General features: G+C 56.9%; 2 protein-coding genes and 1 long non-coding RNA gene across 6 annotated transcripts in view; 1 reads left to right on the forward strand and 2 right to left on the reverse strand.

Annotated features, from left to right (window-relative positions):
• Positions 1-3,886: 3,886 nt before the first annotated feature.
• Positions 3,887-43,543, reverse strand: TMEM255B (transmembrane protein 255B). The gene is made up of 9 exons (XM_019443817.2): positions 43,386-43,543; positions 38,801-38,937; positions 36,141-36,203; positions 23,707-23,796; positions 15,321-15,401; positions 12,980-13,065; positions 11,705-11,864; positions 8,957-9,100; positions 3,887-4,514 (listed from the first exon to the last, which is right to left on the reverse strand). Exons 1-9 carry the CDS (start codon positions 43,429-43,431, stop codon positions 4,380-4,382), a joined length of 942 nt encoding a protein of 313 aa, XP_019299362.2. The 5' UTR covers positions 43,432-43,543; the 3' UTR covers positions 3,887-4,379.
• Positions 43,544-53,982: 10,439 nt separating this feature from the next.
• The window catches only part of GRK1 (G protein-coupled receptor kinase 1), a 15,955-nt gene continuing 2,850 nt past the window's right edge, over positions 53,983-67,087 (reverse strand). Inside the window, exons 3-8 of one of the 4 annotated variants that reach the window (XR_008424035.1) lie at positions 64,746-64,903; positions 63,950-64,033; positions 61,086-61,210; positions 58,992-59,193; positions 56,241-57,940; positions 53,983-55,928 (exon numbers count right to left, since the gene is read on the reverse strand). Coding sequence is in view for 1 of the 4 variants with exons in the window: in XM_019443819.2 (XP_019299364.2) it covers positions 57,642-57,940; positions 58,992-59,193; positions 61,086-61,210; positions 63,950-64,033; positions 64,746-64,903 (868 nt within the window). In the remaining 3 variants the exon portion in view is untranslated. Of the gene's footprint in view, positions 57,941-58,991; positions 59,194-61,085; positions 61,211-63,949; positions 64,034-64,745; positions 64,904-67,087 lie in introns of all 4 variants that reach the window. The other 3 variants (XR_008423980.1, XR_008423990.1, XM_019443819.2) reach the window with 3 other exon arrangements.
• LOC109264026 (uncharacterized) overlaps positions 60,512-67,087 on the forward strand; it is a 7,242-nt gene continuing 666 nt past the window's right edge. Inside the window, exons 1-3 of the long non-coding RNA XR_008424093.1 lie at positions 60,512-60,589; positions 62,480-62,540; positions 66,877-67,080. This is a non-coding gene — a long non-coding RNA (uncharacterized LOC109264026). The remainder of the gene's footprint in view (positions 60,590-62,479; positions 62,541-66,876; positions 67,081-67,087) is intronic.

Raw genomic sequence — 67,087 nt, forward strand, 5'->3', positions numbered from 1 at the left:
CTCCATCTCACATAACACAAGGTAGAGAATATATTTAAATCTAAAAGTAATTTATAAAGCACTTAGAAATGTGAAACTACAGCCTGTGGGCCCAGTGTGGTCCATCCCTCTCTCTGTGTTAATAAAGCTCACTGGAACACAGCCACATGTCTACACCTGCTTTTGCTCCCCAATGGCACTTCCAAGTGGTTGCCACACACCTCCTGGCCCCCTAAACCAGCAATGTTTACTCTGTGGCCATTTACACAGACTGGTCTGAGCCTTGTGACAGAAGAGTATTACCATGACCTGAAGTAGAGAACTATTTCTTAAATAAAACACAAAATGCTCCAATAACAGGAAAAGATGTAAAACTTCAGCTACACTAAAAATCAAGAACTTGAAGAAACAAGTTAGAAGGCCAAGGCTATCTGACTTCAAAACCTGTGCAAAGCTGCAGTGGTCAGTACAGGCTGGGTCTGCCGAAAGAACAGACAGGTCAGCGGAGCGAACAGAGAGCCCATGGACAGACCCACATCAGCACAGTCACTGGTCTTTGACAAAGGAGCAAAGGAACCCATATAGACATATAGACAGTCCCCTCCACAAATGGCACGGGAGCGTCTGGACGTCCACGTGCCGAGAAATGAATCCAGACACAGACCTTACACCTTCACAACTCAGAGTGGATCACATACCTACACGGAAAAGGCAAAAGTATAGCGCCCCGGATGGGGGCACAGGAGACAGCCTGGGTGGCCTGGGCACGGCGATGACTTCGTAGACACAGCACCAAAGGCACCATCCGTGAAAGACAATGGACAAGCTGGGCTCTAACAGAGCAAAGACTTCTGAAGAAGACAGCATCAGAAGAAGGAGGAGACAAGCATAGTTGGGAAGAAGGTATTTGCAAAAGACACATCTGGTAAGGGACTGAGATCCAGAATATACAAAGAACTCTCAAAACTCAACAATAAAACAACTCGTTAAAAAATGGGTCAAAGACCCTAACAGACACTCACCCTGAAAGGCATGCAGCTGACAGCTGAGCACATGAGAAGCGTTCCTCGCCGTCCGGGGACAGGGACGGCACACGGACACGACCGGGAGACCCTGCTGCACACCCACGAGGACCCCGAGGACCCCGCTGCACACACAGCGCCCTGAGGAGCCCTGCTCTGTGTTGCTGGGAGTGCGGAACGGTGCGGCCGCCTCGCCAGACTGTCCAGGGGCTTCTCACAAAGCCAAACACGCTCTTAGCACCTGGTCCAGCAGTCACGCTCCTTGGCATTGACCCAAAGGAGTTGGAAACATGTCCACACAAAATCCCGCACTGGGACAGAGGAGGGAGCGACTGGGCTCCGGGGCGCCTGAACTCCTGGCCCGTCTCATCATCCCTTCTGTGTCAGCAGCACCGCCTTATACGTTTGTTTTAAGCATTCTTTCGTGTATATTAAATTCCATAATTCAATGGCTTTAGGTAGGACACGGGAAGAGGACACACCTGCACATGTAACATGGGCACCTGGGAAGCCACGACTTGAACAAGGCCTCTGCTCCTAGACCTTTTCCTCTTTCTGTAGGGCAGATGGCAGCTCAGCCGAGCATTTCCCCTGCAGCTCGGAGGGCATCCGCTCAGCCAAGAGTCATTCTTCACGGTGATGAGAGTTTCGTTCTTGTGAACCAGGCACGTGCCACACTCTTGGCTCTGCTCTGTATGCTTCGCGTGGGTTGATACCGTATTTTCTGCCCCCTTTTCACTGAAATACAAGTCACATGCCATAATACTGCCCCTTCAACAATGTACACGTCACTGGGTTTTATACATTAACAAGACTGTGCAGCCATCACTACCATCTGGTTCCGGAACGTTTCCATCACACCAACAGGGAGCCCTGTACCCAGCCTCCAGCTGGGGTCTGCTGAGTGCCAACAGCAGTCAGTGTTTGAGAAAGTGTGGTAGCTCAGTAGAGGGAGGGGCTGAGGGAGAGGCCCCAGCAACACCCACCCCATCAGAGCTGCCAGGCCAGGTCCCACGAAGCATCTACACTCAGGCAGAGACTGGCCAGGGTCTGTCCACGTAAAGGGAAAGACTTTGGCAGAGGTGGGTTCTCTCAGGGGATGGTACCCAGAACGCACCGCAGGCCAGGCACCAGCAGGCATGTGCAGGGTTGAGGAGGTGTCCTGGGGACTGGTGGGGGGAGGGGTGTCACGTGGGGACACATTCAGCGTGCAGGGGTGAGGAGATACCCTGATGACTAGGGGGGGTTAGGTGGGGACACATCCAGCGTGCAGGGGTGAGGCGCTGTCCTGGGGACTGAGGGGCAGCCTGAAGCCACCACCAGGCTGGGAGTTGAATTGTTCACATTCTTTGTGGCCAGGGCCCAGGATGAAGACATTCCTGTGGGCAAGAGCCAGACCGCTGGCCCCGGAGTTGATAGATTTTATCAGTTTAGGACTCACAGGGCAGATAGAAGCTGTTTGGGTGATGCTGGCATCAACAATATTGGGAACCAGTGACACAGCCACGTGGCTCTAACCGGGTCGAGCGCAGAGGTCGCATGCTGTCCCTGTGTCTCGTGGCGCCTGGACGCCGTCTGGAGCTGGCGGCCTGGCTCCAGTCGACACCGGCCTGCGGCCACATGGGCCGCCCAGTGGCTCTGCGACCTCCGAGCAGGGCAGGTCCTGATGAGGCAGGAGCCCCAGGCCCAGCGGGTGCTGGGGGGGAGTGGGGGCAGGGCTGGGGGCCAGCCTCTCTTCCCCGTGCAGGCACCCACACGGCAGAGAATTCACCAAGTGGGTCCAACCCCTCAGACTGCCAAGGCCCCCTGACTTGGCCAGACCGTGCTGGCTCCTAAACTCCAGGCAGATGAGGGGGGCCCCAGATGCAGCAGCTGCAGACAGAGGCCTGGGGTTCAGGCCTTGGTGCCCGGGCCCCCGCTCTGTGTCTGCTCCTCAGATCCCCCAGCGCAGGCTGCCTGCGGGCCAGGACGCGGCCCTGTTTCCTGCCTGCCACTAATAAGCAGGACTTCCTTTGAAGGACAAAGCTGTTGTTTCCGGGGTGCAAACCCCGAGGGTGGGCACCGCCTCCCCCCTCCAGGAGGAAGTCTGCGCAGGGCTGTGTGGGGCCACCACCCGGTCAGGGCGCAGGAGCCTCACTTCACAGTAGCCAAAGTCGGCTCCGAGCAAACTGCCGTTCTAACCAAGCCAACCAGCCAGCTCCGTGGCCTGGCCCACCGTGTCGCCCGCACGCCACGCGGGTGGCACCTTCCGCAGAGAAAGCTTTCCGTGTCCTCAGACAACAGGATGAGGCGTTTCTGCACCAGGCTGAGGATAAGGTCTGTTCGAATTGCGTTCGCAGCCAGCAGGGGGGGCCGGAGACCGCGGCTCCTTACCATCCTCTTCTTTTTTCCTTTCTTCCCTCCCCCTCGCCCTCCCCCCCCTCCTGTCGCCCCTCCCACACCCCCCCCCCCCCCCCACTGACTTATCTCTTTTCCCCAGTGACCCAGGACTGTACTTTAGGACTCGGGCCTGTCACTCAACCAGAATTTGGTCATTTCCCAGGGGTGTGCCCACCAGCAGCACCAGGTGCCTGGGTCGCTAGTGCTGGTCCGTAAGTCAGAGCTCACTCCAGGTTCTGTGGAAGGGCCTCAGGAGCTGCGCACCCCAGGGGTCACTCGGAACACAGAGGCTGGAGTTAGAGGCATCTGCCCTGCAGGCAAGGGGGACCGCACATGCGGCAGCCGGAAGTCCGGATGCCTTGGGTAGGAAACAGGTGGCCTGGGATAGCAAGCCTTTCTGCAGGTGGGACGGCGGGTTTGGACACGGAGCGTGCACAGACCTCAGCGAACACACACTTTACAAGCAGTGCTGGAATTTGAGCCAAAGCATCTTTTTATCCCCAGCAAGTAAATGCCGAGAGAACACAGCTCTGAGCATGGAGACCATGCACTTCTTGAGGACACCATATAAACATGTGAACATACAACACATGTCCTTGAAACATGATCCTCACACAGGGTATGCTGAGCCGTATTCCCTTTGCAAAATAATAACTAACTCATTAAGAGGACAGTGAGGAAGCAGCTTTTTAGCGAGCGATGACAGAGGACCAGACCAAGGGGGCTCCAGGTGGACACGCTGGATCTGTCTAGTGTCCGGCTTACACTCTGGGCTGGGTGGCTGAGCAGAGGTGCAGCCTGGGAGGGTCTCAGTCACCTGGGGTTCCGTCCCCACCACTGGTCCTGGCCTCTCTGCCCATGGATTCGCCCAGGAGGGGAGAGAGGGTGTGGACTTCTGGAACATTCCCCTGACGTCTCTAGGAGGTTGGCCACAGAAGCAGGGTTTGTAGCGGCTGCTTTTTTAACCAAAAACCTATTTTTCAATCTACCCCCTGTGTGTCAGGGAGTGTAGGGGGGAGGCTTCTCTCCTGGAAGGAAGTGGGCTGGAGCACAGAGAGGGGGGTCGTTGGGAGGCTGCAAATCCTCAGACAGAGGAGGGTCCCTGGGAGTCGAGGCTGGGAGATGGCCACAGCGCTGTAACAGAACAGAAAGGCGTCCTCAGTCGGCGGAGGGGCCAGCCCCACACACAGTCTACACAGAGCCTTCCTGGGGCCTGGGGTCCTTCCACACCCAGGGCCATCCGCCTTACGCAGGCCCCCTGATCAGACCACAGGAGCCTCCCGGGCACACACTCTGCGCCTGCAGCCGCCTACAGGGGTGCCCATCTTCCAAATTCCTAGCTCCTGGCCACGCAACGTCCAAGGAAGATGCTGCCTAGAGCATCTGGGGAGGGGGGCGGGGGGGGGGGTGGGCAGCGCTCTGGGCTCCCCACCACTTTGTATTTGAAGGAAAAAATAAGACATCAACATTTTCATCATAGCCCAATGGTTAATTTCAGGTGTCCACTTGGTCAGGCCTTCGTGCACAGATGCTCAAACACCAGTCTGGATGTTGTTACGAAGGTATTTCCAGATGTGATTGGCATTTACATCAGTCCAATCGGTTGAAGGCTGAATTTCCCTCATAAGAGGGAAAGACTGAATTCCCTGGGAAGAGGGGCTCTGCCTCCAGACTGACCAGACATGCAAGATCTGTTTTCCCCTGGTCTGCAGCCTACATCTGTCCTGGCCTGGACGTTCAGGGATCTGTCTCTCTGCCTGTGTCTGTCTCTCAGTCTCTGTCTGTCTCTGTCTCTCTGCCTCTTTCTGTGTATCAATATCTGTATCATCTGTATATGCACACAATCCTATCCGTTCTGTTTCCCTGAGGAACCCCCACTAACACACAGACTCAAGTAAAAGTGATTCTGAGAACAAAAATGTTGGGTATGGTGCATATTTTAAATCAATAAAATTTCCAGTTTTTCTCCACCTACCAACAAAACTCTTAAATTTTCCCCCTTGAATTCTAATGGTTAGAAATGCCTTCTTAAGGGGCACCTGGGGGGGTGCTCAGGAGGTTAAGTGTCCGACTCTTGGTTTTGGCTCAAGTCATTATCTCACAGTTTGTGAGTTCCAGCCCCGCACTGGGCTCCATGTGACAGAGTGGAGCCTGCTTGAGATTCGCTCTCTTTCCCTCTCTATCTGCCCCTCTCACTTTCTCTCTCTTTCTCAAAATAAATAAATAAACCTTAAAAACAAAAGAAAATGAGTGTCTACTTAAAACCAATATGTAAATAAATAAAGCTAGAAGTCCCCTCTATGAAATACCCAGGGTGTGTAAGAGCCCTGATCTCCTGGCCCTGCTGCGGCCCCTCTACTCCCCACCCACCAGTGCCGGGGGCTCTTGAGAGGCCAGCCTCCTGGACTGTGGCTCCCCTTCCCCAGGGGCCCTGGGATCTCAGGATTCTGGAAGAAGAATGCCCTCACAGGCCATAGCTGAACCCAGGAATACCACCCTGCTCAGAGTCGACAGCATGGGCTTCAGAATCCAATGGTCGGGGACCTGCCACCCCTGTTTCTCCCTTCTGACTGTGGGGGGACAAAGCAAACTTCTAGAGAACATTCCCTGTATTCTGCTGGTAGCTCCCAGTCTCTCCCATGCCTATATCCACTTGCCCTCCACTGGAAATGAGCAGCTCAGAGACCACAGAGTAAATCACCACGAGCCACAAACTAACCCATCACAGGCCACAGACTAAACCACCATAGACTACAGAATAAACCACCTCAGAGCACAGACAAAACCACCACAGACCACAGACTAAACCACCACAGACCACAGACTAAACCACCATGAACCACAGACTAAACCACCATGAACCACAGACTAAACCACCATAGACCATGGAATAAACCACCACAGAGCACAGACTAAACCACCACAGACTAAACCATCATGAACCACAGACTAAACCACCATAGACCACAGACTAAACCACCATAGACCATGGAATAAACCACCACAGAGCACAGACTAAACCACCACGGACTAAACCATCATGAACCACAGACTAAACCACCACAGACCATGGAATAAACCACCACAGAGGACAGAATAAAGCACCACAGACCACAGACAAAAGGACCACAGGCCACAGACTAAACCACATGGACCACAGACTAAAGCACCACAGACCACAGAGAAAACCACCACCAACGGAGTAAACACAGACCACAGACTAAACCACCGTGAACCACAGACTAAACCACTACAGATCACCAAGGAAATTTCTGTGAGCCCTGAGGAAGACCACTGGCAGACAGGGCCCCACTGGGACAGCTCTGTCCACACAGGCAGCCCCATCAGGGAAGCAGATGAGCCGTCCTGCATGTCCTGGCCAGGCAACCTGGGGAGCAGGGAGGTGGGGTCCCTTGAAGGTCTTCCTTTTGACGAATGGCTCCAAACAGCCCTGACTACCGCTGGTCCTGACCACCGTCTGCTCCCTGCTACTGCGTGGGGTGTACTTTGCTGCCAATGATGGCACTTGGAGCACCCCGTTTCCCTCTCCATTGGTCACGAGACCGCTTTGGCTCTGCTTCTCTCCCCGGGGGACACCTGGAGGCCCCTGACCGGTCATCTCCCCAGATCTCGGCGTGGGCACATATGTAATTATGCCCCCGCACACGCTGCAGACGGAGGCTGGAGAGGCAGGGGGGGACCCAAGCCCCCCGGGGCAAAGAGAGAGCATCTGTGTTCGTGACAAGCCAGAGGCCCTGAAGGTGACTGGGGGTGGAATGTGGCACAGGAATAAAGCCGACACGTGGAAGGCCACTGCCACACGTGGAAGGCCACTGCCACACGTGGAAGGCCCCCGCCATGCCCAGCTCCCACAAGGAGCACGTCTGCTGAGGAGACGCACCGTAACCTGTAAGAGCAGGACACCCGCCCCGGGGCCTGAGGTCAGGACACAGACTCGGCAAGGGCCCCCCACAGCTGCCTGCCCCAAAGACCGGCAGGCCCCCAGGGCAAGTCAGGCCTGGCATTTGGGGTGCACCCGGGGCCAAGCTTGTGGGAGACGTCAGACACGGGCCAGGGCCCTGGCAGGACTGCCTCCCACCCTACAGCACGCACCACAGCTAAGGCCACGCCTCCCCTCCCTGGAGCAGATGAGCCACACCTGGGCCAGTCCTGCCTACACTCGGGTGGGTGACACGGCACTGTGGTTGGTCACCAAAGGGGCCCAGCGCCCACGGGTCCAGCTTCCCTACAGCTGTGGGTCTCACGCTCTGGGTTTGGCAGACTAAGGGGATGGGGAGCCAGAGCAGAGCCTTTAGGACACAGGCCACAGCCAAGGCCACGTGGTCCTTACCATGGCGGGGACCAGAGGGGATACCCAAGGGCAGATGTGGGTGATACTCCTGGGAAGATAATGCTGCCACGCATGGCCACCTGGGCATCTGGGAAGGTGGTGTCCGGTGCCTCAGGGTGGTGCCTGTCCTTGGGGGTGAGCGCTATAGGGTTGTGGGCAAACACTGTCGTTTCCTGAGCCCTGATCTCATCCCTCCCTGTGTCACAGATGTGGAGAAGACGCTCTGGACCCCTCGAGGAGGGCCTCACATGGACGCAGCAGCGAGCACCCTAGTGTCCCCATAGGACCAGGGCCTGGCGTCACTCAGGACCCGGCCGATGCTTCCTGGGAGGGAGGGGGTGCCACATGGCATGTCCCTGCAGAGACCAGAGGGGGCTGGGCTTTGGGGGTACTGCTGGGTCGGGTCCCCTTCGGGATTCAAAGGCTACACACACCCACTCCCAGAGAGCACAGCCACCAGACTCATGGTCAAGGCACGTGGAACAGGGGCCCACCCTGCTGGACCAGGAGGCCCGAACACCACTCAGTTTGCCCCCAGACGGCCCTTCCTCTGCGTGATGCACCCCACGTCCTGGGCTCCAGAGAGCCCCCCGCACCCACGCCCACCTGCTCATGCTGGCAGACTGGTGAGGCCTCTGTGCCCCAGGGCGGCCAGCTGGCAGGCACGTGGGCTCCCCAACAAAGCCACGACTGGAGCCCCACGGGAGCACCCATCCAGGGACAAGGGCTCGCCCCCGCCACACAGCCCCAAGGCCCACGTGTCCTGCTGGGTTTGCCCTATGAGGTGGCCACTTCTGGGGGTGAGGTATGGCTGGGGGCAAGGCTTACGGCTCCCCGTAAATAAGTACTCACAGGCCCCCGCGGCTGGCTAGGATGTGGTGGGAACTTCTGCAGGACCCGGGCCTGGCTCAGAAAAGGCTCACAGCCCGGGCAACACTAAAGGCTGGGTCACCAGGGCCACAAGGAGCAAAGGAGCTCAAAACGTCAGGAAGGGCGAGGACAGTTGGAGTTGTCCACCATGCCCCCCTCACATCGTTCCCAGCCCTCTCACCAGTCCAGGCTGGCTTCGCCACCCTGTTACTAAACTGGGGGCAGGGAAGGCTGTGGGCCCCCATCTTCCCTCAACCTGAGCCCCCATTCATGTCTCATCTGACCACAGCTGTCCTGGATGACCACTGCCCACGATGTGAGCACACAGGCTTCCTCCAGGAGATACTGAGCCTACCTGCAGAGGCAGAGGGTAGGATGAGCAGGTGGGGAGGGGTGCGGATGGTGGGCAGAAGCCCGTGTAGGCCAGGACCTGCTGGGCAGGGTTGCAGAGGATCTGGGGTGCAGCGGAGAGGCCATAGGCCAGCTGGGACAGAGGGACCTGCCGAAAGAATGGAGAGAACGGAGACGTGTCAGCAGCCCTCCGGAAGGCGGGCGCCCCTGGCTTCAAGCCTACAGAGCCCCATCCACAAACCATCCCCATCTGACACCTGCAAGTGAGAGACCATGCCCTCAGATCAAAACTAAACACCTAAAAGTAGGGCTTATTTTTCCTTTCTATTTGTCCCAGGGACCCACCAAGATGCCAGATGAGGCCAGGATCTCTTTGGTTTCTATTTGAAAAGGCAAGGAAAATGCTGGCTTCTCCTCTCCAGGGGCCTCGTGTCCCAGGAGTCTCCGCCCAGCTGCGGCGACAGAGGGCTGACCCCCCACATGTGCTCCCCAGGCAGCACAGCACAGGGTTAGACTGCATGGTCGTGGGGATTTCCAGAGATGTGCAAATAACACCAGAGCGTCCCAGCCCCTCAGGGCCCTGCTCTTGTTAGCTCACCCAGATGGCTCCAACTCTCCAGAGGAAAACAGGACTTGGGCCATCCACCTGTGGCCCCAAGGCGGGGGGCCGTGGGAGAGACCCCTCCCCAGAGGGAGGCTCAAGGGGTCCCGGACCTGAGGTGCATACCTCCCACCAGGACAGACCTGGATTCCCATCTGACACCACGGGCAGCCCCCATGCTTCAGGAAGGGGCCTCGGGAGCCGACAGCATATCTGGAAACTTACCACCCCCGCTGATGGGGAGCAGAGGCAGGTCCTGAGCAGTGGGGGTGCAGGGCACGAGCAGAGGGGAGAGAGCAGTGGAAGCAGAGAGGGCACCCAGGTCCACCCGCACCTGCAGGCCCCCGGAGGTGGAGCTCCAAGGTCTGGCACCTGCCACCTCCCAGCCCCTCCTGCCCAGGCCGCCTCTGCACACTCTGAAGGGCGAATAAGGGTGTGGAAGGAAGACGGAAAACTCAGGGCTAAGTTCGCGGGCCTGACCGCTCTGCTGCCACGTCCATGAACAAACCCTACTGTGTGCCTACTGTGTGTGCTGGGTTGAGCTAAGGGCTGTCGGGGCAGACCGGAGCTGTGCATGCCGAGGGGCGCACAGAGCATCACAGGACCCAGGCCTGGTTTGGGGGCGGGGGGTCGCAGCGCAGAGCATCACGGGATGGAGTTTTGGTGTGCTGGGGGGAGGGGGTGTGCGCAGAGCATCCCGGGACCAAGGCCTGGTGTGCAGGGGTTGGGGGACATCCGGTAGGAGGAACAGCTGCCTCTGGTGGCCTGGGGGCTTGGGCCCACAGGGCTGGTCACAGGGTAAGGGGCGCAGATGACGCCGTGGGCTGGAGAGGGGCTCGCTGGATCTTACTCTGTGCTTGTGCCATTTCGGGATTCGGGAGGGTGGGCAGGTTGGGGTCGGCATGGGCAGCCCTCTGCGGGGGACGCTGGGGGCCCAGCCTGGCCTTTCTCTCCTGTGCCTGCCGATCTGGCCCCAGCGGGTCCACCCTCTTGCCCGGGGCCGGCCGTGTGTGAGGACTTGCCGCTTGGGCTGCTCATGAAGCTCCTGCATTCCTCAAGATGATTTCTAAGCTATAAAATCCACTAGACGTATAAGACTACTCAGTAGGTGTAAACCTCTAAGGAATCACCTTCCCTCTTTCATTCAATGCCCCAGAGCTGTGGGTGTGCATGAGAGAACTGTCCAGAGTGGAGTGTAGACACAGCTCTGTGGCCCATTGTGACTGGTGGCCCTTCGAGGCATCATTTTATTCTTGACAAAACACTCCAGCAGCTTTATTGTAGACTCTGATGAACTCCAGTCCCTTCCAGAAAACCCACGGGGCTGACGTCCTTCCTGGGGCAGCCCATTAACTTTCACCAGGTTTTCGGGAATGACAAAGGTCTAAGCGGACACACCCCGCCTCCCGTCTACGATCTAGCCCTCTTTAGCCAGAAACTGGCAAGACTGAACACTTTGAACCGGCTACACTGGGATGCAGTGGGCTTCCGCAGAAACATCCATGACCCTGTGCAGACCACTTCCTGCCATCATGGAAGGCACGGAACCCTTTCCCAACTCACATGGGTGTTGGGTGTTCTCTGGAGTCCGTGACCTGAGGTGGGGGCGACCCCATGGCGTGCCTCCACGGCCAAGGACGACCCGCCCCAGGAGGGGTCAGCCGAGCAGTGCAGGAATTCTAGTTTGGAACAAGCAGTCTCAGGGAGAAGAGGGGACAAGTGTCCTGCACAGCCCAGCCCCACGTGTAAGCTGCTTCCTGCGGGGAGGCTCCCCACCCCTGCCAGAGCGCCCACCCCTAAAGCTCTCCCATCACACATCCGCATCCCTGCCGGGAGCACCCGGCCCTACAGCTCCCAGACAGCATGCCCCCGCCCCCGCCCGCCCTAGTGCCCACCCCTACAGCTGTCCAATGGCATGTCCCCACACGCCCTAGAGGCTGCCTAGATGGCAGCACATGTCCTAGAGTAGCTGCTTCTGGAAGCGACCAGTGAAGGCTTGCTGTCGCCCTAACAGACGGCTGGCAGTTTCCATGAGCCTCCGTTTCCTCCTTTGTTAGTGACGATAAGGAGGCCCGCCTTGCCCACCTCAGAGGACACAGGCCCCAGAGCCCCGACCTGTCCGTAGGGCCAGCACCAGGGGGCCCTACTCACCATGTCCTTGAAGGCCCCCAGGACAGCTGCCGTGAGGATACCCAGGAACACACCCAGGACGTTCAGCACCGCTGAGGCCCAGAGTAGCCGGTACAGGTGAAGCACATCCTGACAGCTGCTCACGCCCACGAACTCGTAGTAGGTGGGAGAAGATTCGGCGCTGCAGGTGGAGGGGAACAGGTCACAGCCAGTGCCACAGCCTGCGAGTTGCTCCCGGACAGGCTGTAGTCTTTGGCCATAAAACCCCGCAGCTCTGTTGGTGCTGCGGGGGACGGGTTGGGGGACACTGCCCCTCATGAACCAGCCCAGCTGCACCCTGAGTTCATGGTGAGAAAGCTGTTCCCCAGGGCATCTGGACATCCCTCCAGGAAAAGAGCCCAGGCCTCCCAAGAGCAGGCCTGGCCCCCAAAAGAGCAGGAAGGCCCCCAAAGAGCAGGAAGGACCACCCAAGTCCACTCCCCAAACCCAAGCGCAGGCAGAAGGGCACCCTCAGAGCGAGCAGGCCTGACACGGAGCTCTCTGTACCCGGCTGCCTTGGCAGGGAGCACAGGAAGGTGAGCCCACAGGGGATTCATCCTGGCCCTCCCCACACGGGACTGAGGCCATCTGTGCGTAGCTGGACCACGGTGCTGTGGCCGAGGGCCTGCAGCCGGGCCCCCAGGACTGCGTGGAGACGGTGACCCACACACGTGCTGCTTTAGCCACTCTTGCTTGGAAATGGGAGGGAACCATCTTTGGGGGAAGGAGGTTGTAGCTTAAAGCCCCGGAGTTTTCAGCAATTCAAGAGAGGCATCCCCAAGAAGCATACGTGAAAGCCTGCTGGTTTTAATGTAGGTGTTCAAGCTATTAACACAAAACCGGTGCCCAGGGCCTTAGTAGGAAGCCTGACCCTTAAGGACGGACACCAGCGGCTCCGTGTGGGCGAGCCTGAGCGCCAAGAACCCAGGGCCTGTCCTGGGGAGGCTCTCACAGTCCACATCACAGAAGAGTGTCCTCTGCTGCCCGCAGATGAAGAGAAGGGGGACCTTCTGCAGCCCACCCCAGCTGCCTGCCCCAGCCAAGCAGGGAGGAAGCACTGAGGAACTTGGGCGTCCAGATGCACAGTCTCGAGGCAGAGCTGCAACCATGGGGCAGGAGGCCGTGTCCCTCCCTGTCCCTCCCCCCCCATGCAGCCTCAGTTTCCCATCTGTGAGATGAGAACCCCTCCCTCACACAGGCATGGGGCAGGGGCCAGGAGAGGGACTGCTTGCTGCCCAGTTGGGCCCCAGCCCTCACCTCTGACAATTGTAGAGGTCACAGCAGTAACAGGTGCTGCTTTTCACCTTCAGCAGGCACTGGCCGTTAAAGGAGTGACAGGTGACCTGCCAGCAGAGAGACATTGTCAGGTGCCTGTCCTTCCTTGACCTGGAGTGGGCAGGGCTGCCTCCCCCGGGGCCAGGGCCCGGCCACTGCGCCTGGGTCAGTCAGGAGCTCCTCCTCCTGAGCCAGATTTCCTGACCCTCCACATGCTTGCGGGTGGCAGGACCTTCCCCTGCTGGAGGGTCAGAGGACCAGGCTTGGCCACCAGGGAGTCCAGGCAGCCAACATCTGGTGGACAAGGAGAGGGAGAGGGCTCTAGGCTCTGTGCCTACAGGTGGGGACACCTCCAGGTGGGGACAGGTGAGACGGCTCCAGGTGGGGACAGGTGGGAACGTCTCCAGGTGGGAACAGGTGGGACAGGTGGGGACACCTCCAGGTGACCACACATAGGGCCACAAGCTCCCAGCAGCCCGACCTTGCCACGCCAACCCTGTGTAAGCCACGTGGAGGCCTCCCCTTGGGCACCTGCTGCAAAGACACGGCAAGTGGTTGGGAGACTTGATGTTAAAAGAGCAAAATTAGGCAAAACCATGTGCCTTCCTCCCTCCCCCAGGACTGTCAACACGTGACACAGCCATGCCGCCCACACGTGGGAGGTAACCGGGGTGGAGACCACCCCCCTTCAGAAGGAAGACGGTGCCATCTGGGGAGGAGACGCTTCTGAGGGAGGATGGTGTGCTGAGGGCTGGTGGGCCAGACTCTCATCAAGGATTCAGCTGACCCAGGACAGGTGAGGGAGCAGGGCCCCACCCCAGAGGCCCTCGGACCGTCCCTGGCGCCCCGGCCCCTCTTTGGCCGCACCTCCAGAACCACTGGACTCGTGGACTTCCTTTCAGGGTCCTGTGGCTGCAGGCCATGGGACGCTCTGGTGTGTGCAAGCAAGGGCAGGAGGGAGGCTCACTGGAAATGACAAAGGGCCCTGGGAGGGGCAGGGCTGGAGGCTGATGGGGAGGAGGGAGGGCTGCACGTGCCTGATGGGAAGGTCAGCGCCACAGGCCGGAGATCTGGAGGTCAAGAGGCCTGACCCTAAGCGTCCCCTCCCAAGAAGTGTGCAACCACATGGGACGGGGGTTAGAACTGGTCAGCCAGCAAGGGTCTCCAGCCCAGCCTGGCCCACTGCCTGCTTTGCAGGCGAAGCTCCATATAGTCACGCTCCTCTGACAACACCTTGCCCGTGGCCACTGTCACACCAGAGAGACAGGGTCAAGTAGCTGGGACAGAGACCACTTGGCCTATAAACCCTGAAATATTACTGACCCTTTATGGGGCAAGCTGCCGGCCCTGGTTTAGAGCGGTGCGGGCAGCGTGGGTCCCTGAGTCCTCAGGGAGCTTTGCAAATCCTGTGTCTACTGAATCAACAAACTGAGGCGGGACCCAGAGTCAGGATTTGCTCAAGCCCCTGGGCTGGTTCTAAGAGACAGAGGGTCGGGAGCAAGGGGCAAGCCCCGGACACGTGGGCCTGTCCTCAGAAGCCTGACTGATGGGATTCAGGAAGGGGTCCTGCCTCTCCCTGACGCCAGGAGTAGAGGGGAGCAGGAAGGAAGGGCAGCCAGCTGAAGTGTCTGTGGATAGGTGGGGTGCACGGGTAGGGCCTGGAGAGCCCCATGATGCCCTCGGACAGGACGAGTCCCCGGGCTCCCCCCGCCAGGCAAAAGGCCAGGAGGGCTGGGGTCAGCCTTTGGAGAAAAATGCCGCCCCCTTGGAGGGGCAGCAGGGACCCTCCAGGCCCTGAGGTCGAGGAACCTGCACAAGCCACGTGGGGGCCTGTCCAGGTGTGTGATCCAGGCTCTCAGCTCCTCCTGGACATTTGCACAGTTTGGGAGGCCATGCTCAGTGCAGCTGATGCATTCATGCAGAGCTGGGGCAAGAGGGCTGCCGGGGCTGGCCTGAGAGGGAGGGCATGCCGTCCATCCTGCACTCTTGTTCCTGGCGTCTTGTGCATGGGGAGTGGCCCAGGGACCAGCCTCTCAGCCAAGGTAAATGCAGCTGACCCAACTGTGCTTTGCAGCTGTTAATAGTGCCACACCCACCCAGACAGGGCTGCTAGCTTGCTGTGCGTCCTGCACGGGATGGCCAGCAGCTGCGACCCCCCAGGGGTGCGATGCATGAAATGCCAGCGCTGGCTGGAACAGAGCGCGGGTGCTCACAGAGAGCTGGCAGTCAGGAGGCTGTGCATCCAGACCCCGGCCTGGGGCACAGAATGCCTGGGGGACACGGATTAGCGCAGCAAAAGCTCACGGACCCCCGCCCTACATACCTCTGTCTGGTAGGCGTCATGCACATAACCCACCTCACTGGAGAAAAACTGGCATCTTCCCGCAGCCAATGGCCTGGGCTCCTAGACACAAAGACACACGAGCGATAGAGGAGGTTCATCCCTGGGCCAGGGGTGGCCGTTGGCTATTTCAGACCCATCTGGCCCAGGCTCTGAGCCTAAGGAAGCCACTGGAGTCTGCCAGGCGGGGGCCACAGAGTGGGAGATGCCACGGCTCCTTCCAGGGCAGCTGGGCCACTGTGTCCAGGACACCAGAGCAGATGCCTCGGGGGGCACACACCTGCCCGGAAGGCTGGGCTGACACGTCCCCTCCCCCCGCCACCAGCATCGCATGGGCAGCCGAGAGGAGGCGGCTGCCGGATATTTTGAGGTGCAGTCCTCTGCCCTGAACAAGGACACCCCTTGGTGCCTGCCTCTTTCTCTAAAACAAAACATTTGTTTTCTACTAGGAAGGGAGAAAAAAGGATTCTTGTTAATTCACTCACCCACCCAGTCCTTGACCTGACCATCCATTCAACCATTCCTGCCACCACCCCACCCCCTTCTCCCCGCACTCCCTCCACTCTTCCCTCCTTCTCCTTGCCCTCCTCCACCCCACCCTTCCTCCTCCCTGCCCTCCCGCCCCCCCCCCCCCGCTTCTTCTCTCTGTCCCTCTGTCCTTCCCTCCATCCACCAACCACTGCATACACACCCACCTATGGCCCTGTTCAATTTTCCAACCACAAGCCTGTGCCCAGCATTCACAGAGGAGATGCAGAGCCAGACTCTGATGGTACCAGGGTTAGACACAGGCCCCAACCCCAGCTGACCGCTGGAGGAGACATACCCTCCAGGTGACAAGGCACCTGTACCCGCTGTGGCAGAGACTGGTGAGGCCCGGGAGCCTGTGCGACTGGTGAGGTGCACAGTTAGGGCCTCACACCCGCTCTTACTTCCCAGTGCACTCCCATCTCTGACCCAAGATGAGCGTAGAAACCACCAGGGACCGCAGTGCAGGCAACAGATGAGGACGGGGCCCGCACACCAGGCCCATTTGGATGCGCTGAGCGGCCCAAGGGAGACGGACACAGAGCACGGCAAATGGGTGCCGGGCGGACGATGGGGCTGTGCAGGGGGCAGGGTAGAGGGGCTGGTGCCCTGAGGTCCCGCGGTGAGCAGCGGTGACGGGCCTGCAACCCCTGAGCCCCCCTCACCCCCAGGCACCTGCCGATTCCGCTCGGCCCCACCTTTTGGGATGTCATGCCAACAGGGCCTCGTTCCAGCAGCTTTGGCTCAGTGTCCCATTGACTCTCACCACCGGCAGCACCGAGTGACAGTGGCATCCTGCCGGCTCTGCTAGACCGGTGCCCTTCCTCCCGCCGACAACCACAGGGAAACGCCCTTTCTGAGTCTGGAAGGGTCAGACACATGGGCCACCCTGTCCAGGTCCCAGTCCAGCCCCCTCGAGGCCTGGCCGCCGGCCTGGGAGACATCCCACCGTTGCTCTTGGTTCGGTCGGCTGGGCCCAGTAGCAAGTCGCAGAGGCTTGAACAGCAGGCATTTGTTCTGACAGCCCTCGTGGTGGCAGCCTCTTCCCACCCTGTCCTCACCGGGCAGACCGTGGGCTCTGGTCTCTCTCTGCAGACAGGAATCCCACAAGGGGGGCCTCACCTGGCCCTGATCACCTCCTGAAGGCCGCCTACTGAGGCCGCCACGCACAAGGGCTCCGGGGGCACAGACTCCCAGGCCGCGGCAGCTCCTGGCTCCGCACCTCATTAAGTCAGACACGGAGAGCTGGTGTGAGACTCGGAGTTGGCCGCAAATCCTCTTGCTAACACAGAAGCACCAGTGGCTGGTTTCATTTTCTGTCTGACCTTCAGTGTCCAATCAGGGTGAAAAAATTCTTAATAGTTCAAATTAAATACAACTGCGACCATTTTAGTTCCACCTGCCACATAGACTTCTCCGAATTTACGATCACACTGGAAATAGCGTTTCTCTGGGGCCAGAGGCCATAGTCAGCGTCATTCTGGCCCAGGAAAAGGGGCAGTCGGTGTTCAGGAAGACCACTGAGAGGCGCCGGGGTGGCTGTCAGTTGAGCAGCTGACTCTTGATTTCAGCTCAGGTCATAATCTCACGGTTCATGAGTTTGAGCCCCACATCGGGCTCTGTGCTGACAGTGTGGAATCTGCTTCGGATCCTCTCTCTCTCTCTCTCTCTCAAATGAGTAAACTTTAAAAACCAAAAAAGACCACTATGACACGGTTTTTATTTCTTGACCATTCTACGTAAATTAGTGTTAAGACCTTCTACATACTAACATGAGACTCTAAGTCACTAAAGTTCAGTTAAAACCCCGTGTGTCTCCTGTAGGGGGACACAGTGGCCTTCAGGCCATGACTGGCCCACCACCTGATTTTGTAAATAAAGTTTTATTGGCACATGGCCATGCACATTTGTCTGCATATCGTCTGTGGCTGCTTCTGTGCTGTAGCAGCTGAACTCAGTAGCCATGGCAGAGGCCACATGGCCACAGATCTAATGCGCCACCCCAGCCCCTAGCACGCCTGGCAGGGCAGGACTTTGGTGAGCAGCTGTGAACAGAGGCACCGGGGCCAGCAGGAGGAGAAGGACACCACGCCCCCTACCATCAGCGGAGTGTGTCCAGTCCCTGCAGGTGTCCCAAACCAGCACTAAACTAAACACTCTGGGGCAACCGCAAAGTGGCTGTGCTAAAGAGAAGTCCATCTTGACCCCATTATCTGCCGTGGCCCCCGTGGTGGACCAGAGCCACGAGTCCAGCAGCCCAGAAGACCTGCCGGAGGCCCCTCTGGGTGGAAACAGGTGGGCTGACAGCTGACAGATGTCCTGCCAGGGGCGACCTTCCAGAAGTCCCACGCGTCTGAGAAAGAGGCTGAGGGAAGACATGCCTTCTCTGCTCAGGCCTGCAGCTGCACAGAGAGCCCCCCTTGAGAAGCAAGTGGTTTTGAAGGGACTTTCTCTCCAATGAGTGCCGCGTGGGAGGCGAGGCCAGGAGACTCCCATGCACACGGCAGGGCTGGAATTTTCACTCGGAAACCGGGGTTCCAGAAGCCATCTCCCACCCCCCAAGCCCTCGGGGCTCAGCTTAGGAGCAAGAGCGAGTGCACAGGGAGAGAGCCTGCAACAGAGAACATGAGCCAGACGTGGACCGAGGTGAGGCTGGGTCCGACCCGGTGGTGACACCAGTCCCCAAGGTCCAGTCACACGGTCACTGTTCATATGTGTGTGTCAGACCAGACGTGTGCCACGCGGAGGAGCCACAGCGACCACGTGAGTCCTGCAGGCTTAGTGCCGCTGGGCCTCTGCACCACACCCGGCACCACATCCTGTCATCCTGGTCACGTTTTCCCCACATTTTGTCCCCCAGTGTTGGCATCTCAAAATCATAATTTTGAGAAGTGCTGGAAGCCGGTTACAAGTTTCTAGGAAAGAGGGGCACCTGGGGGGCTCCGTCTTGATTTCAGCTCAGTCCACGATCCCACGGTCGTGGGTTCGAGCCCCAAACCAGGCTTGGTGTGGAGCCTGCTTAGGATTCTGTCTCTCTGCCCTTCCCCCACCAATGCACATGCCCTCTCTCTCTCAAAAAAAAAAAAAAAAAAAGCGGGTAGGAAAGAGCCTTTGGTGAATTGGTTTTTTCACCTGTTAGCCTGTTAGACAATCACTCTCCACCCTGCAGAGTCAGGCTGGACATTTTCAACCTGGAAACTCAGCTCCTTCGTACCCTTGTTCACGTCTTCCCCGGTGCACATGCCCCGTGAGGGGGACTGGCCGGCACTCAGACGCTGGCCGTGTGCAGCCAGAGGAAGGCAGGAAACCGAGCTAAGGAATAAATGAGCAGGAGTGTGCGAGGGAGGCTGTAGGGAGGAGGCCCTCACGTCACGTGGTGGGGGGGCTCAGCGACCCCTCAGCGTGTGGTGGAGCCCGAGCTCTGCAGAGGCTGGGACAGCCACACCGGACCGGGACAATGAGGACGTGCACCTGGTCCTGGTGTTTTTGAAACCTTTTGTTTGGAAATAATTTCAAACTTGCAGAAAAGTGGAAAGAACAGAGTTCTGTAAGTCACACGTAGGATAGCCCAGGATTAACACCAGGTGCGGCAGTTTTAAAAAAAAAAAACTAAGAAACCTTAAAATGTATGCAGGACGCACTGAGGACAGAGAATGCTGAGTGCTTTGCCTTCTGAGGGCAGAGGTGAGGGTACTGAGTCTGGACCCCTGCCCCCCTCCCCAGCCCGTTCTGCCCCGCAGGGAGCTGGGGACCCAGAGCCATCGGTCACACTGCCTGGGCTCCTTTCTGGACGAAAAAACGTGTGTCCAGCCACCCTCACCACGCTCCCCTGGCCCCACTCTCCCCCGGGTCAGCAGCCAGGCAGGGACTGGAGCCGAGGGAAGACACCCATCTTCAAACACCCCGTAACCCTTCTCAGTAAAACCCAGCTTTTACTGGCTTTGTTTTTAATAGAGGGAAAAACAGAGGGAAAAAAAAGACTGGTCACGTGAAACCCTCCGGCCAGACTCTGCCTGTGGTTTCCGAAATGTCCACACCTTGTTTCAACGGAAGGAACGCAGTCTGCCCAGGAAAGGGTGGTCCTTCCTTCACGTGGCCCTACCAGGACCCATGACTCTATTCATCTTCATCCACTCCCTGGGAGAGGAGCACCCCTCTCACAAGTAGGAAGCTGGCCTGACTTCCACCGGCTCCGCGGCCGATGGGCCCTCTCGGCAGAGGCTCGGGCCATGGGGGTGCAGTGCGCTGGAGGGGGCCCAGGCACCTGGAGCCCCCTAGGGCCAACCTCGGGCACAAGATCCTTTCCACCTTCCTGAGTCGATGCTGCCTCTTCTGACGGCAGGAAGGCTGAGCTGAGCTGCTCCTCGGGAGATGGGTCCTCACTGCTGGAAATGGATGTCCCATCGCACAGAACAAGCACAGAGAGTGTCCCCGTGTTGGGCCTCAGGCAGAAACGTGCTCCCTGCCATCCAGGTCAAGGCCATGGGGAGCCCTGTTCCTCAGGATGGAGGCAGATCCCGCATGGCAGGCAGGACTCAGGCAGGCCAGAGGGTCCCCCAGCTCCTAAATTTCCACTTTATTTGCCTTTATTATTAAGCATCTGCCTCTGGGTCTTGTTGTTCCGTAAGGACGTGCTTGAAGATTGCGTGTAGGGCAGGGATGGGGACAGCCGCTTCTGTGTCACAGTTCAGGCCGCGACTGGGGTCCTTGCCACGGTCACACATCCTGCTGCCGTGAGGCTCTACTTTCTGTTGTGTTGGTGACTTGGGCCTATGGCCAAGGGGGCCGAGTGCCAGCCTCCGTCTGCCAGCATGCTGGCTCATAGGATGGGGTGGTTGCCTCTCAGGGTTCCCTGTCCTTCCTGGAAGCAGAGGGACACTCACACCACAATGGGATCATCACATCTTCTTCTCAGGAGATGTTAATTGTGCATTTTTAGAAGGGAAAGAACTTTGACAAGGGGCATATTTACACTCGGGACGCTTCTACACACACTCCTGAGGCCTCTAGGCCAGCAGCACCTGGCTTAGTGGGCAGAGTGGCACACTGACCCGCCAAGGCCTGTGGAGCGGAGAGCTGGGCCCTGCTGGGGAGGGCGCCCTCACAACCACCTGGGCTCTGCACGAAGCCCCCGGCGGAAGCCTGGTGACCCTTCCCTGGCACACTCTGCCCTCTGCCCCATGAGGGACGCCGTTCTCCACAGCATCAGACATATCGCCCCCTGTCTGGGCCTACTGAAGACCTGAGCCCACCGACGTGCCAGGAGAAAACTGCGATTAACTCTTTGTACCAGATGCCACTGGGTGAACGGGCCTCATTACCCAGGAAACACCTGGAACAGAGAGACCAGCACAAAAGTGTGGCCAGGCCCAGACAGACACCACTCACTCCTCAGTCCGCCCCAGGGTGGAGCCCATGTTGAGAAGCACTGTCTGCTAGACATTTCTAAACTGACTGGCTCGTTACTGAGCAGATGGGCATCTGTCTCCGGGGCACTCTCCACAGAGCTGCATTCTGAGGGCACACGTGGGGTTTCCTCCTGAGAAGGCCTTGAGATGATCACCCCCTGGCAGGCCTGTTTTGAGCCCCAAGAGGCTTTCTGTCCACCATCCCTGCATTCTGGCTTGGGGAGCCCTCGGTGGGTGCTGATGGCTGGAGGGCGTTGCAGAAGGCCAGGTCTCCCGTCCAGCACGACCTGCTGACATCGGCAACAGGCTCTGAAAGGAATACTGGGTTTGGATCGGAGGATACGCTTTCTGTGCTAACCAAGCAGCGCACCAGAACCATGGCAAATACTGGTCAGGGACTCACAGTTCAAGTGATCTTTCCAGAAATAAAAAACAAGAAGCAGAAGTCTGGGACAAAGTACACATACAGAGACCCCTAAAAAGTGCTATAAATGTAAAGACCTAACAAATGCCGGTGAACACCTGGGGCAGGGACGACCATGGGGCTCTGGTCAGGCTCCAGCCTGTGCCCCTTCCAGGCACCAGCGGGTCCTCACGGCCCGGGGCCACTCAGGACCCACAGATGCCTGGCCACCTGTGCAGGCCAGAGCTCTCCTGGGCAGATCCGCCGTGATGCTCTCTGTCTCACTCTTCCTGCGCCTGCATCTGACGGCAGAGGCATAAGCCACACTCCACAGAGGCCCAAGAGGGGCTGCCCCCCCCACCACCCCACCAGGGGCTTTGTTCTGCCCTGGGGAGCCCCCTGGCAGCACGCCACTCTTGGACCAATTTTTGTTCGTCCACGCGAGCTGCTACAATAAAATACTATAAACTGGCAGGGAGGGGAGGGGGTAAACAATAAACAATTTGCTTCTCACAGCACAGAGCCTGGAAGTCCACGGTCAGGAGGGGCTGCCAGATCCAGTGTGTGTGGGGGCCCCCTCCGGGTTCAGGGACAGCGTGCGCTCACCCGTGAGGAGGAGGGGCCGGGGAGCATTACAGGCCCCTGTACAAACGCTCCACCTTGTGACCTCTCAAAGCTGCACCCCAAACACCATCCCCCTGGAAGCCAGGTCTCGACATGAGAATTTATGGGGACACGGCACTCAGTGACAGCACCGTCATGGGGCTCACCGAGTGGGGGGCTTACTGGCAACCTCAAGGCAGCCAGGCAGAAGGAACGTGAAGTGTGTCTGCTCCCAGCCCATTGCCCTCAGGCCATAAATGTGTCAGGCGTTCTGGGGGAACAACCAGCTGTTCAGAGTCCTTTAGCAGGACAGGGTGCCAGGAAGGTGGACGGCTTGCCCTGCAGAGGTCAATGCAGCACCAACCCACCACCTCCTGAGTCCAGAGTCCAAGGTCAAAGGCAGCTGCCCGTGACAGGTGTTCAGAAAGAAACGCAGGCGAAGGACAGGTCAGGCTTCGGCTGAGGGTATAACGCTATCTCTGCTGGGCCCCCAGGTTGGCGGAAAAATCTCACTTCCACCTGCCCAGTTTGAAACAAGAGCCATTTCCCGACATTGTAACAAAGCTTTTCTAAACATACAAACTGGTTAGGAAAATGTCCTACGTAATTGGACAACGGATTCCACATTTGCCTTGGCCGCCTTGACTGACTTCAGCATACTCGAGTATTTATTTCTATGCTCCTCGTTCCGTGGCCTGGCTCTCTCCCTCACTCGGAACCTGCTTCCTCCAAGTAGAACAAGCCAGAGTTCCCAGGTCCCAGGGCATGCGCCTGGTGTGGCTCTGTCCTCAGCCACTGCCAAGGACTCTCACACTTGGGCCCTCAGCCCCTATGAAGGACTCACCCACTCAGGCGTCCACACGGAGATGAAACAAGCATAAGGGTCTCACAGCTACAGTGCCAGTGAGAAAATGCCAACATCACCCCTCAAGACACATACTTGAACTACTGCACACGAGTGTGTGAGGGCACTGTGTGTGTACCTATGAGTATGTGCACGCACCTGAGTGTGTGCACGTGTGCCCACGAGTGTGCATGCATCCGTGTGCATGTGTACGTATGTGAGTGCATGCGTGTGACCATCAGTGTGTGAGTGTGTATGCACATGTGTGTGTCCATGAGTGTGTGCATGTGTGTGTGTGTCCGTGTACACGTGTGTGCCTGTGTGTGTGACCATCAGTGTGTATGCATGCACATGAGTGTGCATGCGCACACGTGTGTGTTTGCCTATGTGTGTGTGTGCATGTGCTGGGTCAGTTTTGCAGAGAATGAGGAAAAGCCAGCAAGGCAGAGAGAGTGGTTGGCAGACCTGGGGAGGGAGGACCCGGAAGGTCAGTGAGCTGAGTTCCAACATGAAATTTTGCTTCTGTAGATATTTTCAAACCCCGACAGTGACGGAGAACAAAATGGAGGAAGGGACACTCACTATGTGCCGAGCAGCAAACACGCCGTCCACGATGGCGCAACAGAAGGCCGCCACCACGCCGAAGCTGATGAACACGATGGCCGCGACCAGCTGGGGCAGAGGGCAGAGAAGCGAGTGGGCGTTACACGCTCCCGATACAGTCCTCCAGATGCCAGCTGCCCGAGTCCCACCCCACCGCCCCGGGCCCACCGCCGCTCCCACCGCCCCATGACTCAGCCCAGCCCGCGGGCTGTGTTCTTGCTGGTTCTTCCACGCTGTGGTGGGAGACGGGCCCCCGGGTCCTCCGCACACCCCCTCATGAATAATCAGAATATCAGACCGTCTGCAGCTTTTTGCTATTACAAATTCTGCCACAACGACCCTAAATAGGATCCGTGTTGAATCTGGTTTTCTGGGTGGGCGTCTCTGCGGGACAGACCCCTCACATTCAGACAGGACACGTTCAGGTCTGCGCGCCTTATGGTCTGAGAAACGCCACCTCGTCCATAACGAGGCTTTGCCAGTTTTCACTCCAAAGGCCTAGCACCTCCTTATACCCAAGTGATGCCTCCTTTTCATTTTCTAAGTGTCAGCCATCTGCTGGCTACCACAGGCTCACTGCTGTTTCCAGCCACGTCTCTCTTAGCTGAAGAAACCTTTCTTTCCATTGTCGGCCACTTTCTCTACATATTTTAAACTATCTTTGTGAAATAATTTTAAACTTCCCATAACAGGTAGCAAACATAGTACAAAGAATTCCCACATGTCGTTCCCCTGAGATTCCCCAAGTATTGTCACCATCCAAACCACTGCAACAGCCTTGTCACCTGCAACTCCTTTCCAGCAGCAAGAACCCCGCCCACATGACCCACGGCAGCGTATTTATTTCCCGGGTCCAGGACTCTGCATAAAGCAACTTGGAACCACCCACCCCTTGTGACTGGCAAACTGTAAGCAGTGCCCAGTGTTTGTGAACAGTCCTCTGGGTCTCCAGCCTTGGAAACAGGCCCCAGACTGTCCCCCAAGTCACTCAGGGTGCTTCCTCCCACGCATCTGAGCTGCTTCTGGGCAGCGCAGTCAGGCTCACTGGCCACGGCTCCACACAACCAGCTCCCCCTCTGTCCTTGTTAACCTGAGTTATTTTGTTCAACAAGGCGCAGGGAGCTGGCTTGACACTCCAGGGGACAGTGTGGCAGGGTGCCGGGCCCCACCCCCCACAGCTGCTATTCCAAGGCGCAGGGAATCGGGCCCGCTCTCAGCCGCCAGCCCTACCAGCGCCCGGTGGAAACGGTCCCCTGATGTTGCAAATTGGGGCTGTGCCTAAGTCCTTTGGGGGTCTCTGAACTGGTGACTGTCTGGTCCTCAATTTCCCCACCTGGAGTCAGAGGTGTTGGCTCCGACTCATTCTTGCCATGCGTCCTCGCAGCCTGCCTCTCTGGTGTGGCCGGTAGACGTGACAAAACCAACAGAGGTCCTTGGCTGTTCCCCACGGTCTGACACTTGTGACATTTTGTGATGAACTGACAGAGAATTTGAGGCCCCGAGGGGAGATGTGCAGAAAGCCCTGCCTGCTCATCTGCACAACAAACAACTATTACCCCACAGAAGCTGCAGTGTTAACACCACTGTTCTGCACAACAGCTTGGCCGTTGACTCAGCAACAACCAGACCACGGTGCCTCCCCCGCGCTGAGAACTAACCACCCCCCCTCCATGGTACCAGGCGTCAACCCAGCACCCTGGGGCATAGACAGGGAGGACTCGCCTTACCCTGAGGGCACTGGAAGACCCTGGAAAAACAAGCCAAGTTCTGGGGGGCGGGGGAGGGTGTGAGACCAGGCAGGGGCTGCCCACCTGCCACGCCCACCGCAAAGGTAGCCAAAGAAAAAAGCACTTCCTTCATTCTGCTGGGGAAGGAGAAGACACTGGTCACTTCCTCGGGGAAACCACTGCACAAGTAAAAGGATGGGTGTGTAAAGTCACGTGAACATCATTTGCAGAAACTGTACTGATGGAACTCTCCTGCATTTGTACTGCTGTTGTGGAAAAATGCATTAAAACATATATAAACGATTCAGATGGCAGCTTTCAAATTTCCCAGCACCTCACTTTCCAAAAAAAATGAAAAGCTTGCATCTAATTTGGCTGCTGAGTCTTCAAGCTTTGACCGTCCTGCCGCCCCCAGAGGGACGTCCTGGCCCTTGCCCAGCTTGGGTCCCTCCTAATGGCCTGAACCCCAAGGCTGCATCAGCCGGGAGTCTGTCCCTGCCGCTTGCTGCGTCCAATTTTCCTTGCGCAGAATCCCCAGCCAGGAGGCCAATGGAAAACAGACTCAAAGATGAACAGGATCACCTTAGAACCCAGAGTCACTTAGCACACATCCTCCCGGTCCTGACATCTGTGACATTACTGTCAGCTGCAGGGAGGTCTAGCCACACTGCAATCCCAGGATGCAGCCTCCTACCTGCCTGCCAGACCTCCTGAGTGGCCGGTGAACTCAGGAAGGGGTCAGACTCTGACAAGTCCAAAAGCAGGGAGAGCCGCTCCACCAGCAAATGCCTCCTGGGCTCCTGCTTTGTCCTGGACACCGAGCCCTGTTGGCCCATGGCACTCTGGGATCCCAGGCAGCCTTGGCTGTCCCCACAGAGGACTCTCCTAGAGCCCGGCAGGGTATGTGGTTGGGAGTGGGTGTCTGCCTGCCCTGTGCACCCACACTCTAGCTCTGGTGCTGGCCCAGGGCATCCACCAAGCACTTGCCCATTGTCTGAGAAGCTTCCAGAAGTGGCCCTGCTACTTCTCTCACTGTGCATGTGCAAGCAAAGCGTTGTGGGGACTGCTGTCCCAGCAAGCTTACCATGCACCAACTTGATGGCCCTTCAGAGAACATCACACTCCCCCTCCTGGCCATGCGACCAGCTCTGAGCCAGCGGTGGCCTGGCCAGAGTCCTGGAGAGCTGAGAGGCCTCCCTGACACCCCACCTGATTTCACCCAGAACTTCGCAGAAGCACAGGATGTGTAGTATCCTCTGACATTGCCTGACTGTCCTCAATCATCCAGACTTACAAAACATTGTTTGGTCTTGTACAAGCTGTCCCCACCATTTGAATATCCTCATCACCTTTCAACTGACCTTGTCTTTCTGCCCACTGCTCCTGAAAGTTAAAATTCAGTGCTAGCGTGATCACACACACGTGGTAAGTCAAGTGCTAGTGTGACCACACACAGGATTAAGTCAGCGAGATCAGGGTGTGGCACTGCCTGAGATCCTCTAGTGCGTCAGCCCCCAGGTCCAGGAGATCATGGTGGGAAAGATGTTGGACGTTCTCTCCTCCAACGTTCGGGCTGGAAGTAGGAAGTGTTCCAGAACAGAGACAGAAGAGCTCTCTTAGGGATGCCCTGTGGGTCTGTCTGGTCTGTCAGGTGCCAGTAAGGACAAGGAGGCAGAACTCATCACGCCTTGAGGGGACACAAGCCACATCACTCTCCACACTGTGTGAGGCCACCACACAGACAGACTTTGCATGGAAGCTGTTACTCCCTCAGGGACAGAAGGGAACAGGTCTCACTGCCCTATAGGGCCCTTCTCCTGGGAAGGGGGAAGGTCACCTTCACATCTCCACGTGGCTCTGAGTTTACATCGCAACAGGGAAGGCAGATTAAAAACGAAATACCAGTAGATAAGGTCATGTTGATAACATGGAAATCGGGAAAACAGTGGGTGTGAGCTTGTCACCAGGTGGGAAGATTGTCACCAGGTGGGCAGGCCTCTCATCCAAGGATAAGACAGACCCAGTGAGTCAGGGCCGCCAAGGGAGCAAGGGATTGGGGTCTTGCCCGGAGGATCTGAGAAGGCCTACCCTGGGGCGTGAGAGCCCTCTGGCTGTGGGAGCTGAACTGGGGCAGGTAGAAAGGGGACAGTTAGCTCCTGGTGACAGCGACCCAGGCAGGTGATGACCAGGGTGGGGCCCAGTGCAGGGCAAGGGGCTGGTCTGATGGTGGCATCCAGGGGACACAGGAGAGGCAGAGCCATTGGGCCCACGGTCTGGGAGAGACATCTGTGCTGGTGGAGGGGGCATTAATGACAAGGGCCAGGTGGAAGATGGCCCCCAGTGCAGGTGGAGGGGCGCAGTCTGACGCCCAGGAGTGTCACATGTATGCGGCTGGCAGGGACGCCGTCTGCCAAGGAGAATGTCACCAGGCCTTCACCAGGGAGCCCTGAGGCAGTCCCAACACCCCAAGCAGGGAGTCAGGACTCTTAGGCTATCCCTCACCACGGGTCCCTTGTCCCCACGTCCATCCTCCCTGTGTCCCTTGTCCCCAAGTGTTCCTCATCCCCAGGTATTCTTTGTTCCCACATCCATCGTCCAGGTGTCCCTCAGCCCCTTTGTACTGTCTGCCTCTAGTCCTGACTGGGGTCCTCCTGCTGGAGACACCGCAGGCCCCAGTGCATGTCACCATGCAGACCACCCTGCCTACCCCATGACCCCAGGCTGGACTTCATGTGTCCTCCATCCATACTCCTGCTGTCCATACCTTCCTCCCCCAACCACGTGGATGGGGTAGAAATTAATCATGGATGGAAAGTCCAAATATGTGGAAACCGAACATCATACCCTTAAACAACCGATGGGTCAAAGAAGAAGCCACCAGGGGGACTGCACACCAGTTTGGGGTGAACAGGATGAAATGAAAGCACACCGGGGCCCCACTCCAGTGCTGTTGAGGCTCTCCGGGAACTCACAGTGGTAAACACGCACACTGAAAAAGAAGACAGCTCTCAGATCAGCTGCCTTCCGCCCTAAGGAACTAGAAAAAGGAGAGCAAACGAAGCCTGAAGCCAGCAAAAGAAAGGAAATTATAAAGGTTAACACAGAGAAAAAAGATGCGGGCGGAAAAGAAAGACAATCAATGTTCTTTAAAAACATCAATAAAGTTGACAAATCTTTAGCTAAACTAAGAAAACAAGAGGAAAAAGCAAGTGACTAAAATCAGAAATAAGTTTGGGAACAGTATTACCAACTTTACAGAAATTAAAGGATTATAAGAAGATACTGTGAGCTTTTGTGCACCAACAAAGTTGATCATCTAGACGAACAAATTGTAAGAAGCACACAAAGTACCAAAACTGACTCCAGAAGAAATAGAAATTTTCCACAGACACATACAAATAAGACTGAATCAGTAACCAAAAGCCTCCAACAAAGGACCAGATAGCCTCCTTGGTGGTGTGCAGGGAGAGAGGCGGGCGGGTGCAGGACCTGGGGCAGAGGTGAGATCAAGGGGACTCCCTGTCCTGCAGCTGCAGGGAGAGCCCCGGGGATCACAGCCGCCACAGGGGGCATGTCTGCTTGGCGAGCTGGCATTCCGGCCCTCACCCACAAGCACCCCAACCTCCCCATCCCAGCCTCAGGACAGATCCTTCCGGGCCTCCCTGCCTGACTGCCACTCTCCATCCTCCCCACAGCTCCTCCCATGCACCCTGGGCAGTGCTCCCTGTGCATCCGTGGCAGGAGATCAGGACTCCCCACCGCGTGCCTAGCAGCACCGTGCACAGGACGTGTGCACTGAATGTTTCTGGGGGAGAAATGGACACATAGCAACACACACACAGGGCATGGGAAGCTCGGGAGAGGCGGTGCCCCAGAAGCAATAGCGACGGTCCCGGGCGGTCATGCTGGGGGCAGTCAGATTACTTTGACGCAGAATCAGTAACTTCATTTTCCTACGACACAGGCCAGCGTGCACCAGTGTCTCTAGCACATGCTGAAAGTGCTGCAGGAGAATGTCATTCTCTGGGGAGCGCAGCTTAGACAGCCCAGGGTGTGGCATCCCATCAGAAAGGCCCCAGGGCCCTATCTAAACACAGAGACACGGGGGCCTGTCCCGAAAGCAGCTCAGATATTCCAACCAGACGTTGTGTGGACTCGTGGCAACTGAAACATAAGTTCCAGGCGGTGGTTTCAGACGGAGCCCCTCCATGAGCACCGAAATCTGTGGAAACTGAGACCCAGGCACACCTGGTCCTGTGAGAATCCTCCCCGTGTAATCAGTGGTCACTAGCTGTCGGCTCCCAGGACCAGTGAGCGAAAGTCACAGAGGATGAGGGCAGGGCACAGTGCTTTCACACACTAGCTGGCTCCCCACGCCACCAGGAGTCGGGCTGCAGGACCACTCCCTTCGGAGCAGCACACCCTGTCCCGGCACGCGGCGCACGCGGCCCCAGTGTGACGTCTCCGGGTAGTGCCACGAACCACGCCGTGCCTCACACCCAGCCTGCTGGCCTGGGGACTGCCCCAGCCCCCGCTGCCCGGATTCCTGGGCAGAAAGGAACAGGAGGGTTTGTACCAGTCACAAGGCCATGGACGGAGGCCGGCCTCAGCGGCCAGACAGCCCTCACGGCTCCCGTGTCAGCAAGCGACAGGGCAGGGTGTGGCTGGTGGCCCTGGTGGAGCGATAAGAGGACAGGGCCACCCACCAACCAGTTTTTATGTGACTGGAGCTGCTGAGTCCACTTCCTGCGTGGCAGCTACTAACTCTTGTGGGCCTCCAACCTTGGGTGCTTAAAACCCAGAACGGTTTTCCTATTCCAAAGCCACAGTCAACCAGATGGCAGGGAGGGTGGTCATTCCCGTGGCTTCTTCACTCACTTCTTCCACCACCTTTCTCCCGAAATCAACCAGACTTCTGGAGGGTGTAGGCCATGGTGTCTTCATCCTGGGGGAGGGTGTCATCCAGAGCCCCTAGTCCTTTAGACCCCACAGGCATGGCCCCAGAAGCTTGAGAGGAGAAGGGTGAAGAAGCCATGAACTCCTGTCCCCAAAGTGTTGCCGGCAGCCTGTAAGACGCTGCAAAGAGGGCTCGCCCTCAAATGCCCCGCACGTGGCTCCCTATGTCTGTGTCCAGGCTCCTGTGGCGGAGCGAGGGCATCCAAGGTCAGGCAGCCTCCAGGACACCAGTCACTAGTGAGACCTGCAGAGGGGACGTGGGGTCCAGCAGGCCCACACCCTCCACCTACTTCTCAGGCGTTTGTTGTGGACATCGGCAGGTTTCCTCCCGATGACCTCCAGGTCCCCAGTCCAGGACCTCGGAGTACCGTGCCTGGAGGCCTAGGGTCCCTTCTCCCCCGCCCCTCCCAGGCTGGTCTGGGGGGCACAGGCCACCTCAGCTTCTGTGTGACGAGGTGAGAGGCTGGACACACCCCGTCAGGGCCCCCAATGTCCAGACCTGCAGCAGAAGCAAAGCAGGAGAGGAGGGAGGACCCAGCCGGGACCCCATCACACAGCACAGGACGACAGGCTCCCTATGGACCAGGCACCTGCGGGTTCCTGGTGGTTCCATTAGTTCAGCTGATGTTTTTACACCACGTTCCAGGGTTGCACGGTCTCATCTCTGTCTGTGTGTTTGCATGTCTGTATGTGTCTGTCTGTGTGTCTGTGTGTGTCTATATGTGTGTCTCTGTGTGTGTCTATGTGTGTCTGTGTGTGTCTCTGTACGTCTGTATATGTGTCTGCATGTGTGTCTGTGTATCTGCATGTCTATGTGTGTCTATATTTGTGTCTGTGTGTGTCTCTGTGTGTCCTTCTGTCTCTGTGTGTGTCTGTGTGTCCGTGTGCACACACATGGAAGCAGGTGGACAGTTTGCACACCGCTCTCAGCCCCCCCCCGCCCCCTGCCTCTGGGGCTGTGTGGATGGCTGGGCTGATATTGAACTTGATGATCTGTGCGTCCATCTGGGTGAGGAGAAGCCAGCAACTCACCATCAGTGGGAAAATAGGAAAAGCTGACTCACTCTGGGGCATTTTTTGGACATCACAGGAAGCCAACGTGGTGATGGGAGAAGGTAATGGTGCAGCCACTGTAACAATTGGATCCCACCCCTCGAGTTGAACAAACCATTTACAGATGAAATGGCACTATCTGGTATTTGTTCCAAAATAATACAGGAAGGGAAGAAATGGGTGAGAGATAACTGGCCATGAGATTCATTGGGCTCTAGGGCCTACTTTTGTATATGTTTAGTTTTTTTTTTAATTTTTTAACGTATATTTATTTTTTTGAGACAGAGAGACAGAGCATGAACGGGGGAGGGGCAGAGAGAGAGGGAGACACAGAATCTGAAGCAGGCTCCAGGCTCTGAGCCATCAGCCCAGAGCCCGACGTGGGGCTCGAACTCACGGACCGTGAGACCATGACCTGAGCCAAAGTCGGACGCTTAACCGACTGAGCCACCCAGGTGCCCCTGTTTAATTTTTTTAATGTTTATTTATTACTGAGAAAGAGAGAGAGTGCCAGCAGGGGAGGGGCAGAGAGAGGGAGACACAGAATTGAAAGCAGGCTCCAGGCTTTGAGCTGTCAGCACAGAGCCTGACATGGGTCTTGAACACACGAACCATGAGATCATGACCTGAGCCGAAATCAAGGGGTCAGATGCTAAACTGACTGAGCCACCCAGGTGCCCCTAAATTTCTTATCGTAAAAAAACAAAAAGAAATCAAGAAAGAAGAAAGCATTCTTACATATGTGGATGCACGTGAAATGTATTCTCTCTTTCGCTGACATTTTCTCAGCTTGCTATTTACAGACTCCTTTCGAAGCAACCGCACCCGGGGGGCTCAGGAACAGTGAGTGACATTGGCACCACCCCTCCGCCCCCGGACACCTGCTCCGGGCCAACACTGTACTGAACCTCCTCACACAGGTGTTCCCGGCAGCCCTGGAAATGGGGAAACTGAGGCCCAGAAAGGTCAAGTAAGTTTCCCAAGATCACACCACCCTAGTGGTGGACACAGGTCTCAGTCTCCATCAACATGAAGTCAAACGTTAGAGTGCGGTGCACTCACCCTACAAAGTTAGTCCGGAAGAGCCCCTCCTCACCAGGGGAAATGGGGCTGCACAGGGTCACAGACGACTCCCGTCCGCAGGCTCTGGTCTGGGAAGCCGGGGCCCCATCTTGCCAGGCACACAGAAGCTTGCAGGTAAGATGGGCCCCACACTGCTCTCTTACTAAAGCCTCCGAAACAGACCTCCAGCATCCAGACTGGACAGGAAGAAACAAAACTATGTCTGTCTGCAGGCGACATGATCTTACAGATGGAGAGCCCTAAGGGATCCACTTGAAACGATTAAAACAAATGAATGAGTTCCACAGAGCTACAGGATACAAGATCAGCATAGAAAAACTTATTGTATTTTTACACCCATTTAATGGACAATCCAAAAATGAAGTTACGGGAAAAAATCTATTCCTAATACCCTCAAAAAGAATAAAACACTTAGGAATAAACTTAACAAAGGGAGCACGAAACTTAAGACACTTAACAAAACATTGTTGAGGACAACGTAAGAAGATCTAAAAAACTAGGAAAACATCTCAAGTTCATGGGTGAGGATACTTAACATCTCTCAGCCAGATACACTCCCTAAGCTGATGTACAGGTTAAGCAGAATCCAGCTGACCTCTCCGCAGAAACTGGCAAGCTGATTCTAACACTCGTGTGAAATTGCAAAGACAGAGAATAACCAGAACAGTCCTGGAAAAGAGGAACAAAGTAGGAGGACTTGAGTTCTGGTTTCAAAACTCACTACAAAGCACCAGTGACCGAGACAGCACACATCGACACGAACACTGGCCCATGGAGAAAAAGCACTGTGGCTGACAAGGCCACCGAGACCATTCGGAGCGATTGGTGCCAGGACAACGGAGCAGCCACCGGCAAAAAGATAGAATGTGGACCCCTTCTCACAACATATGCAAACACTGACTCAGAATGGACCAAAGACTTAAACGTAAGTGACGAAACTCAGAAAACACAGGGGGTAAATCTTCACAATCTTGGAACTGGCGTGGGACACTTAGACCAAGAGCACAGGCGACGAGAGAGAACATACACACCTGGGGCTTCCTCGAAACTGCAAGCTTCTGTGCTCAAGGGAGACAATATTGGCAAATCACATACCTGACAAAGGACTGGCCTCTGGCCATAAAGGGTCTGACCCCTGAAGGAGAGGAACACAAGTCACCCAGTTTAAACATCTGCAAGGGACCTGAATAGACGTTTGTCTAAAAACAGATGTAGAGAAAGCCAAGAAGGTCACGGAAAGAAGCCCAAAGTCACTAGTCACGGAGGAAATACCACGGTGAGATACCACGACGTTCCCACCAGGAGGGCTGGGAAGGGCTGGGGACACTGGAGACCCCGAATGCGCTGGCGGGCATGTAAGACGGTGGCCCCACGACAGCAACTCCAATGCTAGCACCATGCCCCACGTTCACACTCGCCTCGAAGCCCAAGGCGGCGGCCTCCCCAGGGACCAGCACTGACAAACAGACACAGAATGTACCCCATCCATTCACTGGAACATGACTTAGCCATAAAGCACCGCGGTCCTGACACAGGCAGCCACGGGGATGAACCTGGAAAGCACTATGCTAAGTGACAGATGTGGGCCAGGCCGTGCACACAGTCCAGACCGAAAGCAGGTTAGTGGTCACCCAGGGCTGGACACAGGCGCCAGCGGGTGGTTTCTGGTTGAAAGGATGAAATGTCCTCAAATTGGCTGTGGTGGTGGTTGCACACACCCGTTATATGCTAAAGCCACTGCATTTTACACGTTAAAGGGGTGAGTTATGTCTCAATAAAGCTCTTTTTAAAAGGTAAAGAAACAGGCGTCCCTGGACCAAACTGGGTCCTCACCACCCACGTGGCAGCCGCCTGGCCTCCGGCTTCACAGCCAGCTCTGAGCCTTGGGGAAACTGCGTGGAAAAGCAGGTCAGGAGGCTCTCAGCCTGCAGAGCCAGGCAGGAGCACTGACAGAGACCTCAGCAGGACAGGCGATCAGGCAGGGAGGGGGCACAGAGGCAGGGGCGGGGCCGGAGAGCAGGCAGGGAGGGGTCCAGCGGGCAGGGGAGGGGCCGGAGGGGGCGTGGCACGGAGGCAGGGGCGGGGCGGAGACACCAGAGGCGGTGGGAGGGAAACCGGACCAAGGCCCAGGACCTGGTAACACCCCTGACAGCGGGGTTCCAGCTTCTCCCCACCCCCACCAGGAGGCCCTCTCTATCCAAAAGCAGTGTTTGCTGAAGAGAACGAGCCTTGTGCTTGACCGCTCCTGGCAGCCCTAAATCCCTGACCTCTCCTGGGGACAGCAACACTTGAATGTGTTAAAGCTTGGGAGCAAATCGCTTTTCCCGCTGCAGACTCCTAACCATGGCCCCAGCGGGGGCACAGAAAGACCTTGGCAAGAATCTTCAAGGGCGCCACCTCCAGGGCTCCTTCTGGATTCTGGACGCCTCCCTCCTGCAGGAGATCCACCCAGAGGCCAGGGCTTCAAGGACCCAGAGGGCTGATCCCCCAGATCCCCCTACACCAGCACCAGCCAGGCAAGGACGGTGGGGTCACGCACCGCTTGGGGACCTGGCAGGAGCGTGGGGTCCCTCTGTCCCCCTCTTCTTAGCCAGCGGCCCAGGGTGGCAACCCACCCTTCCTCTCCCCCAGACTCAGGGTAAAACACTTCTTGCTGCCAGAATCCAAACCTCTTTGTCATGCTTCCTCCCCGGCCCCATCCCAGGACCACCCTCACTTGGCCAGGCTCCTTCTGCACCAGGGGCCACTTTCTCATCGCGCAGTTATGACAGCGGCCACCACAGCCAAGCCACAGGCCTTCCCTCTCAGCCAGGGAATGGGGGGCACGTGGGGTCATGTACTGCAGCCCCTCACACAGTGGACCCCAGGGCAGGTGACCGCAGATTTGGGAATAAGTAAGATGAAGCCAATGCAGGCAGGCGTTAGAGGTGAGTGGGAACCGGCCATGCGGCCCCAAGCCCCCCTGAACTGCTGTCACAATTCAACACCAGCCCACAGTGAACTGGCAAAATTAACTGCTTACTCTTGGAGCTGTGTCCCCAAAGCAAACAGATCCCAAATAGAAATCATTGATTAAAAACACCACGTTCACAAAACCGATCGAGGCTGGCGGTAGTCTACTCCAGGACGTGGGGGACAGGGGTCCACCAGGGACCAGACATGGGGGACGAGCGTGGGGGCCGGGCAAGGTCTGGACTTCCTCTCTGTCAAGTCTGAGTGAGTTTGGCTCCTCTGGCCTTTGCATCTCCCCCCTCTCCTTGGCCTGTGGGAGCCTATACATCATCCTTTAATTTGCTAATCCCCAACCCACCCCATACCCCAAACTCTTCTTTCTGTGCCTCAACTTCAGCTGCCAGGACCACCATGTGAGTCTGTAGGGTTCACCCTACAATCCTAGAAGCAACTGTCACTTAGACTGTGAAGGACGCCAATAAGCCCTGAGGCCAGAGTTGTACAGTGCACAGCCTGGGGAACCTGGGCCCGGATCCTCGGTTGCTGGATTGGGGCCGGGGGCTTCCCCAGGAATACTAGCTGTAGCCATAACATAACACACTCTTACTGCCCACGTTTGAAAGAAACTACGTACATTCTTACCATCTGCCTCCGGTTCTCCACCAGGTTGATGCCGATAATCCCCAAGAAAGCTCCAAAGCCCAGCTAGAGGGAAACGGAGAACGTGCCCGGTTAGCACACGGAGGCTTAGAGCTCGCAGGGATCAGCAAATCGGAGGCCGCCCCCTCGAAAACATCTTACCAAAGGGGCAAAGTCACCCCTCCCCAACCACCTTCACCACCTAGCGGCCCACAGGCTCGTGCCCGTCTGGGTGGCGTCTCGGGCTCCACCAAAGCCAGTGGTGGGAATACAAGCACTGAAATGCAACCTGTTCAAACAATTTAACTCTTGATCACAGAATAGGGCAGCACAGGCCCCTCACCTCTGGCCTGAGGGACAGCTCCTCACGGTTACCCAGAGGGTGAGGGGCCCACCTGCTTTCCCCCAGGCCTGGCAGCAGTCCAAGTCAGAGGCTGGCTCCTCAGGGAAGGTGTGGGGACCAGGCGCCCATAGGTGAGCCGGCAGACAGGTAATCATGAGAGGGGAGGAGGTAAAAGGAGGGAAGGAGGCTCCAGCAGGAGGAGGATGCTGAGGGGCGTCTCCCTATCCTGGAGACAGCCTCAGCTCCCGGCCTCCTCACCTCAAAACCAGGGACCCAGGGCCAGGCTGGACCCTCCACTGAGTGTGGTTCCCTCAGCTTGAGCGACGTCGGACAAGGGACAACGGAGGTGAGCAGCTGGGTAGGGGCCCCGCCTGCCCCGGAGTTTGGGAGGCACCTCCGTGGGCGCTCAAGTCCACGGTGTCAAATTTAATGCCCTGAAAGTCTGACCGCCTTACGGCTACAGAAGCCTGTATCTGTAATGGTGAACAGTGCCTGTGGAGACGGACACATGTGCACAGAGGAAGTTTCCACCTGTAACTGAAGAATTCTCAAGGAGGAAAGGTGAACGTTTTCTTCACGTCCAGCTCCACCGCTCAAAAGCATCAGAATTCCAGGCCAACATAATGTATTAAGGTGTTTCCATTAAGTTTCGCCAACTGGCATGCTCTTTCCAAGATGTGCCTCCAGCCGTGGCTTCATCCTGAGAACTGCTGCTGTCATGCCCACGTGGGACGCGGGGTCTCCTAGGAAGGGACCTTTACCCACATCGTCTTCAGGTGGATTTCATCTGGTCTCCGTAGCTCACCTTCAGAACTGGCCACTGCCCGGGAACCTGGCTCTGCCAGAGGCTTGACCTTGGGGGGTGGGTCCTCACAGCCCTGGCCCCATTTCCAGGGGTCCCCCCACAACACCCGGCAGAAAAGTAGGGCCCCAACATATTGGCAGCTCTTAACATTTTACTGATAAAACTTTTTCTGCACAGACCCTATGTGTTTACTCATAAACAACACACAAGTAGATAATATAGGCTTATAAAACATAGACAAAAAATAAAAATAAAGTATTAATATAAAGATGAAGTGGGAGCTCCTGGGTGGCTCAGTCGGTCAAGCATCCGACTCTTGATCTCGTCTCAGGTCATGACCCCAGGGTCGTGGGATCGAGCACCGTGTCGGGCTCTGTGCTGACACCACAGAGCCTGCTTGGGGTTTTCTCTCCCTCTGTCTCTGCCCCTCCCCTGAGCTCTCTTTCCCTCTATCTCTCTTAAAAGAAATAAATAAACTTGAGGGGCGCCTGGGTGGCTCAGTCAGTTAAGCGTCTGACTTCGGCTCAGGACATGATCTCACAGTCCATGAGGTTGAGCCCTGCATCGGGCTCTGTGCTGCCAGCTCAGAGCCTGGAGCCTGTTTCAGACTCTGTGTCTCCCTCTCTCTGACCCTCCCCCATTCATGCTCTGTCTCTCTCTGTCTCAAAAATAAATAAAGGTTAAAAAAATTAAAAAAAAAAAAAGAAAGAAAGAAAGAAACTTGAAAAAAAAATTTTAATAGAGATAAAGTGAACAATGTATGTGAAATATTTTTAAATATTTAATGTCAAAACCTTTCCATCCTTGCTAAAAACGTCGGACTAATGTTACTCTAATAACTAATGTTATTAGAATGTTATTATCTAATAACTAATGTTATTACTAATCTTGATACTTTTAGTGACAGTAATGTGATTAAAAGATCTTCATTAAAAAAGAAAACCTTGATTTAGCATTTTTGACACAGCAGCTCTGGGTTCTGGTGCATTTTAAGGGCCTCAAAGCTGATAAAGGCCCCTTCCAGACTCCTGTCCAGTGTATGCCCTTGGAGCAAATTCTACTGCTAACAACAGTGGATGTGAATTCATAGTTCAAAAAAATCTCCCTGGTAATTCTGAATCTGGGTGGCCCTTCTTGCCAGATTTGATTAGGCTGTCCCCAATTTGCCGCGTGGCATTACTGCCCGAAATATGACGTTAGTGGTTGGTGACGCCCTCTGCTGCCGCCCCCACAAGATGGAGTGAGGAATACTACCCTCCACAGGGGGGTCTTTGCAGGACTCAATTAAAGCTGTGGTCAGAGCGCTGTCTCGGGGCTGGAATCCGGCCGTCAGGGCTGGTCTCTGCACCCCCTCCCACCCCTGCTCCAGGCCCCCGTCAAGACCAGTTGATCAGCAACCACCACCCACACAGGGCCCGGGAGGGGACACGGGTGCCTCTGGGGACAGACTCTGCCGGCCACAAGCCCCGACATGGCGCAGCCCTCCCGCACACCCCCGGGGGTGGCCGCACTCACAATGACCCCTGGGTAGTAGCCCCCCACGGTCACGTTCTCTGTCCTGGTGGTGGCCGCGAGGCCGATGGTCAGGATACAGACGGACGCCACCAGCAGCGACCCCACAAACCAAAGTGAGGTCTTTCTTCTGGCAAACCCTTCTGGAAGGAGGACAAACAGGAACCGTTAGCAAGGGGATGGGCTCAGAGTGGGGCCCAGCCAACAGCACCCTCCTCGCCATGCTGCTCTCGGGCCACAGGCTCCGAGGACCCCAGACCACCCGCACAGGCCACCCCCTCTTCCCAGTTGCCCTGTTTCACTGGGTGGGGACTCGGGGTCTCCCTCGTCACCTGCCAACCCACCCACTCCTCGACATCCGCCTCCCCTGCTCTGCAGCCCCCACTGCAACCAGTGACCCTCACTCCAGCATTTAGTGCCCAGGTCCCAGAACCCCAGACAATGAACCTCATGCGGGCAGGTGGGGTGTGATTTCCCTGCTCCCTGCCACCTGACACCGTGCCTGCAGGCTAGGTGCTCAAGGGTCCATGCCACCAGGCCTCACCCCCAAACCAGTGCCCTCCGAAGCCTTCATCCTGGCAGCCCACACAGCAGAGGTCGTGCTCAGCCACTTACTGAGCGCCCACTGTGTGCAGACCCTCCCTCGTCCTCGAACCCCACACGCCTGCCCTGCTCCAGACTGCAGGGGGGACCTTGCACTCAGAGGCCGCTCTGCTCCGTGCAGCGCCACCCAAGCTGTCCCCACCCACCATCCACCCCCAGGACCCTGCTCAGTGTCAAACCCGTGAATGGCTACATGAACGGGGGGCAGAAAAGACTCAGAAGCGCATCGGAGGCTGCCACTGCCCACCCGGACACCCATCCCCTTGCCTTTGTTAACAGACCGTTACGGGATGCGGAAGTGTGAAGGGCGCATCCTACAGCCTCTGCTCCAGCTGTACGGTTACATTCTTGCCAAATAATCGTCCATCTGTCCGTCCGTCCGTCCAAGCAAAGGATGCTCCATAGGCCCAGCAGACATCTCTTAAAGGAGCCTGCCCCTTGCTTTTCTCCCAGTCATCCTTCCCACTGCCTGGAATATGAGCAGAAAGGCAGAGCCCCAGGCAGCCATTTTGGGCCATGAGGGAACCTTGTGCACAGAGGCAGCACTTGCAGAATGGCAGAGCAGGAAGATGGCCCTGGTTGTTGCCTCGGAACTTGAGCAGCAAGATAAAGTCCCTGGACTATGGCTGCTACTTGGGATGTCCCGGGGTTTGTAGGCAAACCTAATTCCAGGTGGCACAGAACTCAAGAAGGCAGCCAGAAAGGAGAACTTGCCATTGCCTGGCCCTCCCTCAAGTCTCGAATTCTGGGTTTCTCGTTGCCCTAACTTTCTTCTTTGTGGTGTGTCTCGGGGAGGCAGGGAAGCCCCGTTTACAGCAATCACCCCCCTGCCCCGTGCCCCACCAGCAGCAGCCACACCACGGAGACAGTTTGCCAGGAGAGGTCAAGGCAAGACTCCACTCCGAGCCCAACCAGGCTGTTGGCTTGTGTTTTGTTTTATAATGGTTTTTTTAATTTTAATTTTTTTAGAGAGAAAGAGAGATGGGGGAGAGGGGACAGAGAGAGAGAGAGAGAGAGAGAGAGAGAGAGAGAATCCCAAGTAGGCTCCTCACCATCTGCACAGAGCCCCATGCAGAGCTCGAGCCCACCACCCTGGGATCGTGACCTGAGCTGAGATCAAGAGTCATACACTTAGCCCACTGAGCCACCCAGGTGCCCCAGGCTTTTGCTTTCTGGAAGCTTAGCGATCTTGAGCCCTGTGATTCAGAACCAAATCAGGATGCAAGGAATACAGGTCTTTGCCTGCACTGAAGTTCTTCTGTCAACACTGAGTGTGCTCAGTGGGGGGCCAGCTGCATGCGGGAGTTTGCGTGTGTGCTCTGGAAGGTGCCTGAATTTACAATTCTGTGGCCCTGCCAGCAACGCTCAACGGCCAGCCAAGTAATGACCAGGTGGTCACGTGCTCAGACATGAACTACACAGACAAACTCACTGTGCAAGCTCAGGCAACGCGCTTCTCTTGTGCCGTTTTTCCTAACTGGAGGCATCGCATATCTTACGCCCAAGACCACCAGCCAGATGTCTCAACACCTGTTCCCACCACAGCACAACAACCCCCGGGGCCTTGTCCCTTAACCCCTCAGTGGCACCAGTGGCACCTGCCTGCAGGAACATCGTCAGATCCGCTAGTGACACTCGGACACGCTGATGACAGCGGAGCAAAAAGCTAAACACGTCTCCTTCGGGATGGTGGTCATCCCCCTGAGGCCCATTCCGTCATGGTCTCCCGAGTCCGGCTTTCCCTCCAAGGCTCAGGCCCTCGAGATGCTGTCACCCCATGGCATTGTGGGGACAGTTAACGGGAGGCCGAGGACAGCGGCCCCACTCGTGCAGGGTGCCAGAAAGCGTGGCTCTGGCCAGCTGTGGTGTCTGGACTCCAGAGAGGCAGAATCCTGACCTTAAATGCTCCTTATAAATACAGGAGATGGCATAAAAACCAGGGAATGAGAAATAAACTCAAGAAGAAGGCAGGACATCTTTACAATTACCCTACAACACATTGTTAGATCAGGTTTCAGAGACGAAAGGGTTGTGCACTACAGGAAGCCCCCAGCGCCCCGTGGACCACCCCCGGATCCTCCTACCCATCAGCAGGGCCATTAGTATGTGTGGTTACAAATGGTGCACCCTCAAGACAAACATCTGTCCAGTCTGCCACACCCAGGCAGCCTCCCGGACCGGCCGTGTGGTCTCGAGCTGCCCAGAGGAGAAGCCCGTGGGGTGGGGGCTGTCTGGCCCGTCTGCCGCTGGAGCCGGTGCCTGGCTCAGACAGGCAGATCTGGAGCCACCAACCTCAGCTTCCCGATCTGCAAAGTGGAGATGATGGCAACACCTGCGTTAGCCGCCTCCTAAGGGCCATGCGGCCCCAGCGCGAGGACCTCGGGGAAAGCCCCCGCACTCCCCACTGAGGTGAGCGGAGTGAATCCATCAGCCAGGGCGGAGGGAACAGTAGCACAGTCCCGGCTCTAAGCCGGCTCTCCAGCTTGAGGGGAAGGCCACCAGCCATCTCCGCGTGGTGCTCACGTCTTTCCCTGCCTGTGTGTCCATCCCTCCTAGAGCATCTGAGCCACGTAGGCCCTCCCTTGCCCTGCACCCCAGCCCCAGCCCTCTCCCGAACCACGGCTCCTGTGGCAGTCTGGCCATGTCTAGACTGGATGGGCTGCAGTTCCCGTCACCAAGATGGTGTTGGGGGTGGGGGGAGAGTTTGGAAGCCCCCCCCCCCCCCCGTCACCGCCTCCCTGCCAGCAGGGCCTTGGTGTCCCAGGGAGAAGAATGTGCTCACTTCCTCACGTGGGGACACCCGGTCACAGAGGCAAAGAGATGCCCCTGTAACTAGACCCAGGCAGAATGGTGTGACTCAGCCATCAGCTTCCCACTGTCTGCTTTGGCATCTGACACACACCAGGGTGCTGACTGCAGAAACATGAACTAGGAAATACCTATGAGGCCACCCCGGCCACACTAAGGTTTAGAATTTTTAAGTAAGAGACCAACTCCTGGTATTACTTTCTTAGTTTATGATTCCTCATCAGAAGAACTAACTAAGTCCAAACTGTTTTAAACCATCACGTCCCATTAACGTAATATGTGATGATGGCTAGTTAGACCATTGCGTCCACTAGTGTAATACATGATGACGGTTAGTTAAGAACAGGCATCATTACCATCACTAGTGAGTAACCTGTCTGGAGGACGAAACACATGGGAATCAGTCTGCCGCAGAGCACTGTACCTTGGAGACGGAGGTGCAGGGCTGTTCTTTCAAGAAGCCAGATTCCTCGGCTATTATTCAAAACTCAAACACCACTAACTCATCTGGTTTTTAGTAAGACTTTCCAAAGATGCTGGAGGCAGCAGAAGCCACTGGGTGTGTGTGGGGGGGGATGGGATCACCCGTGGGGGGGACGGGATCACCCATGGGGGGGAAACAGCAGGAGGTGGCTGGTGACCCCCCCCCGCCCCCAGCGTCTCAGGGAGTCCTCCTTTCTTTTCCTTCCAAACCTTCCCCTCCCCCCTCAGGAAAACACACCAGCATCCTTCCAGGCCTGGGGCCTGTCCAGATGCATCTGGGCTTGGTCCGGCCAATCAAAGAACCCGGGGTTCCAGGACTCGTGGGCCAGAGGATGTAGGGGATTGGAACAGAGCTGCACCAAACCATGAGAAGAAGCCACCGGTTGTTGAAACAAGTTCTAGAAATGTGTGCAGGCTGAGCGAGGGCAGGGGAGGCTGAGGGCAGTGTGGGTGTCAGCTGGGAAGTAGGAGCCTGCTGTCTGTGGTAACAGATGTGGGAACAGACAGGGGAGACCCAGAAGCTGAGACAGGCAAGCAGGGAGAAAGGGCAGAGCCTGGCCAGGAGAGAATCCGTGTCAGGACAAGGTCCCAAAGGTGAAGCCCCAGGGTTGCTGGAAGGAGCTGTGGACCTGGCCTTTACCCTCCCAACTCCCACCCCAGCCCACGACCTGCCTGCATGCCGGTACCTCCTCACCTGTGTTGTCCAGCAGGGCCAGGGGCCCGGGCACCGGCGGCTGCATCTCGGGGGAGAGCACTGGCTCTGTCTGGCCGTGGATCAGTGAGGATCAGTGTCCAGGAGCACCGCCCCTTCTCTGTGCTCAGACCGCCTCCTTCCCACCTGCGCTGCGCTCCCTCCCTCCCCACTCCTCCCACTGGTCCTGCATGTGTGTGTTGGGGGGGGGGGGTTGCTGAGGGCCTGAGGCAGACCCACTGGAAAGTCCCCCTGGATTTCTGGTCGGTGCCCGCAGGTCACAGGCTGCAGAGGGGAGGGATGCAGGGAGGCCCTGTTGGCCCACCTGCCCCAACAGGGCTCCTGGGGGCAGCAGGGACCCGCTTCTGTTCTTGTCCAGGGGTGAGCTCTGGAATGAATGAATGAATGAACAAACGCATAGGCGCTGCAGGCTCCTGTCACGCCCCCACCCATTCACCTTGGCCTGCATCACACTGCTGCAGAGTGAGTGAAATCTCCAGGTCAGATGGGAGCTGCTGGAGGAAGGGGTCCCAGGACCCAGTGCTTCACATGGCGGTGAGGAAACAGTCTTGTGAAGACCATTCATGCCATTTTCAAATGGTCCCAGCAGGCGTGAGAGGCACCCAGCCTCCCCGGGAATTAGAAGGTCATCAAAAACAACCACGTGTCGGGGCACCTGGGTGGCTCAGTCGGTTGAGCATCCGACTTCAGCTCAGGTCATGATCTCACGGTCTGTGAGTTCGAGCCCCGAGTCGGGCTCTGTGCTGATGGCTCAGAGCCTGGAGCCTGCTTCGGAGTCTGTGTCTCCCTCTCTCTCTGCCCCTCCCCTGCTCATGCTCTGTCTCTGTCTCTTTCTCTCTCAAAACTAAATAAACATTAAAAAAAATTAAAAAAACAAACAAACAACCGTGTGTCTTTTCACTCCCATGAAAAGTGTTGGCAAATTGTTGACCATCAGGCAGGAACTTCGCAGTAACACCGAGTAACATGGACAGGACGTGGGGCAAGGACCCTCGTTCCCTGCTGCTGCACTAACTTGCACCATGGCCCCTTGGACAGCGACAGGCAGGAAAACAGCAGGTTTGTACCTACAACAGGGCAAACAGGGCTCCCTGCCAAAGGACCTGCCCAAGAGTCAGCTTCTGGAGCCAGGATGCCCGATCCAATCCTCTCAAGGCGTGTTTTAATTACTGCGGTCCTGAGCTCGACCCCGACCAGTGACTCCGAATCGGTGGGAGTGCGGTAGCTGTGAAGAAGGCCACTATTCTACAGGGGCCGTCGCCGTGATGGAGAGACGCTGCACACGTGTGCGGCTCGATGTCCCATGTACATCAGCACAGCCACGGGCACAGCCTAAACGCCTACACCAGGACAGGGCCGTGCTCTGACGCAGACGTGGCACCCCACTGGTGGTTGGGATGGATCGGTACAAGGGCCGTGGGGCGACAATGAGGGCTCATGGGGTTGTGGTGAGTAGGAAGCCTTTATGCAGTGTGTCTAAACCTGAAAAACAATGGTCTTCATTCACTGATCCTCTCAATACACATTTGCAGAGCACCCACTGTATACTAGACATGATCTGTGCACTCGGGAAGCACTGATGAGCCAGTAGACAAAGATCCGAGGGAGCTAGCATTCTCCTGGAGAAGAGATGCCGACTGGTACATATGGGAAAGGAGGCAAATGCAGAGTAGAGTAGAAGGCAGTACCCACTTTGGGAAAGGGGAACACAGACCAAGCAGGGAAGAAGCAGTGGCAGGAGCCAGCAGCGATTACGTGGTCAGAGTGGGAGGTGAGGGCCAGACCCAGACACGAAGGCTGGGAAGCAGTCAGCATTTCTGACACCCGTGCAGAGGCCACGGTGAAGTGGACGGGCCTGGGGAGGGGGTGGGGGTGGGCAAAGACACCAGAGGGCTTACGGGCCAGATGGAGGGTCTCAGGCATTGCCAGGCCCCAGGCTCTGCTCAGAGTGACACGAGGGCCACCAGCCAGGTGTAGAAATACCACCGCAGGGTGCCGTGCAGCATGGCAGGTAGAAGCAAAGAGCCCGGTTTAGGGGGCTGAATCCGCTGAGACGTGACAGCAATTTGGGCCAGGTGGGTAAGTGCAGGCAACGAGCCACGACCATAGCAGCCTCATGCTGTGGACGTGCAACACCATGGCGTCCGTGTACATACAGACGTGCCAGCCGGAGGAAGCGTGGACGTGCAGATACGTGAATGCTTACGTGGTAAGCAAGAACAGCTCCAGAGCAGTGTCCCCGCTCGTGTGGGAAACCACGTCTAGAGACGGCTTTGGGAACCACGTCTAGAGACCTCTGACTCCACTTGCAAAATCATATGTCTTTAAAAGGTTGAAAGACTTGAAAACAATATGGCCTCCCTAGACCTCAGTTGTGAGGGACGGCTGGAAAGGTTGAGGGAACCACGACATTGCCATCAGAGGCACAGAGGGAGAAAACGGGAGCTGCCAGAAAAATAAAGAAATTCAGAGACCAGAGAGTGAAAGGAGATAACACGCTTTTACTGACTTCACTAAACGTTCTGCAGTAAATATTGACGAGAAAAAATAGCCATTTTTAATGGCGTGATTTACTGAAATATAGAAAGATAATCAGAGGAAGGTCTGCCCTCAAGTGGGACCAAAAGGCGCGGGCTCCCCGGCTTCCGGGGCCACGAGGCACACGGTGCTCCCACAGAAAGAGAGCCCCCCACCCCGGGGCTGCAAGCGTGAGCTGCTGCTGGGGTTGCCGTTTTAAGTGAGGCAACTGAGGCCTAGAGAGGTGAGGCAAGCAGCACGCGGCCACACAGCTGGGAAGTGGCGGAGCCGGGAGCAAAGCCTGTGCCCACCACCCTGCAGGGCAACGCACTCCACAGTTTGCTGAAAATATATTTAAGATGTGTGTGTGCTGCCAGACACGATGGCCTTTTCCGATTGACGAGTCTATACAGGCAACTTTGGATGCCGATTGGAAATGGGCAGGTGTTTGAAGTTCTTTCACGGCTGCAAGAGCACGGCTAGGAAGGGCTCTGGAAGGCGCCCCAGCGCTCAGCGGACTGCAGGGCATCCTGGGACAACCCAGGGCTGCTCCCTTTTGCAGGTGGAGACACCAAGGTCCCAGGAGGCTAACTGGGTGACCACAAGCGGATGCAGAATTCTTCCAAAGGCTGCGTGCGTAACTGCAGGGAGGGTCAGAATTCATTCCTCAGACCCCTCCCCACCGGGAAGCGTCCACCAGTGTGACCACCCAGTGTGACAGGTGCATTAGCTCCTGTGCTGACTGCACCAATGACAATTGTTTACCTGCCTCGACCTGACCCAGGGGCCTGCAGCAAGCCCACCTCTGCAGGGAGCGACAGTCTAGGATCCAGGAAGTTTTTGATTTTTTGTTTTTAATGTGACAGAAACATAGAGTGCGAGCAGGGGAAGGGCAGGGAGAGAGGGAGACACAGAATCCGAAGCAGGCTCCAGGCTCCGAGCTTTCAGCACAGAGCCTGACGCCGGGCTCGAACCCACAAATCATGACCCGAGCCGAAGTCCAACGTTTAACCCACTGAACCACCCAGGTGCTCCTCAATTTTAGCTTTAGAACCACCTTGTTTGTGTTTTTTTTAATGTTTATTTTTTAATGTTCATTTATTTCTGAGACACAGAGAGACAGAGCATGAGTGGGGGAGGGGCAGAGAGAGAGGGGGACACAAAATCTGAAGCAAACTCCAGGCTCTGAGCTGTCAGCACAGAGCCCGGCGTGGGGCTCAAACCCACAGAACAGGAGATCATGACATGAGCCAAAATCAGGCACTCAACTGACTGAGCCACCCCAGCGGCCTGGAGAGAATCTTAAGCAGTCTCTATGCTCAGCAAAGAGCACAGCTGGGGGCCTTGATGCCACAACACTGGGATCATGACCTGAGTGGAAATCAAGAGTCTTATGCTCAACCAAACTGAGCCACCCCGGCACCCCAGATCAGGGAAGTTTTTAAATGTAATTTAATTGAGCTCTCACTAAGACAATTAAGGGGAAATCTGTCCTCTTCCTGTCTGAAGATAATCAAGGGACTGGACAAATTAGTAGTGACGTTAAGAAGATAATTTAGACACATGCACACACCCACCAGGAGCTCTGAGTCCTAGGATGTGGCCTTGCCCCTGAGGAAGACCCAAGGCAGAAGGTGGGGGGTGGCGGCCCCACAAGAAGGCGAAGACAGGGATGTCACACAGCAATAACCGGGTGACAGTGATGGTGAAAGGGGAGCAACAGAGGAACAGTCAGAGAACCTGAGAGCCCGGAGTGCCGATCAGCAGGTGAACCGCAGAAACCACAGGAAGCGCCCTGAGTCAGCACAGGTGGGTCCGGCATCGGTGATCCAGTGTATGGGAGAGCCACACTGGCTCCACAGCCTGGAGTCCCTAAGCCACAAAATCACACGTGTGAAAAGGCACCGTATTGTCCCAGGTTTTTGGAAGCCATAGTTCAAGACATGTGAACTTCATTGGACGTGGGGGTCTTGACGGAGACTGCCTTCGTGAGCTGTTTGCCGTGAAAGCCGGAAGCCAGAAAGCCAAGCCCAAAAGAAGGAAGGTGGGATCCCCAGGGCAGGGGGAAGGGGCCCCCAAGGCCGCTCGCAGCTTTCTATCTTCTGCGTCTTCTTTGTTCCCCAAACCCTTTGGACGCACAGCACGGCTTCCTGTTCGTCCATCCTGCCACCCGCCACCCCCAGAACCATGGTATCTTTTGCCCTTGACACTTGGGAGCTAACATGGGAATAGGGGAACCTGGGTCAAAACTGGGAACCTCGGGGGAGGGGGGCGCTCGGGGGGTGGGGAGAGAGGAGGGGGCTCAGTCAGCTGAACATCCACCTCGTGGTTTCAGCTCAGGCCATGATCTTGAGGTTCGTGGGTTTGAGCCCTGCTTTGGGCTCTATGCTGACGGCATGGAGCCTGCTTGGGATCCTCTCTCCCTGTCTCTCTCTGCCTCTCCCCCGCTCTCAAAACAAATAAATAAGTAAACATTTTTTAAAAATTGGGAACATGGTTGCCAGCACGTCCAGGTTTACAAACTCACTCCTGTTAACGTAGCTGCTGCCGCTGAATTGGAGACAGAGGCACAGGCTTCCTGGCATCCCCATGCTCCCCTGCCCCTCCTCTAACTTGTGTGTCTTCAGGGTGAACGCGAGGGTACTAAGTCCAGGGGGCAAAGGCCCAGCAGGTGAACAGCACTAGCTCCATACTGGAAGCTTCTGTGACCAAGCGGGAAGAGGTGAGCCTGGCCAGGACGGCAGCCCCAGCTGTGGACTCTGGTTCCTAAGCTCAGACTCTCCTTTGCCGGGTGAGGGAAGTGCTCAGTCGGTTTCCCATCCCTGAAGAAGAATAAACGATTTGTCCCCCTGGGCTGCAGACAAGCAGCATTAACAGGTTGGCATTTCCTCTCCTTTGTAAAGCACACTCAGCAAACCTCCCCAGTTGACTATGGTTTGGTAAATTGTTATGTTAACAATTATGACACCTGCAGTGTTTTATAAAGCAACTAACTTGGGGCACCCAGGTGGCTCAGCTGGTTGAGCAACCGACTTCCGCTCAGGTCATGATCTCGAAGTTTGTGAGTTGGAGCCCCGCGTTGGGCTCTGTGCTGACAGCTCAGACCCTGGCGCCTGCTTCGGATTCTGTGTCTGCCCCTCTCTCTGCCCCTCCCCTGCTCATGTTCTGTGTCTGTCTCCCAATAATAAATAAACGTTAAAAAAAATTAAAAAATAATAAAAAAAATAAAGCAACTAACTTAATAAAATCACTAACGTGAGGAGAAAGATCATGTAGGAAAGCAGCTATGACAGATGCAGGCTGTTCTCCCCAACACCAAACTCCCTGCTCAGGGTGACAACGCTGTAGTGTCCCCAGACCTCCCCGATACGGACACGGGTTCGGCGAGCACAAGAAACACACACGCCTCCCCAGAGCGCCTAGCCCAGAGGTGCCATGGCCCCTGCATGCATCCCTTAGGACTGGTTGGCGGGGGGGGGGGGGGGGGGGGGGGGTATGTGGCTCTGACAGAGCACTGACCACACACCTCCCACAGCGTGGTCACTGCTTTGCACCCTGTGGCCTTATTTAATTTGTACGATTTTATTTCACAGATGAAAAACAGGCCCCCAGAATTTAGATAATTTTTCCAAAGTCAAGTATTTGGCTAACGGCAGAGACAAGATATAAACCAGGTCAGCCCAATTTCAAAGCACAGTTACATCTTCTAAGTGGGAAAGCACGTATTTACCTGAGTGCAGGCATTTAAGCTTACATTCACAAAGCAGCCAGAGAATATTTACTAAATTCCTCTATGCACAAGACACATGTGCTGGGCCACGGACAGGCCACACAGACTGGCCCTTTAAGAATACTGCAGCTAGAAGTGAGAAACAGAAGTAAACATGCAGTTAGAATCCAGAACTAACTAACTAACTAACTAATGCAGAACTAACAGGGGTCCCCACGGGTGGGCCCAGCCGGAGGGAGACCCAGGCCTCCCAACAGCCAGCACGGCCTCGCCCCCCACGGGCACCCCTGGGCCCAGGGACACTGAGATCAGGGCTTCTGGCCCATGGGAGGGCGGGAGGACATCGGCTGCCACAATTCTGGACCGTGTGACACTTCTTCTCCATCATTCCAGCCAGCAGGAGCCCTGGGCCTGAGGGCCCCCCGCAGCACATAGGACACACAGGCACACACATGCAAGTGGGGGACAGTGTGGGGCAGGGGTGCATCTGGCCATCAGTGCTGACAACTGCCCCGGATGCCCACCTCCTCCCTACACTGGCCCAGCACCCCCTTGTCTCACTGCCTCTCAGGTTTCCAGCTCAGGCTTTGGAGGAACCGAGATGGAAAGACACAGGGATGTCTACTGTCCCACTTGCCACAGGCCCCCCTCCCTGAAGCCACTGAACAAGGAAGGGAGTAGAAGAGTCTGGTGCACCAGCCGGAGGCCCCACACTGCAGCGGGGTTGGCGGGGGGCAGCCAGGGCGCCAAAGTCGGGGAAGGGCCTTCCAAAGGCTCTAAGAACCAAAAGTTTGATTCTTTTGGGCAAGAGCAGTGTGTGAAGCAGTGGCGGGAAGGATGACCTTGATACCTGTCCATTCTACTAGGAAATACATTCTCTCAAGACAGGTGTTCCCTCGTTCAAGCAGCGTCCAACTCCAGGCAGGCCCACAGCACACACGTGTTAAAGGAGACTGCATACACTTGACTTCCCAACACTGCTCAGCACCTGCTCCCTGCCAGGTCAGGCACCTGCTGGGCACAGCACTCCTCCCCTGCCTGTCTCTCACCCTCCGGCCCCATCCTCTGCAGGACTTGCTGGGGGACCCATCACATCAGGAAAACCAGTTTATTTGAGCAGACAGGGGCAGCCAGCTCTGGGGACAGGGACGTGGGGGCTCCCAGCTCTGACAAGAGCAGGACTGGAAGAAGCAAAAGTAGCCAGGAGCCACCTTAGTCATCCAGAGTCTGTTTCCTTTGTTTGTTGGGGAACCATGGGCCTCCTGACCCCCAGGCAGGTGCAGCCAGGCTCTTGCTCTCAGGGGAGTGGAGTACAAACTGCAAAACATGACTCCCTCCTGTAACCAAATGACCTTGAAATGAAGCTCGGGGAATAAATAATGTAGACAAGCAACCGGAGAAACGGCAGGTGGCAGCCCCAGCCTCTCTGTCCTCACCAGCGAGGTGGGGTGGGCCAGGAAACGGTCTTGGAGACATGAATTTTTTAAATTAAAAACACTGTCCAGCTTTGCCAGAAGGTCTTGTAAAAACGATCTCTCTATTGAGCCGAAGCAGAATCAGCCATGTCCCAGATGTCTTGTGTTTCCAGGTCCCTGGGCTCACGCACCACCCACCCCCATAAGCATGAAGCCCACCGTGATTCCCTGGAGCAGGAGCCCCTTCCTGGCCTTGGACTCGGCAGCCGCGGGCTTGTCCGATGTCTCCCATTTCCACCACACCGCCTGCCAAGTGCAGCCTGGATGCTGGCCTGCTGATGTGGAGAATGCACCCCTCGCAGGCTCCCGCGCCCACGACACCTATTAAATATTAAGTGGTGACGCTCCAGGGAAAGGCAGCCGCCCCCAGGCGTCCCCGGAGTCAAGGGGGGCACCAGGGCACCAGCACCGTGAGCCCCCGGCCAGGCCCGGGTGGGTCCAGCGCCAGGCTGCAGCGCCCCCCACTACTCCCATTCAGCCCTGCGTGTCGCCCTCACCCGTGCATCCTGGAGGCAGAGGGCTGAACTTGGAAACACGTTTCTACGGTAACCGGGGAGGTGGGGTTTACTTTCCACACACTCGAAGCCTCTTTGTCGTCATTTTACGTGGTCTGGGTGGTGCCTGCGAGCCCAGCTCACATTAGTGATGAAGTTCACGTTTCCAAATTGAGGTCCACTCCGCGAATCGCCTGCTGGCAGCGGGCCTGCCCATCGGCAGGTTTCCAGGTGAGGCCCGGCCTGCGGGCGAGGACGGAGCGGAGCCCAGGAGGACCGCGGGGAGCGCGCCAGCGGGCCACAGCAGCGCGTGCAGACGAAGCCGGTCAGGGGGCGGGGGCGAGGGTTGGCCAGAGCCCCTGCTGTCCTGTGAGCACGTCTCTGTCCCGCCGTCACCCAGGCCCGCGTGGGCTCTCCCACGAGCCAACCAAGACGGCGCGTCCCTGCATGTCCTGCCCGCCACGCTGGCTCAGTGCCCTCGCCCCGCGCCCCGCCCTCCGCTAATTCGCGCCGCATCTGCACACACATTTCGTACGTAACTCCTCCTGACATATGGCGGCCACGGTGGCCATGGCGTCCCAGCCGCGTGCTGCCGGCTCCAGGCGGGTTCCCTCCCTCTGTCCTCATCAGGAGAGGGGATGGGGAGGGGCTCATACCCGGGGGGCGGAGGGCGAAAGCTCAGGCCCACAGTCAGCGCCAGGTCACGGCCGAGGGCAGGTGGCAGTCAGGACCCACTCAGCTTCGCGGGCCGTGGGCGTCCCTTGTGGATGGGCCTTGCGTCACCGGGCTGGCTCCTTCATGCCCTCCTCCCAGGGCCGCGTTCCTCTTTGCCGGCCAGCGGCCCCTCCAGCGCCGGCCTGGGTCACCCGCAGTCCGGGGCCAGCCAGCTACGTCCCCCTCCCCACCCCAGTCTTCCTCGGTGCGTCCCGTGTGCTGCACGCGTTCCAGCGTCCTCACAGGTGGCGCGGGGGGAGGACGGGAGTACACCGCATCCGGAACCCGTGTCGGCTTCCTGCCTTCCTGAACTGGGAAGGTGGCTTTCGCTCCCAGGCCCCCAGGGCGACACGCAGTCCCAGTCTGAACTGTCCTGTGCAGGGTTGGGAAGAACGAGTGAGCCATCAAGGTCCCCGTTGCCTTGGGGACCTACAGGAATGAACACCAGCCAGACCCGCTGCCAAGAGCCCACAAGACAGCCCCACCAGCCCCCGTGTCCTCCCTACTAACCTGAGCCCTGTTCGTCCAGGGGCTTCTAGGACCCTTCACAGAGGATGAGCAGGAAAAGGGTTTAATCTAATTTACAACGACTGCCAGGTCATCCAAGGACATGGAGGAAGTGTTTGCTAGCCCAGGGGGACAGGTGTCTCCCAGCACCTGACACAGATGTGGGCACAGCAGGGCACGAGAGGGGCATGGGACAGGTCTGTCCCTGGGGCCACACGCAGGCCACCCGTGGAGAGCAGAGCACAAACAGGAAAAAGACAGAGTGCCGTGCTTCTCTGCAGCACCTGGTATGATACTCAGTACATGCAGTTCCCGCCATGCACAGCAATATGTCCTGCCCCGGTCTCTGTCAGCCACCGTGTCCGTCAGCACTGCCCCGCATAGCATCTAGTCCCCCTCATTAAATCCCAGGGCCGGCCCAGGGGGCCTCTGTCCAAGGCAGCCACAATGCCACTCACTTAAGCGGTGTCTCAGACAAGTGTGTGGTGCAGGTTTGGGAGAGAGGGGAACCAGACCTATAAAAACTAACTACTGAGTAGCAGAGTAAAACCACACTATCACAATGGTAGGGGACCAGGTTGAGGGGTGTGTGTCCATGTGCTCAGGAATTCTCAGTCTGACAAGTAGAGACACTGCAAGCAATTTTTATTTTTTAAATATTTTTTAACGTTTATTTTTGAGAGAAAGAGACAGAGCGGGAGCGGGAGAGGAGAGAGAGAGGGAGACACAGAATCGGAAGCAGGCTGCAGACTGCATACTGTCAGCACAGAGCCCGACGCAGGGCTCAAACCCGTGAACCTTGAGATCATGACCTGAGCCAAAGTTGGTCGCTTAACCCACTGAGCCACCCAGGCGCCCTGCAAGCAATTTTTAAATCTGGTAGTCATAAAGAGGTGAGAATGGAAGTAAATTGTGTATGTGCATGTGTATATCATGGGTACGTGTGTATCTGCACAGGTGTGTATATGTATGTGTGTGCGCGTGCATGTGTGTATGCATATATGTGTATGTGCATGTATGTATCTGCACAGCTGTGTGTGCATGTATGTGCACATGTGTGTGCATAGATATGTGCTTGTGTATGTGTGTACATGTGTATCTGCACAGGTGGGTGTGCATGTATATGTGTGTGTATGTGTGTGCATGCGTGTGTGTGTGTATATGTGTGTTTGCAGAGGTGTCTGTATAGGTGATTTTGAAAAAAAAAGAACGTAACCAGCATTCATATTATAATCCAGAATCCATTATGTTTTCCCTTTTTGTCTTTTTCTGCTTGAATAGAAACTGCATTTTCTTTTTTACAAACAAAAGGTCGTGCTGAGTTCTGATCCCAGTACCCCCAGGGCCCCTCTGCTGCCTGGCCTCCTTCCATCCTTGGGAAAAACCCAGTGGGTGCCATCTTCACCACGATGTATGTCACACCCCATGACAGTGAGTCTCACCAGGCTGTGGCCAGGGTCACAGATGCCCAAGTGCCAGGCACCCTGCGGCAGGGGTCCAGGCCAGTGTCTGAAGACCACTTGGCAGCTATGGTGTGGGACAAGAGGGGCAGCAATGAAGGCATCTCTGTAGGGGAACCTCATCGGCCTAGTGTGGGCAGCCCCCAAGCCAGAGACAAGCCTGCAGGCTAACTAGATCCCTGACGGCCCCAAGACCCATGTCAGGGCCAGCCCCGCGGTCCAGGCTGGAGCTGGGGGGAGGGCCTCACGTGTGGGGGACAGCTAGCCCCCTGGGAGGGTGCCAGGTTGGGGGACTGGGACTGGAAGACCACCCACAGCAGAGATCCCCCGAGACTGTGAAGAAACCACTGGCAGGCACTGACCCTTCCCCCGCCCGCCACCGCCGGGACCCCCAGGAGAGCTGGGGGAGGGATGTCCCACAGGAGGTCGCAATTTCCACAGGCACTGGGCATCCTAAATTAGCGCCTTGAGACCACCGTTCAAGTGTGTGCAGGGTCGCCTGTAGGTAGGGGAGCAGGGGGCAGGGGCACTGAGGCCAGCTTGAGTTTTATGGGCTTGGGAAAGACCTCTTCCGATGACGGGGAGACCGCTGAAGTCACAACTATGCCTGACAGACCTGCTGGTTCAGAGGAATTAGTTACTTACACGTGAAGCATTTCAGCAACAGGCGCCAGATCACAAACTGGATAGTTTGGGACACGCACTAAAAACAGTATTTGCTGTTCATCTGAAATTCAAATGCATCTGATGTCCTGTGTTTTATCTGACCATCTGGCCATCAGACGCAGGCAAATGGGCCCCCCTGGCAGACGCCAAGGGGCTTCAGGCCAGGCCTCCATCCACACAGCTGCTGGAATCACTCTTTGTTCAGGGCCATGAGAACCTAGAACAGATTAAATGGGTTTATAAAAGCCAGAAACAGGTCCTTGTTGCACCACAAGGTAGTGCAGTGACACATATGGCCATTACCTAGCCCACGTGCACCTTTCTGGAAAACAAAGCAAGACTGGGTGAGGGTGATTTGCCCGCCGACAGCCCCATGTCCCTGGTCCTGGGTGCCTGCAGAGATGCTCCAGGTCACACACCAGAAAGCGCTGGGCGTCTCTCCAGGCCCTTCCAGAACAGTTTTTGCCTCTGGCGGGCCACACGCACAGCCAGGAGAGAAGGATCTTTCTGGTCCAAGGGTGCTTTAAAGGCAGAGGCTTCATGTCATACGGTCCTCTGAAGCACAGGCCGGATTTTCTCCACCACCTGGCTGGCCTCTGCATGGCCACACACGACACGGCCCTGTGCCAGGCAGGCATGGGGGCCAGAGTGGCAACCCTCCACAGCTGTTGGCTGTAGGACCCACTGGTCCCCTGAGGGCAGAGAGCAGAGGACTGCACACGGACTTCTGCAGGCAACAATCCCCCCAGCACTCAGTGTTGACAGTCTGAGGGTAGGAGCACCCCAACACAGGGTTGACAGTCTGAGGGTGGGAGTTACTTGAACACGAGGATGACAGTCTGAGGGCAGGGATGCCCCAATATACTTGGGATTGATGGTCTGAGGATGGGGGCACCCCGTGAGGGTGGGGGTTCCCCAAACACTCGAGGATGATAGTCTGAGGGCAGAGATGCTCCCAACTACTCAGTGTTGACAGTCTGATGGCAGGGGCACCCCTGAATACTTGGTGTTGATAGTCTGAGGGTGGGGGTGCCCCAAACACTTGGTGTTGATAGTCTGAAGGTGGCGGTTCCCTGAACACTCAAGGATGACAGATCGAGGGCAGGGGTGCCCCAAACACTCGGTGTTAACAGTCTAAGGGTGGGGGCGCCCCAACACAGGGTTGAGAGTCTGAGGGTGGGGGTTCCCCGAACACTTGAGGATGACAGCCCGAGGGCAGGGGTTCCCCAAACACTCAGGGATGACAGTCTGAGGGCAAGGGGGCCCCTGAACACTTGGTGTTGACAGTCTGAGGGTGGGGGCACCCCAATACTCGGGGTGGACTCTCATGAGGTAGCTGGGAAAGGAGGCAGTGACCCCAGGACATGTGCTAAAACTAGGTAGGACTCCCTCTTTTGCAGCCCCTGGCAGGACCCAACGTCAGCCCCACTTGACAGGTAAATGCTGTGGTGTCTTCTGACACTCCCAGGGGGAGTCTTCCCACGTGACCCCCACACGCAATCCGGCATCTCACAGCCACGTCATGTGGCTCTCTGCATGGACCAGCATGTGACACAGTGTATGAGTTGCAGGGACTCAGAAGTTATTTTCTAAGGAAAAGCAGACCCTTCTGGAAACTTCAGGCCCTAAATCTCAGCTCCTCCCCAGGGGCTCAGCCCCACCTGAGCCCCCTGGGCAGTCTCGGGTTCCAAGGCCAATGCCACCAAATCCCAGCCCAGGAGTGAACATCATCTAGAGGCCACTACAAAGACTGTGTTCTTCCAGGCAGGATGCACGTGGGGATTCTTGGGGTTAAAGATGAAGCTGGAAACACGGACACAGTGAACACGGGGCCACAGGCCAGAAGGAGGGCATACTTGTGCTCGTAAGGGTTAGGACCCCAAAACTCCAGTGCTGTTGCCTCTGGGGATTCCGACAGGGTCTGGCCCTAGCCATCGGCCAGAAAACCCCATGTTGCAAGACCAGCCGGCCCCAAGCTTGCCCAGGACGGGAGCACGGGAAAGGGCTTTGCCAGGAGGCAGAGTCCGGTGGTAAGCTGTTGCTTGGGCCGGAGAACGGCACACCCAGATGCCATCGGCTGGAGATGTTCTCAGGACACAGAGAAGCTGAGGGGGAGGCTGCTGCCGTCGCCTTCATCCCCAGAGCCCCCGTCCTCCCTCCTCTGGGACACTGGGCCACAGCCTGGGTGACGCAAGCCCTGGGAGACTGCGCCCCCAGCGCCTGGCAGATGTCAGCATGTCCAACATGCAGGTGGTGGGTATCTCAGGCCCTGGCAGCAGGCAGGTGGCGGGGGGCACAGTCTGGGCATGAAGGGGGGCACCAGGCCTCTCCACTGGTGTCCGTGAGCCTGCGGGCCATGCTCTGCCAACTCCTGAGCCAACAAGGAGAATGCCTCCCACCTGGGAAGGTGCAGTTAAGGTGCAGGAAACATATACCAAAACGCCAAGCAATGCTTTGCCCGGACGGCTGACCCGGCTGCCGGCGGGGACGTCCGCAAGAGCCCTCGAGTTACGCATCGTGGGACGTGCCATCTGAGAACCACGGTTGTGTCTCTGAGTGAAATGGGACAGAAGAAGCAGACTATTTACGGGCTGGGCTCCTGAGCTGGGCCGGGACATCTGGCCACTCCTTGCCTTTCTCTGGTGGCTCACAGAGGCCTTCTTGCCCCTGCACACCTAGGAAACCAGACACATCCCGGACTTGGACGCGGGGGCTGCCTCCTCCATGGCAACCCCCTTCATGTCGTCAGGCATCTGCCCGTCAGAGCGCCAGACGTTCAGCTCCGCGAACACGCCCGTCTCGATCATCTCCTCCTGCCAGGGAATGGGGCAGTTGCCGGTCGCGAACTCCTGGAAGAACTCGGCATCGGCTTTGTCGAAGGCCACGCCCTTGACCGTGGAGAAGGCGCCCACGTCCTGGATGTTCTTGGCATAGACTGTCCTGGAGTCTGGGACGAAGGGGGGTGTCAGCATCCCTGTGAGGAGACAGAAAACAGGGATGCGAAATGCCGAAAACAGAAGGAAACGGCCGTGTGCTCAGCGAGCAGGGCTGCCCTTCCAGGGGTGTCCGAAGGCTCAGGACGGGTGTCCGGGTGCCGCACAGCACGCTGGGCGGGTGTGAGGGTCTTAGCGTCCAGGCAGGATGCGCCTCCTGGGCGCCCATGGCGAAGGAACAGCCTGCTCTGGTCTGTGTCCTCACACCTGCCTCCCAGGGGGCTTCCTTGTCTGCAGGTGCAACACCTCAAACCCAGCACGGTCAGGCTGAGCATCTCGATTTCTTTCCAAAGCCGGCTTGTCTCCCAGCCCGCTCGGGAGCCGAAGTCCTTCAGTCACCAATATACAACACTAGCCACGTGACCCTCGTGGCCGCACCACCCGCCCTTCCCTTCAGTGTGGGCCCCGGGCTGGGCCACCTGCCAGACCGGTGGCGTGGCCAGAGGAACCCCCCCTCCAGGCCCCAGATCTCCTGGCTCCCATCTTCCCTACACCAGGACCACCTCCCAGCCATAGAGCCCCCTCCCTGCAAAAGCAACTCCTCTCCTTTGGGCATCTGACGCTTGGGGCTCCCGTGGGGAGTCACGGCTCACACGCCCTACCATAGGCTTGGGGCTGGGGCTGCATCTGCACACGCTCACCTACACGTGTGTCCCACAAGGGACACCTGACAACACAGACTGACTGAAGGAACAAGGTTCTCCCAAGACGATGGCTTGAGGGATCCTGCCTTGTCTTGGATCAGGGGCTCCTTGAAAGTACAGGGTGTGGAAACCCACAAGCACAGGGGTGGATCTTCAGTTCAAAGGTGGGCAACACCCCAAGCATCCCACCCAACACCAGCCCGAGAAACCTCTGTGTGGACAGAGAAGTGGGGACGGTGGGTTAGTTGGGGACAGGAGGCCACGGGGCATCTCTGCTGGCATCACCGCAGAGCTCAGGAGGTGCCAACAGGACAGGCAGAGCAAGCAAGGACCTCCCGCCGGACCTGCCCCCTGCGGCCCCCCAGATCCAAAGGCGAGAGGACAGTACCGGCCTCCAGCTGTCTCCAGTTAATGTCCTTAAAGAGGGGGTTGGCGCGGAGCCCGTCACAGGTCCCGTCTCTGAACCCCAGGCGCTTCTCAGGGTCCTTCTCCAGCAGCGCCTCGCAGAAGTCCTTGCTGGCCTGGCTGAACTTGTCCAAGTACTTGACGGGCTCAGAGAGGACCCTCTGTCTGAGCTCCTTGTTCTCTACCTGCACAGGGGATGCGCCACGTCACGTCAGGCCCGCGGAGCCCGTGCAGGCCAGCATACCGCCCAGGAAGACGCCAGCCCAAGGTAATGGCTGACCCTGCATGTGTGGTCCCCGGGACCCCCAACGGTGTTGGTCAAGGTTGGGGTGCTCTGGTTGATGCTGCGGTGCCTCTACATAACCATTCCTTACCCACTGTGAAAATGAGAAAGGGAAGGGAAGGAGCCAACTTTGCAGACAGAGCTGGCAGAGACCTCCTGACTGGGTGGAAACTGAGGGTGAGTTTGAATCCGCTTTATGGAGTATAGTTTCCACACCACAGGACCTCATTCCCAGTGACCAGGGGGCCCTACGATGACCCCAGATACGCCCTGTGCCCTTTGCAGCCTGTCTTCCCCTCCAGCTCGGCAAACGCTGGCTGTGTACTCTCACCACACGTTAGATCCGCCTTCCTAACACTGTGCAGACACAGGCTTACTCTTCGTTTGCCATCGCAGGTCTGACGCCCAGCTGGCCACGGGCCGTGGGACACACAGTGGACCACCGTGGGCCCACTGCACACTCTGTGCCTGACTCGTCAGGCTCGCACACACGGAAAACAGGGCCTCTGGTCAGGGCCGTGGGGTCAGTGAGAGCTCTGTGCTGGGGCCCCCGCTTTGTGCGGATCCCACAGCACTGGCTCTTCTGCGTGGTTGCAAGTCAGGAGAGAAAACGAGTTAGTAGCGATCAGGGCGGCCGTGCAGAGCCACAGAGCGGCCGGCTGTGTTAGCTGTGAGAGGACTCTGTTCCTGGAAGACTGGGTGTCTCAGGACCAGGGTGACCTGGGGACGGACACGTTCGGGACCCCGGCAGAAGAAAGTGAAGGGTGTGACCTCCAGGCAGGCACGGGGCCGCCTAAATACTGCTGTTCCCACCAGGCCCTGGAGACGCCTCCTGCCCGCCCTGCCTCCTCAGCCCCGGCTCCCCACGTGCCCAGCGGCCCACCTGCCAGAAGAGGCTGGGTTTCGAGCAGGCGGCGAGGCCCCCAGATACCATCTATGGGGGACGCTGCAGTGTTTACAAATGGCAGCAGACTTGCTGGCACCACTTCCCCAACAGCATTCACTCCTACACGTCTCTGTGACATTTTGGTGATTCTCACAGTATTTCAAACATTTTCATTATTGTTTTATTTGCTATGGTGATCAGTGATCACAACCTGCTGAGCTCCCAGTTAGCTGTAAGTATTTGTTAACTAAGGCATGTGGACTGTTTTGGACGGAAAGCCACTGAACACTCAGCCACCTGTAGCATGTGGACATGTGACACACACTGGGAAACCAGAAAGTTCACTTGACTTGCTTTACTGTGGCATCTGTTGTGTCATGGTGGTCTGAGCTAGGCCCCGGGTGTCACTGAGGTGAGCCTGTGTTTGTGGTTTGGGTGTGTTGGGGTAACAGCACCCTGCAGACTCTGGGGCGGACGGTGCAGGAGAGAGCGTGGGGGGCCAGGGGCAGGGCACAGAGACGCGAGGCCCACTGCCCTCTATTCAGAGAGGTTGCAGTGCTGGAGGGGGCAACAGTGAGCTCTCTGGTCTGCCGTGGAAGGCAGGGGGGGACGAGGCCGCACCCCCATCCCTTTTAGACCAGCTTGGCCCCAGGTGGGCTGAGCGCTGCTCGTGGGGAGGGGGATTGGGGAGGCCCAGGCACGGCTGGTCCTGAGACACGTCTTGTTGTGGGGAGCTCCATGACACAAGGCCACCACATCCCCTCCCCTGCCCACGAGAAGCCTAGTGCCCAAGATCTGAACAGCACCTCCCCCCGCCACAAGCAGGGTCACCGTGGGGCAGCTGCAGGACACCTGCTCCTACGACCCCCACGAGTGGGCTGTCACAGGATGACAGAGTGACCTCCTACCTTCTCCCCGCGGGCGCGGAAGGGTCCTCTGGCCGCGATCATCTCGTACAGTGTGACCCCCAGGGCAAAGTAATCCACAGAAAAGTCGTACTCCTCACCCTGCAAGAGCTCAGGGGCCATGAAACCTGCCAGGCAACAGCGCAGACTCAGACTCAGCACGTGGTGGCAATCACTCACCCGGCCCCAGTGGGCACGGAACCGATGACCCACGTGCACAACCACAGGCTTCACACGCAGACCTTCCCTTCCGGGCTGCATGTGCAACAGCACTCCCGGCCCATGGCCAGTAAGTAGTTAGAGCCCCCAGGTGTCACAACCCAAACTCTCTGGACACTGACAAGTGTCCCCTCCCGGCAGAACTGCCCCTGCTTGAGAACCACTGCCGTCCACATCACGTGAGCTGTGAGGCCCCATCTTCCCTGTGGCACATCACAGCAGATGGGCAGAGTGATGGTCCCTCAGAACCGCAGCAGACAGACCTCTGTCCCTGAGACCACAACAGAGTGATGGTCCCTGAACACAGCAGACAGACAGAGAGGTGGTCCCTGAGACCACAGCACACAGAGAGTAACAGTCCTCGCTTGCCACTCAGGTACAAGTGTGACCTGTGGGGTGGTGGGTGTGTGTGGTCAGAGATAGGCACTACCAGTTGATTCTGGAAAAGGGCACAAAAGGATAGAGTGAGGCCCAGATGTTCCAAATCCAGATGCCTACCACTGCCCCACCTGTTCCCATGTCAGGTCAGCCACATTTGGGAAGTTGGGGCCACATGGGGGAGCCCCACATTGTGAAGGTCCACATCCCTGAAAGCAAGCTCTGGGCCTCCACTCCCTACCTGCCACTGTACGGAAGCCAGCCAGCACATGGGAAGGGTGGACAGGCCAGTTTCTGGGACCCACGGTCCACTCCCCGGGGACCAGGGGTCGGTGCTATGGTCTAGGTGCAGGTGGCTTCTGTTCCTGACCGCTTCAGACATTCCAAGGGAAGCAAAGCTAATGTGTCTGTTGATTTCCTGTCCCTCCAGGCCCTCAGTATACCATGTTCACGGCCAGGTTCCAATAGGTGGTGTGCTCAGCAAGGCGGGCAAGCTGATGTGACCAGAGATTCACCTGTTCCTGACAGGTTACAGGAGTCAAATCCCACAGACCCTCCGGGACCTGACACCCCTTCACCCCTTTGTAGGTCCTGCTTTTCAGGAACTGAAAAGACTCCAGACTGCTCAAATGCTATAAGAAAGATGTGTTTCACTGGCCACAACTTCTAGGTTGAAACAAGGTCTAGGAGAAAGGCCAGCCAGGCCACAGGGAGAGGATCAATTTCTGAGCAAACACCCCAGTGGTGCCTCTGCTCTGCTTCCCAACTTGGCTTGGGTGACACATCGTTTGTATCCCCAGGACCTACATGGCATCCATGAAAGAGCAAGCACCAGTGAACATTTGTCACCTGAATGCACAGGTGAGTGAGTGAGTGAGTGAATGAGTGAGTGAGTGGGCAAATGAATAAATGAATGAGTGAACACTCCACTGTCTAGTTACTAATTCTTCCCCACGTTGACCCAGCCCCACGTCCATGGGGTCGGAGGGCACGCTCACATCTCCTCCACGCAGGGGTCACAGCCTGCTGACTGCGGCCATAGCAGGCAGGGTGGAGAGTGGCTGCTGGGGAGGACCCAGCAGGCGTCACCCCAAGCTCCACGGTAACCTCTGCTGGGCCTCTTTGTGGGTCACACCCTGCCCCTGCCCCCAAAGGCACAGAAGACGAGACCCTCTGCTCAGAGAAGGGCCGCGGCCACAGGAAAGCCTGTGGGGCCCTCTGCTGGCCGGCGGGGCCCTCACACATGGGCCTGGATACCACCAGGGCCTGGAGTCAGACCACTTGGAATCCAGCCTGCGGTGCCTTATTCTCCACAGCCTTCTCCTAACAATGTGAATCACCCCAAAATATGTGGGATGTTTCCACTCACACACTCACACTCAGGGCTGGAACTTCATAGACTCTGGCCAAGGACCTGGAAAACTCAAGATAGGACCTTCCCTAAACAAAGCCACAGGTGAGGACAGACCCACCGTGGCAGCTCCTCCCCAAAGCCAGATCAACCCAGGAGAGGATCTGCTGAGGGTTCCTGGACCTTCCGGGACAGGGTGGGGCAGGGGGCTGACCCTCAGGTGCCCCTGGCCTGCCGGCACTGAGCTCCCCCTGCAGCTTGGGCAGCTGTGCTATGCCCGCCCCGCCCCTGTTCCCGTTCCCAGGGTCTCCTGGGTTCTCTGCAGGCCTGGGCTGGGGGACGTGGGGGAGCAGCAGAATGTGTTGTGCACTGCACGCACATACACATGCGCACACAGTGCACACACACTCATACACAAGCAAACACGGACACACGTGTGCGTGCGCACATACACAGCCACGCACACACACAGGACGAGGGCAGCCCCCTCCCCTGAGGCCACCCCGCCTGCCTCACACCCTACCCAGGGCTCCCTTGGACAGCGAAGGCCCTGGCCACACTGCGGTGGGGGCTGGGTACCCCTCGGGGCTCTCCCAGGCTGCCTGCCTCGGTGGGGGTGCAGCCGGTGATCCACTGAGCGCAGACCCTCAGGGTTCCAGCCAACATGGTCGGGCTCCCCTCCAGACAAACACATTCCGCTGATGTCCGGAAAGCCACTGAAGGCAGAAGCTTCTATCTCAGAGGGTGTGACACGTCCGGACCAGCAGGCGGGAGGGGTCATCCCTGCGGTGGGTGCAGCTCTCGAGCTGCCGGGCATGCCTGCTGGCCAGGCCCCGTGGTTTTGCTATTCACTATGACAGATGGGGACCCCCACGAACCCCTAGGCCCTCAACCCCCACCTTTGCCCTCAGGTGCTAACCTGGGGTTCCTGCATAGCCCTTGGTCTTGGTCTGCCCGTCCTTCAGCTCCACGGCCAGCCCAAGGTCAGATATTCGGATATTACCTGAAAGCAAACATGGACTGAGGTCACACGCAGCTCCACAGAACAAAGGCGCCTGGTGTTCCCAAGCCTGCAGGAACCAAGGGCAGTCTCTGCTCACATGCGCACACACACACAAGGGCACACGTGTGCCCACGGGCACACACTCACAGCACAGGCCCACCCCAGGGTGCCAAGGCCAGACTGCAGGGGTCCCAGCAGATCTGAGGTTGTGAGTGGGGGCACAATCCACCCAAACCCCATTTTGAGAATGCCCACGTTTGCATGACTTGGTGACACAAAGGGAGGGTATCTAAGGGACATGAAGGAAACCTAGATCTCAATGTCGCTTTCTGATGACAATCCCATAAAAGGCAGAACGAGTGACAGACCGAGGATTTATGATCAGGAACAAAATGTTAACCCTTCACCAAGAGTTCCACAGTTAACTCCTGAGTTAACTCCCTGTAATGCTTGGTGCCTAATTATGTACCAAATTTCAACTAAATCCATCAAAAACTTTAGAGACAATTGTGCAAAATGTGTGAAATGAACAACAAACTTTAAGATGTCTTTGGTGCCGTTTAAAGTTATAACACTCATCAAAACCGGCCCATCTCCCTACCAATGACCTGTCCGGCCACAGAGGAGAGTCTGGCGAGGGGAGGTCTGGAGGGGAAGTCAGGACGGAGATACTGGGAAGGGGGAGGGCGGGAGGGGAGGGAGGCCACCTCACCGTCATCATCCAGAAGTACGTTCTCAGGCTTGAGGTCTCGGTAGACGATGCCCCTCTGATGTAGGTGCTCCAGGCCGCTGACAATCTGGGCTGTGTAGAACACGGCACGCGGCTCCTGGAAGCCAGGGCTCTCCTCGTTCACGTTGTAGATGTGGTATCTGGGGGCAGACCACGCAGATGCCCATGCTTCTCCGGCACAACAACGTGCCCCCAGTTTCCATAGGAAGTAAGATCTCAGGAAACAGTGAGAGCCTCAAAATCCTGTTTTGTGTCGGCAAAGTGGTCATTGTGGGGCCTCGGCACCAGCCCTAAGAGCCTGCAGTGCCACCGCCATGGGGAAGGGTAGACAGAAGAGTGCACGGCTGTCCCTGCCTCCCCCACACTGGCCTGCAAAGCTGGAAATGGACCCCAAAGCCATCTCACCCGTGCCAGCCAAGGGAGGAAGGGCAGAGGGCGGTGAAGGAAGCCTGTGTGAGCGGCCTGAGGACTCAATACGGCGCCCGGGCAAGCGTGGCAGCCACCTCACCAAGCCCACGCACGCAGGTTCCTGGTGGGCCCGCGGGACGGTCTCCTTCCTGGCTCCCTCCTCCCCATCTTTCCACTATCACATCCTGCGCAGAAGCAAGAGCTAACGACCTACCGATAAAAGGAAACAAACTATTTATACCAGATAGCAACCAGGGAGAGGCAGACTCAGAAAACAAGAGAGGAAACCTCACGTGAGCCAGACCATGAGAAAGCCAGGACAACAAAATAAATGGCGTTTACATTGCACTGGTATCATAATATAGTGTTGTGCACACAGTAGTATAACGTAGTGTAGTGAAGTATAGTACAGAACAGCACGGCACAGAACAACGTAGTGTAACGTAGCGTGGTACAGCATGACGCGTGTAGTAGGATGCAGCGTGGGAGAGTTGAGCAAGCATAACGGAGTAACGGAGTATAACGTAGGATGGTGTGGCGTGGTGTGGTATTGTGTAGTGTGGTGTAATACAGTATGGTGTGGTCGTGTGCTGTGGAATATGCAGCGTAGTACAGTGTAGCACAGTGTGGCACAGTATAGTACGGTATGGTGTAGCATAGAGTAGTATAGTGGCGTAGAGAGCCGCACGGTGTAGTATGGTGTAGTGTAGTGTGGTGTAGTGTAGAAGGTGTCGTGTAGTGTAGCGTAATACAGAGTAGCATAGTATGGCGTGGCATGTTTTGGCACAGGGTGGTATACGGTAGTGTAGCAGAGAATGACACGGTCGTATAGCGTAGTATGGCGTGGTGCGGTGCGGGATGGCGTAGTGCGATGTAGTACAGTATAATATAGAGAGGTGTAGTATGGCATATCATGGCATGGGGTGGCATAGTGTAGTATCGTATAGTACAGTGAGACGTATCATATCACGTAGTAGGTTGTGGTCTAATATACTGTGGTATAATATAGTCGAGTATAGCGTAGCACAGTATCATATCATGCAGTGTAGTTCAGTGTCATATGGAATGGTATGGCGTGTATCACACTACCGTGCAGTACAGGTATAGTCTGGTCTAGTGTGGTTCACTCTGGGGTAGAGTTGGGTCGTTTAGTACGGTACAGTACAGTGTCACGTAGCGTGCTATGTTACGGGAGTCTAGTGCAGCACAGTCTAGTACGGCATAGTGCCGTAGTATGGTGCAGTGTGCTGTAGCGCGGTATGGTGTAGCGTGGTACAATGTCACATAGTGTGGCACGGTGTGGTGTAGTGCAGTACACAGCAGTGTAGTGTGATGCAATACAGTAGAGTAGAGCAGCACAGCAAAGTAGAGGACGCTGTGCTGTAACATAGTATAGCATAGGGTAGTATGGCATCGTATAGTACCGTGTAGAGTAGCACAGTGTGGCATAGTGTGGTAGGGTGTAGCACAGGACAACGTAGGGTAGTATGGTATAGTGCGGGGTACCACGGCATAGCACAGGACAGCATAGTGTAGTATAGTGTAGCACAGGACAGCGTGGTGTAACGTGGTGTAGGATGGTGTAGTAGAGGACGGTGTGGTGTGTCCAGTCCAGTCCCGTGTAGAGCAACGAGCTTAGGACAGTGTGATGTCATACAGTAGAGTGCAGTACAGCACAATGTCATGACCTTCTCTGCGCTTTCAGTCACGTTGCCTGTACTTCCTCTTCCGTGTGGCCTCACACGGGTTCCTTACTCAAGGCTCAGAATCCGCACCTGGGAAATGCGGCCGGCAAACACCTGACGGAGCTTCAGTGGCGACGAATCCAGCAGGAAGAATGAAGGCAGAGGGTTTGCAGGCAACACCAAGAGTGATGGCCCTGTTTGTGTGCCACGTGACTCTCCCGCAGGTGTGTG

Source organism: Panthera pardus, unplaced genomic scaffold (genome assembly GCF_024362965.1).
Source record: "Panthera pardus isolate Hobbes unplaced genomic scaffold, ASM2436296v1 HiC_scaffold_1, whole genome shotgun sequence".
NCBI classification, from domain to species: domain Eukaryota; kingdom Metazoa; phylum Chordata; class Mammalia; order Carnivora; family Felidae; genus Panthera; species Panthera pardus.

What these genes read in the sequence shown, in the direction of transcription:
- TMEM255B (XM_019443817.2), bottom strand. Translation starts at nt 43,431, where the DNA reads ATGCAGCCGCCGGTGCCCGGGCCCCTGGCCCTGCTGGACAACACAG. An exon ending in GCTACTACCCAGGGGTCATT is followed by an intron (nt 36,204 to 38,800) that starts GTGAGTGCGGCC and finishes GTTTCCCTCTAG; the next exon opens with CTGGGCTTTGGAGCTTTCTT. An exon ending in TGGAGAACCGGAGGCAGATG is followed by an intron (nt 23,797 to 36,140) that starts GTAAGAATGTAC and finishes CCTCTGCCCCAG; the next exon opens with CTGGTCGCGGCCATCGTGTT.